Consider the following 72,089-nt stretch of genomic DNA (forward strand, 5'->3'; position numbering starts at 1 on the left):
GTTGGCCCTAGTTAGTACCTGCATGAAAGCCCACCAAGGAAGTCCAGGGGTGCTATGCAGAGACAGGCAATGGCAAACCATCTCCGTTTGTTTTTTGCCTTGAAAACCCTATGGAGTCACCACCCTGACCTGGATGGCCCAGGCTAGTCTGATCTCATCTGATCTCAGAAGCTAAGTGGGGTTGACTCTTGTTAGTACAAGCATGAGAGACCACCAAGGAAGTCCAGGGATGCTATGCAGAGACTGGCAATGGCAAACCACCTTTTACATCATCTGCTACCGGATCTTTTTTCCCCTTCACTGGAGATGTTGGGGATTGAACCTGGGACCTTCTGCATGCCAAGCAGATGCTCTATCACTGAGCCATGGCCCTGTGCCCTCGTTTGTCTGACCAAGAACTCCTTCCTTGGATTTCTCGAAAGCCAGTAGACAGAGCCCTGCAGATCAGTCCTTCATAGCTCAACGATTGTACCCCACAGCTAGTAATTTGCTTTATGATAGCTCCCGTAAGCTATTATTATGTGATGAGTTAGCCGAACAACAGTGGAAGGACAACCACAGCCCGGAGTCAAAAGCACAGCCCACGCAGCACAAAGAGGAAGGAGATTTGGAAGCGAACCAAGCTGCCGAACGAAAGGAAAGAAAAGGCAAAACGTTGTGATTAATACACCAACTGTTCTTAAGTAAATTAGAGACAATATTGGGGGGTTTTTTTGCCTTTCTCCCCAAAAATGTGCTTTTATCTTTGTTGCGATCTGGCAGCAATGAAAATGCAATCAGTCTTCTCAGCACAGCCAACCTATCGGCAGGGTTGCCAACCTCCAGGTGGAGCCTTGGAATCTCCCAGAATCACAAGTTATTGCCATATCGCCCTTTGCACAGAAAATCATCCCTGGTAGAAGCTACAAGTTAAGTAAAGAAGAAAATAAAGCCATCTAGGGTTGCCAGCATCTAGGTGTGGTCTAGAGATTTCCTGGAACTATAAGTGATCTCCAGACTACAGAGATCAGTTTCCCTGGAGAAAAATGGCTGCTTTGGAGGTAGGGTTGCCAGGTCTCTCTTCGCCACCAGCGGGAGGTTTTTGGGATAGAGCTTGAGGAGGGCAGGGTTTGGGGATGGGAGGGCCTTCAATGCCATAGAGTCAAATTGCCAAAGTAGCCATTTTCCAGGGGAGCTGATCTGTAGAGAGACAGCATGGTGTAGTGGTTAAGAGAAGTGGACTCTGATCTGGAGAACACACCTCCACATGAACGGCGGAGACTAATCTGGTGAACTGGATTTGTTTCCCCACTCCTACACACAAAGCCAGCTGGGTGACCTTGGGCAAGTTACAGTTCTACTAAGAACTCTCTCAGCCCCACCTACCTTACAGGGTGTCTGTTGTGGGGAGGAGAAGGGAAGGTGATTGTAAGCCAGTTTTGAGTCTCCCTTAAGTGGTAGAGAAAATTGGCATATAAAAACCAACTCCTCCTCCTCCTCCTCCTCCTCCTTCTTATTCTTCTTCTGTATTGGCTGGAGATCAGTTGTAATAGCAGGAGATCTCCAGCTAGTACCTGGAGGTTGGCAACCCTATTTGGAGGGTGGATACTATGACATTACATTCTGTTGAAATTCCTCCCCACCTCCAAACTCCACCCTTTCCAGATTCCACCCCCAAATCTCCAGGAATTTTCCAACCTCGAGTTGGCAGCCCTACCTACAGGAAACATGTATGTTACTTTGTTTAAAACAGTGGCTGTCAGCCTATGTGCCCAAATTGAAAGTGAGTCATCCTTCTCTCACAAGTAGGTCCTCTGGGAAGTTGCTAATAAAGCTGCTAATAAAGCCGCTAAGGAAGGACAATTGGGACTGCCAGGCGGGTTGGTCATGCACAATAAAGCACTTGAACATGATGCCAATAGTTAGCGCGAACAGTCATGCGCAAAGTAGAGTCATCTTTGCGCATGACTGTTCGCGCTAACTATTGGCATCATCTTCAAGTACTTTATTGCGCATGACCAACCCGCCTGGCAGCCCCAATTGTCTTTCCTTAGCAGCTTTATTAGCGGCTTTTTGCTTTGGGCGTTATTTCAGTGCTTGCCAACTTTGGGAATTGAACTTCTTAATTACCAACTGTCACAATTGATTGTTATTGTATGATTATCTTGCCATTGGTGGTGTTTTGTTAATGTATTTTGGTGTGTGTAAGGTTGTATATAGGTGTTAATGAATTTAGTATAACATTTCCCACTAAGAACCTGTGCTGTTTCTTTTTTGGTTTAACCAGACATTTATACAGCACTATTGTTTGTTGTTGACTACCTGGCAGTTGGCAACCCTATAGATGACCCTGGTGGCCCCTTCCAATTCTATGATTCTTTCCTTTCCTTTTATCCCTTAGAAGCTCCTTGATCAATTGATCTTGAGCAGCATATATCTAGTGTTGGAGGGATATAAGGACTGAAACAAATCTTGCCACTGACAATGGGGTCCCTGTCGCTTAGTAAAAAAGGCATTATGTCAGTCACAGAGGCATTGGATTTGTATATTAAAAGGGGGAAAATATAGTGCGATCGAAGATCCTCGTAAAAGCGGCATTCCAAAAGGGCATGGGCTAATGAGTCAATAGAGCCAGAAGAGCAAGGGCAGATCCTGTCAGAGTATGGTATATTCAGAATTCTGCCCTGCATTACCATAGAAGGGTTAGCATTCAATCTAGCCAAGCCAAAAGCTCTACAGAGACGAGGAGTTGTCAGATGATATGTATAGGCAGGCAGACCACGTGGAGGGGGTATTCCGAAGAACTGGGATGAACAGACACGACGAGCACGAAAAGTAGTGCTGTTATAATCAAGCTCTTTAATGCGCTTTTTAATTTTGGCAAAAGCTTCAGTTTTCCCAAGATCTGATAACATATCCTGCGAGAAGCCCAACAACGCCAGTTTCTCATCTAAGATTTTTTTGCCATGAGGATTTAAAAGGGTCATGCTTCAGAGTAGCTAGGAACCCCTCAGTGCTAAAGCACAGTTTAAGGTGTAGTTTAAAGGCGGCCAACCACGCCCTAGCTTCAAGTGACATTTGGCCAAACTCGGAACGAAGAGTAACGCCAGCAACACATCGAGGGGCATTTAGAAGTTTTCGTAAGAACTGAAGCAGTGGACGATCTATAGATTCATTGATGACTGTAATCCAGATGGCAACACCAAAGAGGATAATTGGGGTAATTTTCAGGTTAAAAACCTGAATAGCCCCTGGAATATATTTGCCACCTTTGGTGTGAAAAAAATTGACAATAGCACCAACCCCAGGTTTAATTTTGTTGGACACTGCTTTTTGATGGGCATTCCAATTTAGGTTACGGGGAAAAAGAATGCCAAGGTAAACAAATTCCTTGACTTGGTCAACCTCAAAACCATCTAAATTCTATGATTCTATGATCTGGACTGCAGCATAGTCAGAAAAGGGGTCAGTCCACATACATACACAGTCCATATACATACACATACACATACATACATACACACAGTCCACATACATACACAATTCAATTAACAAAAAACTAGCCTCTTTCCCCATGCTATTACTAGCTTCGGAAAAGGGGGAAAAAAACAGGCACTCCCTTCTTGCCTGTCTCCCCCACCCCTTCTGCAACTGATAACCGCTTAGGAGCAGCGAGTTTCATTTGGTGAGTCCACTGAGAATTGGTCTCTGGACAGCAATAGTCTGCTGTTTTATGTTGTCGCTACCCACTTGGCTATCGATCTGTCTTTCAGACATTTTAATACATTTGTGTTTTACAGTCGCTGTGATTGTGAGCTGTTTCGAAGGCCTGCCTTGGGATGGAGGATGGGACAGAGAGCTTAAACAAGTAAGGAACCCATAAGCCCTGGTCAGGTGGCAACCCCTCTGGTAGTGCTGTTGAAAATTTTTTTTGGTAAAATTCGGATTCAGCAGAATTTGGCCCGTTTTGATTCGGGAAATGTCGAAGTCCGAACTCCCCCAATTCGGATCCGTGGAATTCGGCGCCAAGTTCCGAGTTCGGGAAAAAATTTGGCCGACTAAAGCCACTAAAAACACATGCACGCCTTTCCGCGGCTCTGGGGGGCATTTTTGGAGGTAGAGGTCCCAAAATCTCAAGGTACCTTGAGGGGACCCTTCTTGCAAGAACCCCCAAGTTTTGTAAAGATTGGGTCAGGGGAACCCGAGATATGGGGCCCGGAAAGGGTCCCCCCCCAAAAAAATTGCCCACAGGAATAAAGGCATTAAAAATGCATTTGCACCTTTCCGCGGCTCTGGGGGGCATTTTTGGAGGTAGAGGTCCCAAAATGTCAGCGTAGCTTGAGGGGACCCTTATTGCAAGAACCCCCAAGTTTTGTAAAGATTGGGTCAGGGGGACCCATGATATGGGGCCCGGAAAGGGTCCCCCCAAAAAAAATTGCCCACAGGAATAAAGGCAGTAAAAACGCATTTGCACCTTTCTGTGGCTCTGGGGGGGCATTTTTGGAGGTAGAGGTCCCAAAATCTCAACGTACCTTGAGGGGACCCTTCTTGCAAGAACCCCCAAGTTGGGTCAGGGGCCCCCAAGTTATGGGGCCCGAAGGGGTACCCCCATCTGCCCATTGGAATAAAGCCATTAAAAGGGATGTACTAAAAGGAATGACAAGTCAGCCCATTAGAAGCAATGGGAGAGGCTGCCCAGCCCATTGAAGATAATGGGAGAGGGGAATGTCAGTTGACTTGCATTGACGCCACTGAAATACATTACAGGGGATGTACTAAAACGAAGGCTAGCCCATTCGAAACAACAGAAGCGGCTGCACAGCCCATTGGAAACAATAGGAGCCAGCCAGAGAGAGACTCACTGACCCACAGTTAACTCCACACGAAGTTGGCAACCGGTGAAAACAGTAGAAAGCACAGTCCCACACAGAGGCAATCAAGCCCACCCCCCAGCAGAACAGGTAACCCACCCCCCTTTGGCTTCCCCCCTCACACACACACACACACACACACACACAGAGAGAGAGAGAGAGAGAGAGAGAGAGAGAGAGAGAGAGAGAGAGAGAGAGAGAGAGAGAATCTCCCACACACACACACATACACGCACACAGGGAAAAAATTATAGAGAATTATAGAGAAAAGCCCCCAAATGGGTCTTACTGTGGATGTCCTTCTCTTCTATCAGGAGCAGGGACTGGGAGGACTCAGGAGTAATCCAATACGATTCTAGCAGACTCACACACACATACTCTCTGGCACGGGAGGTTTTGCCTTGGATTTGCCACTCTCTAGATGCACATTAAGGATTGCCTGCTCCCAGTCATTCCAATGGGTGGATGGGGGGGACCCCATAACTCAGGATTAATTGCCTTTTAGTCAGACCCCCGGGCAGGGGTAATGGTACGGCCCAACTGCTGAGGCAACCAGACCCCCAGGCCGGGGTAATGGTATGGCCCAACTACCACCAGACCAGACCCCTGGGCCGGGATAATGGTACGGCCCAACTCGAATGTGTTTTTAAAGGCTGTAATGGGCAGATGGGTGAGGGACCACTTCCGGGCCCCATGACTCAGGACCCCCTGCCCCAATCGTCACCAAACTTGGGGGTTCTTGCAAGAAGGGTCACCTCAAGCTTTAGCCATAGCACCTAATATATTAGGCATTCTCCTCTGATCCTGGAGAGAACAGGTATGCATGATGTACTTCCTTTTATCTGTTTTGAATCTCTCACCCTCCAGCTTCAGCCGATGACCCCGCGTTCTGGTATTATAAGAGAGGGAGAAAAACTTCTACCTGTCCACTCTCTCCATACCATGCATAATTTTATAGACCTCTGCCTCCCCTAAACCACCTTCTTTCCAAGCTAAACAGTCCTAGGTGTTTTAACCGCTCCCCATAGGGCAGCTGCTCCAGTCCCCTGATCATTCTGGTCACTCTCCTCTGCACCTTCTGAAGCTCTGCAATATCCTATTTTAGGTGTGGTGACCAGAACTGTACACAGTATTCCAAGTGAGGTCTCACCACAGATTTGTACAAGGGCATATGATAGCAGCAGTTTTATTCTCTATTCCTCATCTAATTATGGCCAGCATGGAATTTGCCTTTTTCACAGCAGCCACACACTGGGTTGGCATCTTCATTCAGCGGTCCACTCCCACCCCAAGATCCCTTTCTTGTCCGGTCTCATTTTAAAACCAGCAAAGCCAGAGCCCACCATCATAACTTGGGGCAACAAGAGCCATTAGCCTGGACGGCTTTAAAAAACAGATCCGTACGCCTCTTTATGCCTCCATGTACCGTTCTGTTTAATAGGATAGAAGTAACTCTTGCGGCATTCTTTGAACACCTGTGCTATACAAGTGTTATTTTTATTTATCCCGCTGCTGTGTGCAAGAACCCAAGGGGATTGTATTTCGTGCAATTGTTGGCTGATTCAACTTTTATTCAGCTCAGAATTGCCTAGAAGAAGCACCGCTGCAGAAGCTACATAAATGCTGACATGCTGCGTGTGAAGAATTATTCATGGAAACTTCTGGTCCTCGATAAGAAAGCAAATCAGGCTTCGGTTAGTGTTCTGCACTAGCAATGATGACTTTCTTCCCACTTTCAGTCAACAGTCTGGTAGCAATGAATTTCCCCACAGCTAAGGGGGTGCCAGGGTTCAGACATGCTGTCTACCAAAACTCTCAAATAATGACCCACCTGTGAGCATGGTTTCTGTTGCCCCAGAAGGCTGTGCTAGAACCAATGGATTGAAATTAAATCAAAGGAGTTTCTGGCTAAATATTAGGAAGAACTTCCTGATAGAGTGGCTCCTCGGTGGAACAGGCTTCCTCGGGAGGGAGTGGGCTCTCCCTTTGGAGGCTTTGAAGCAAAGGCTAGATGGCCATCTGACAGCAATGCGGATTCTGTTAACTTAGGCAGATCATGAGAGTCAGCGTATAAAACCCAACTCTTCTTCATACTCAAAAATTGGTCTCCCAACTACACAAGAAGGCAATGCTAACTCTGCCCCATTGCTCCAGTCAGTGAGCATACCACACCAGAACCTTTTCTAATAGGAAGGAAGGAATAAAAGAAGGGGAAGGTGATTGTCTAGAAAAGAAGGAAGGGAAATGACAGAATGGGTGGAATGAGGAAGAAAGGAAGGGAAATAATAGAGGGAGGGAGTAAGAGAGAGGGGGAGGGAGGAGGACAAAATGAGAGAACTAGAAGGAAAACAGGCAGAAAAGGAAGGACAGCCTTCATTCTTGTTTTCTACATTAAACCTTTTTTCCCCTCCTCTATTTCTTTTGTGAAACAGCCTAGCTCCCACTGCAAAAAAACCCATCATTCTTTCTGCTCAGTTGTGCATGAGAGAGAGAAAAACAAAACTATGGCATACAATTAGGGTTCCCAACCCCCAGGTGGAGCCTGGAGAATTCTCAGACTTAACAACTGATCTCCAGCTGACTGAGATCAGTTCCCCCGGAGGAAAATGCCTGCTTTGGAGGGTGGACTCTATGGTATCACACCCTGCTGAGCTCCCTTCTCTCCCACTGGTCCACTTTCCCCAGGCTCCACCCCCAAATCTCTAGGGGGTTCTTATACAAATAAGAACCAATTTTGAGAATAAGGTTGCCAACCTCCAGGAAGTAGCAGAAGATCCCCTGCTATTACAACTGATCTCCAGGAGATAAAGGTCAGATCACCTGGAGAAAATGGCCAGTTTGGTGATTGGACTCTATGGCATTGGAGTCCCTCCCCTCCCCAAACCCTGCCGTCCTCAAGCTCTGCCCCCCAAATCTCCCACCGATGGCTAAGAGGGACCTGGCAACCCTACTTGATAAATGTCCACAAAAACACACACAATTTTTTTCTAGTCTAAAAAACGGCACTCCAAAGAAGAGCAGCCATAGTGAAATAAATAGGAAAATGTGGCTTTGAGATGTTTCGTATTTGTTTATTTGTCTATTTTCTTTATTTAGAGCCCATCTTTCTCACTGTGACTTGGGCAGCCCAGTCCTGGGGTGGGGGTGCAGATCCATGGTGGTCTCTCATCCAAGTACTAAGCAGGGCCAATCCTGTTTAGCTTCTGAGATCTGATGAGATTGGGCTAGTCTGTAGTGGATTGGGCTAATCCACTACAGTTTTAATCCTTTACAAAAATGCCTTCCTGAACATTTCTAAGGTCAAACGTACCCTTGTGAATGTCAAATGGACAAGTATTCAGACTGGAAGATTTAAGGAAGTAAGGAGTAAAGATACTGGAAGAGACAGAAAAAAACACCAGGGTATAATGGAAAATACAGGAGTAAATCAGTTCAAACTTTAATATCCCCATCGATTTAATTTTATTAGAGATTTCAAGTAATTATTTTTTGTTGCGGTTGTTCCTCAAGTTAGTCATTTGTCCCTTTCTGTATTCCCCCGTCTCCCTAAGAGGCAAAATGCCACCAAATCTTTCCGATTGTCCTCTGCTGTTTTCCATTGACTTTGGTATAATGAATAGGGAGGAATTCCAAACACTGAGTCATCCGTTTTGCCCACATTATTTATGTGTGGAAAAGAGACCTCATTTCCCAGCTGGGGCATCTGCACTGAACATGCTTCCAACTTCTTGATAGCCGCAGCTCCCGAAGCGAACACATTTCCAGATCTTCACTGTTGCTACAAGTTTCTGCTCTGTGATCCAGCCTCAAGAGAGAGAGGCTGGGTTTTCCATAGCAACCACAGCTAGGGTTTTTGCAAAGCAATAACAACGGAAGAAAGTAACAGAGTCGGATTTTTAACTCACTATAAACAAATTTGATAGCCTAATTGGCACACAGCTGCTGAAACCAACATCTTAGAATCGAATCAAAGAATCATAGAGTTGGAAGGGACCACCAGGGTCATCTAGTCCAACCCCCTGCACAATGCAGGACATTCACAACTACCTCCCACACACACACACACCCAGTGACCCCTACTCCATGCCCAGAAGATGGCCAAGATGCCCTCCCTCTCATCATCTACCTAAGGTCATAGAATCAGCATTGCTAACAGATGGCCATCTGTGTGTGTGTGTGTGTGTTAAGGGCCATCAAGTCGCTTCTGACTCATGGTGACCCTATGAATTAATGTCCTCCAAAATGTCCTATCTTGGACAGCCTTGCTCAGGTCTTGCAAACTGAGGGCTGTGGCTTCCTTTATAGAGTCAATCCACCTCTTGTTGGGTCTCCCTCTTTTCCTGCTGCCCTCAACATTTCCTAGCATGACTGTCTTTTCCAGTGACTCTTGCCGTCTCATGACATGACCAAAATAAGATAGCCTCAGTTTAGTAATTTTAGCTTCTAGGGTCAGTTCAGGCTTGATTTGATCCATAACCCACTGATTTGTTTTTTTGGCAGTCCACGATATCCGTAACACTCTCCTCCACCACCACATTTCAAAGAAATCTACTTTCTTCCTGTCAGCTTTCTTCATTGTCCAGCTTTCACACCCATACATAGTAATAGGGAATATGATGGCATGAATTAACTTAATCTTGGTGGCCAGTGACACATCCTTACACTTCAGAATCTTTTCTAGCTCCTTCATGGCTGCCCTTCCCAGCCTCAATCTCCTTCTGATTTCTTGGAATCAGTCTCCTTTTTGGTTGATGGTGGAGCCAAGGAACAGAAAGTCTTGAACAATTTCAATGTCCTCATTGTCAACGTTAAAGTTGTGTAATTCTGTAGTCATTACTTTTTTTTTTTGATTTAATTTTTTTTTTATTTTTTTTTGATGTTCAGCTGTAATCCTGCCTCGGCACTTTCTCTTTTCACTTTCAGCAGTAGTCGTTTCAAATCTTCACTATTTTCTGCCAATAATGTAGTGTCATCGGCATATCTCAAATTATTAATGTTCCTCCCTCCAATTTTCACTCCACCTTCATCTAAATCTAATCCAGCTTTCCTAATTATATGTTCTGCATATAGATTGAAGAGATAGGGAGATAAAATACATCCTTGTCTGACACCTTTGCCAATTGGAAACCATTTCTTTTTTCCATATTCTGTTCTAACTGTGGCCTCTTGTCCAGAGTGCAGGTTGCGTATCAAAACGATCAGATGTAGTGGCACACCCATTTCCCTTAAAACCAGTTGATGATGGAGCCATAGAAACCTCCAGGGAAGGAAAGCTTACCACCTCCTGAGGAAGCATGTTCCACTGAGGGACCACTCTAACTGTTAGAAAATTCTTCCTAATGTCTAGACAGAAATTCTTTTGATTTATTTTCAACCCATTGGTTCTGGTCCGACCTTCTGGGGCAACAGAAAATAACTTGACATCATCCTCTATATGACTGCCCTTCGAGTATTTGAAGATGGTTATCATATCACCGCTTGTTCATTGCTATTGAGGCAGGGATCCCCTTCTAAGTCTTATTTGATGCATAGCCTGTTATTAGAATTGGAACACACTGCTCAGGTGAAACTGACCTGGGGGGTTGCCAGAATGTGACTTGAGCTTCTGGCAGAACTATACATCATGAAAACACACAGGGTTGCCAACAAAACTGGCAACCTAGAATTAAAACTTTCCCCATCCCCCTCTGTATATAGTAATTCTTACCCTATGTGCTGACAATCATCATGATATGACTTTCCATTCCCCCCCCCCCCCATCAGTGCACAACATTAGCTGGTAGGATTTTCCAGAACTTTTTTCTCTTTTGCCGTTAAGTTGCAGCCGTCTTATGGCAACCTCATTGGGTTTTCAAGGCAAGAGATGTTCAGAGGTGGTTTGCCACCGTCTGCCTCTGTGTAGCAACTCTGGACTTCCTTGGTGGTCTCTCTTCCAAATACTGAGCAGGGCTGCCCCTGCTTAGCTTCTGAGATCTGACAAGATCAGGCTAGCCTGATCTATCCTGGTCAGGGCTTTCCAGAACTACACACCATGAAAAATCCAGGGCTGCCATGAGTTGAAGTCACCTCTCCCTATAGTAAAATGTGCCCTAGCATTAACTGTTAATGTGACCGAACTCATCAGATGAGCAAACACCGACAAATGTTTGTTAAATTTTGTCTTCCTTTAAAATGCCACTGGACTTGTGTTTGATTTTGCCTCAAAAGACTAACACAGCCACCCCTCTTTAATTAAAACAAAGTCACACGGAGCTGCCATTTTTGATGGTATCCTTGTGTCTCTTGTTTCGTCATTCCACTTGTAAGTTATTCACCTTCTCAATAAACACCCCATTGCAGGCTGATTGCTTTCCCCCTGCGGTTCTCCCTGCAGCCAGAGGATTCTGTGCCATTAAATCAACCCACCAGTTTAGATCATTTTACAGAAATGAACTTTGCCTGTTGGTTGCAATATTTGCATTACTGCAGAACTTCAGAACGCCCTGGCAAAGAAGTGTGAAGTGTCCCCTCTTGAGATGCATGGAAGGTGCAAACTGGTGCAACAGTTCTTCCATGAAACTAAAGCAAAAATTAAAAGAGCTATCTTCCCACAACAATCCCAGTGGATTCACACAGGGATTAAGAAACCAGCGCTGGCAAATTGGAAATTAATTCCAACAGCAAAAGAAGCAATTTTGTTTCAAAGTGCTTAGAACAACTGAGGAAGATAAACAGATATATTTGAAAAGCTCCTTAGTGCCCCATTAACTGTAATTCATTGGGCTTTGCGTAAGAGGAGGGATGCTTACTCATTAGCAAGACTCACTTATTTGAAATTAAGAGCTAAATGTTCTGATGGTGGGTGAGGGAAAACTTTCCCAATCCCGATTAACAGGCTCAGACACTCTTGTGGGGAAGGATGGAAACCACATATATGATCCTGAAAAACGAGTTAATTCACCCACTCTATGGTCTTTTATGCATGGGCTGGATCTCCCTGCTTGGACTTGGGTTCATCGTACATTAAAGTAACCCGGGTTGGGGGAAACTCTATGCATGGGCTTGAATGATCAGGGATGAGTGTGCTAATTGAACCATGAATACAGAAAAGCAGTCTCCCAAGTTCCACCCCTTTAAATGCTGCTCTGTAATTGGCTTACCGCGTGAGATAAGATTTCCTTTCCCCCAAACCTAACTGCCACATAAATAAAGCATTTTAAGAACAAAAAACAAAAAACGGAGCAATCTGAAAGAAGGGGGGTGGAGAAATCCAAGCCTAGTTTTTAAAAAGCCTTTCCTTTGCTCAGAAAGAGCTCCAAGGTAGCAGGAAGTAGGAAGCACTTGAATCCCCGCCTCTTTACACACTGCTTTGTTATTGGCTGTGAGAGAAGCCAATCTTCTCTTTTCCCCTGCATGCTGCTTTGAGGAGGGGGTTGGAAAAGGGCAGGGCGGGGAAGCTCAACCCGAGAACGGAGTCTGCATGCTCTGGGACTCCTGAATGAGCCAGGATCAACGGTTTCATTCGGGCCAGAAGAGGAATGGAAAAAGCTGAGTTCGTTTTGCGTTGAAGCAGCGTTGAGCTTTCAAGGAATGAGGTATCGTGCATACTGAAAAATTTGATCCTGGCTGAAACGGGGAATAAAGGAGGTGAAAGCGACCATGCATAAATGACCTATATCTGCTTAGTTCCCCTGCATTCCATTCTTCCCCTGCATTGCACTGTTGTTCCCAGTACCAATATTAGCCTACAGATATACAATGCCAGTGTGGTATAGCATTGCCAGACCCCCGCCTGGGCAGGGGAACCCTCGCTTTGGGGCCCTTCCCTAGCGCTTTTCATCCAGCCGGCGGGGGGGGGGGGCTTATCAGCCACAAATTGAAGCCTAGGCCTCTGTCACCAGCGATGTATCAACATGACTTCCGGTGCTCACCCAAAGGGATGTCAAAATGTCACCAGGAACATGGGGACATTCTGGTATTTGGGCAAAGTAAGTTCAGAGACCCTGGAGAGCCTGAGGAGGGTAGGGTTTGGGGAGGGGAGAGACTTCAATGCCATAGAGTCCAATTGCCAAAGGGCCCATTTTCTCCAGGTGAACTGATCTCTATTGGCTGGAGATCAGTTGTAATAGCAGGAGATCTCCAGCTAGTACCTGGTGGTTGGCTACCCTAGGGTAGTCCGGAATATTAGGTTGTCCTTAATAGTCTTTAGGACTCCACTATTTTTCTGGAAGTGTTTTTCCCCCAGAAAATATTTTATGCTCATGTTTTTGTATTACAGAATAGAGCTTAATATAGACCTGAAAAGGCCGACAAGGCTGATTTGTGTATTTGTGTCTCTGTTCTCATACACAGCAAATCTCAACATTCTACACTTCAAATTCAGGGCTGAATCCCAGAGGGCTTTCTGACGATCACAAAGAGCTCCCTTGCCAAGGACAAAGGCCTCTTCAACCTCATTTTCATTTGTGAAAAGAGCTCAGACCCCCCTCCCCCCGGAACCAAGGGCAGAGCTCACATCTTTTCCTGCAAGGGAAAAAGGGAACTGAAACAGGAAGTCCTGGGACAGCTATATTGCTTTATACCCAGGGTTGTCAAGTGACATGAACACATGAATCTGCCTTGTACTGAATCAGACCCTTGGTCCATCAAAGTCAGTACTGTCTACTCAGACTGGTGGCAACTCTCCAGGGTCTCAGGCAAAGGTCTTTCACATCCCCTCCATGCCTAGTCCCTTTAACTGGAGATGCTGGGGATTGAACCTAGAACCTTCTGCATGCCAAGCGGGTGCTCTACAAACTGAGTCACAGCTCATACTTCCTTAGTTACAGGTTTATTTCCAGGCCCAATTCAAAGGACTGGCTTGAACCTTCAAAATCCTACATGGTAGGGATGCCAGCCTCCAGGTGGGGCCTGGAGATCCCCTGGAATTACAGCTCATCTCTAGACTACAGAGATCAGTTCCCCTGGAGAAAATGGATGCTTCAGAAGGTGGATCCTATGGCATTGTACCCCACTGAACTCCCCATCCTCCCCAGACACCACCCCCAAATCTCCAGAAGTTTCCCAACTTGGAGCTGGCAACCCTAACCCCATCTCCTGCTGGTAGGGTTACCAGGTCCCTCTTCACCACCAGCAGACATTTTTTGGTTCGGAGCCTGAGGAGGGCAGGGTTTGGGGTTGCTATGACAACTGATCACCAGCCAATAGAGATCAGTTCCCCTGGAGAAAATGGCCGATTTGGCAATTGGACTCTATGGCATCGAAGTCCCTCCCCTCCCCAAACCCCGCCCTCCTCAGACTCCGCCCCGAAAACCTCCCGCCAGTGGTGAAGAAGGACCTGGCAACCCCATCCCCCCGCCTGGGATCAGATGTGGCTAGAATACGTGCTTCTCTGCAGGAGTCCCTCTTTGCCTCCGCCTCTGCTCTACTTGAATTTTTCTATATAAAGCACTTTTTGATTGTTCTTGAAGTATTTCTATGTTACTTTGAGTATTTTTAAAACATAAAAGCACTATAGAAATCCTAGAGCGTAAGACTTGCCCTGCTTGATCCGACCGATGGTCCGACTCGTTCAAGGAAGCAGCTGCAGCAGCCCTTCAGAGAGACTTTTCTTTCATGTCTGCACCGTACAATCTCTATAGTCATGCAACAAATGCAGGTGAACACCCACACTGGTTTTTATTCTTTTTCAGCGAAAGGGGTTTGTGCTTTCGGCATAATATCAAACACAGACAAGTGTTTAATTCGGTAGGTAAAATCCACTGAAGTTCAAACTATGTTGGGCGTCTGTGATCAGCTGCTTGGATGTGTGACTTAATTGCAAAAGGCAACCACAGGATCTGGGTCACAGAACAGGGTAGGGGGGGGGGTTAACTTCTCCCCCCCCCCCACCCACGTTTCTTCCCTGATCAAAACCAGTATCCTGAGTTCCTTTTCCACGGGAGGAAAAAAGATAGGCAGAACATGGAGGCCTGATTCTTTCCCCTACCTGGGTTTACAGCAGTCCAAGAGAAAGTAACTGGGGTAACAGCTAGGGTTGCCAACCTCCAGGTGGCACCTGGAGATCTCCTGCTATTTCAATTGATCTCCAGATGACCCAGATTAGTTCACCTGGAGGAAATGGCTGCTTTGGAGGGTAGACTCTATGACATTATACCCTGCATAGTTAAACTGTGGAACTCCCTGCCCCCAGGATGTGGTAATGGCTGCCAACTTGAAAGGCTTGAAGAGGGGAGAGGACATGTTCATGGAGGACAGGGCTATCCATGGCTAGTAGTCAAAATGGATACTACTCATGATGCATACCTATTCTCTCCAGGATCAGAGGACCATGCTTATTATATTAGGTGCTGTGGAACACAGGCAGGATGCTGCTGCTGCTGCAGTCATCTTGTTTGTGGGCTTCCTAGAAGCTGTGTGAAGAGTCTGCTGGACTTGATGGGCCTTTGTATGATCTAGCATGGCTTTTCTTATGTTCTTATGCTGGAGTCCCTCCTCTCCCCAAACCCCAACCGCCCAGGATCCACCCCCAAAATCTACAGGTATTTCCCAACCCAGAGCTGGCAACCCTACTAACAGCAATGTAGAAAAGATGCACTACAGCGCTGGGTCATATCAGGCCCCAACACTGTTTCTTGTTGCAAAATTACCCAACCTGGGATCCAAGCATGGATCCCCAATACCATAATAATCCTCAATGTCCCCGTTCAGTGTTGGACTTGGACCAAGGAATTCTGGCTCCAGATCCCAGCTCACTCTCATCCTAAGTCACCACATTGGGTTGTTGTGAGGATTAACAGATGAACACATGGAGCTGCCTTATACTGAATCAGACCCTGGGTCCATCAAAGTCAGTATTGTCTACTCAAACTGGCAGAGGCTCTCCAGGGTCTCAGGCAGGGGTCTTTCACATTACCTACTTGCCTAGTCTCTTTAACTGGAGATGCCGGGGATTGAACCTGGGACCTTCTGCATGCCCAGCAGATGCTCTACCGCTGAGCCACAGCCCCTCCCCAATCATTCCCTTTCTCATAAGACCACATCATGTTTTTTGGCCCTAAGATTGCAGAAATATCGGTGCTGCCAAGGGGTCTGGCTCACAAAGGCACAGAGCTGAGGGGAGGGGGCTTGGGGCAAGGGGGGAGAGAGGGGTGTCATGCGCATGCACATGCATGCTGTAGCCAGGTGCTGGTGGCTCCAGAGGCGGTCAGTGCGACACCACCACAGGCTTGCCCACCCCCTGGACTCATTGGTTCTCTTCTGGATGGAAGCAGTAGGCACGGCATGGGTGACGAGGAATGGTGGGTGGCTACATGCAGGACAGCGGCACTCCTCTTCCCCATGCCCATGCTGGCGCCCTCCTCTCCTTGCCCCTGGGGTGCTTGCCCCCTACCCTCCCCCCAGATCTGGCCCTTGGCTGGCATGGGTCTGAAACATGGAAGTCCTCAAATCATGGCGATGTCGTGTTTCAGACTCGAAAGTTTCTGTGTCTTGGGGTGACCATAGGGTCACCAACATCCAGGTGATGGCTAGAGATCTCCTGGAATTACAACCGATCACCAGCCGATAGAGATGAGTTCACCTGGAGAAAATGGCCGCTTCGCAAGGGCGGCTCTGTGTACCCAGATGAGGCCCCTCTCCTCCCCATACCCCGCCCTCCTCAGGCTCCACCCCCAAAATCTCCATGTATCTCCCATCTTGGAGCTGGCAATCCTAGGTCATCGGTTTCTGCCTCACTGGACTGAAGACGTTGCTGCCATGGCAAGAGGATGCCAGGCCAGAACAAATGGGATGGCAGTTGTCAACTGGGAAATTGTTTCATGGGAACTGGGAGGGGGCGGGAAACAACATTTATTTTTGATCACTGCCCAGCTTCCAGGCCTTCAGTGACTCATCCTGAATCGCTCCCTGCTGCCATTCCTGCTGGCAGGAAGGCATGGTGAGTAAATCAGAGAGTCCTTTCTATATGTGTATATATAGATATATAGATATAGATGGGGCAAGTTTGAAATAAGCCATTTTTAAAGGAAGATTAGTCAGAACTCAAAAGCATCTGGTATCCCACTGAATTATTTGCTAGATTTTCAAACCTAAAATTAATCTTGGGTGCCCTTCTTTTCTTCTTCTTCTGTTTTTGCCTTCACCGGTTTCTAAGCTCTTTGGGACCAGTTTTTTGCCTTTTCCATTAGGTGGTGAAGTACCAAATGGATTAGGGCTGCCAGCTCTGGATTGGGAAATACCTGGAGATTTTGGGGGTAGAGCCTGGAGAAGGGCATCTTTTTATTTCTGTTCCTCCTTGTTTGGGGAAAGGCCATGGCTCAGGGGTAGAACGTCTACTGTATTTCATCGAAAGGAAGGTGAACCTGAATTGGGAAGGTGGAATAGGAGGAAGAGGGGCATCACAGTGGGCGTGTTCAATGGAGGGGGCAGAGAAAGTGATAGTGTCTTAAACATGTCCTCATCTCAGGGGAAGTCATCCTAGAAACTGTGGGAAAGGAAACATCGTCGTATAAGTGTTTGCAGATAACACGGCAATTAAACGATTGCAAAATGACTCCAACCCCAAACGGAGGGAAAACAGTGCGGATACAAATAAATAAAACATTTCATTAAATGTTTCAAAAAGTTGGTGCAGAAACGGCCAAAACCTGCTCTTCGGAACATTCTTAAAGCACCAAAATGCACAACATGAGGCCCAGGGAAGGAAGCTCGGCGCCAATTTGTACGTAGCAAGAATCTGCTCCAGTTTGTGCGCCTGTCACAACTTACAACCCTGAATGTGCAGAATGGATTAGGGAAAACTGATTTCACAAACAGGTGGATTTTGCAAAGGCTGTTGAGGTTCCACTCAGGGGGAGAGCCTCTTGGCAGAACAGGGGAATGCCCTCGTAAGCATCAGATCCACTTCCTCCTCCTCTTCTTCTTTTAAGGCTTTGCTTTGCTCAGAGACAGATGCAAATCATTCCAGCTTCAAGGAGGCTCCCTGGTTGGCTTGCTGAGATCTGCGGCTCGCAGGAAATTAAAATTTAAATGAGCCCATCTCAGCATCTTAGCTACAAGGAAGCTTGCAGAGGGGGAGAGAAAGGCACGCTCCTTTAATGACACATCAATTCTCAAAGAGCATCGTCGAGGCAAATAACGAGCACTTAACAGAAACGGGCTTGTCAGCCCCATCCGATCTGTAGCCCAGTTAAAGCAAAGCAGGTAATTGATCCCACAGGCCTTCCTGGATGAGTAATGTGCTTAAATCCAACTTCGGCTCTGTGTTGGGATCGAAGGGAGGAAGGCAAGAGTAAGGACAACTTGGCTCTATCAAGTAGACCCTATCCACCTGCACTGTGTTGACACAGCTGGGGCCAGTCTTAGCCAACGGGCAACATAGGCAGCTGCCCTGGGCCCTGTAACTGGGGGCCCCGACTGTCCGCAGCCCTACCCCCTCAAAGGGATGGGGAAAGAAGAAGGCAGTTAAGGGGAGATATAATAGAGGTCTATAAAATTATGCATGGTATGGAGAGTATGGACAGGGAGAAGCGTTTCTCCCTCTCTCATAGTGCCAGAATGTGGGCTCACCTGCTGCTGAAGCTGGAGGGTGAGAGATTCAAAACTGATAAAAGGAAGTATTTCTTCACATGACGCATAGTTAAAGTGTGGAATTCCCTGCCCCAGGATGTGGTGATGGCTGCCAACTTGGCAGGCTTTAATAAGGGGGTGGACATGTTCCTGGAGGACAGGGCTATCCATGGCTACTAGTCAAAATGAATACTAGTCATGATGCATGCCTATTCTCTCCAGTAGCAGAGGAGCATGCCCATTATATGAGGTGCTTTGGATAACAGGCAGGACAATGCTGCTGCAGTGGTCTTTTTTGTGGGCTTCCTAGAGGCACCTGGTTGGCCACTGTGGGAACAGACAGCTGGACTTGATGGGCCTTGGTCAGATCCAGCATGACTTTTCTTATGTTCTTATCACTGCAGGAACCCATCAGATACCACTGTTCTTCCCTTCCCAGAATACCCAAGATAAAACTGAGAAGGGGGTGCTTGAACTGGACCCTCTTCTGATCCCTCCCAATTCTGTGATTTTAGATAACCCTTCCATTTCTTGGATCTTGAGCAGCTATTTCTGTTCTACTACTCAAATTCGGCTGGCAACATATGGAGCATCAGTTTTCACAATGATGCGCTGGCGCAGCAGTGTGCCTGTGCTTGTCCTAAGTGTTTGTTTGCTTGTGCAGCAAGATTAGGGATGGGCCATAAATCAGCTTAGATTTATGGCTCAGCTGGATCATGAATCAAGGTGAAGGATGAGATAGAGGTGATTGGACTCTAGAAGAACGGCTAGCCCAAGGGGTGGGCGAAAGTTTTGGAAGAGAAGCCATTTGGTTTGGCGCATGCTAAGGGTCACACCAGATGAGTCAGGAAAGGTCCATGATCACAGGGGGTCAGATTAAAATCAGGACCATAGTGCCAGGAGAGGAGGGATTTAATTCTTCTCTATCTAAACCATTTTCCCAGTTTCCAATGAGAAAACCCATGTGCATCTCCTCAACAGGCCAGACAATGCAGGCAAGATCTCTGGCCAATCCTAAACAGAGTTATCCCCTTAACACTATGGGGAAGATGTTGATTGTTGACATACCACAGGATCTTAACTTGTTCCTGGCCATCCTTTGCATGAAGAGCAATGGGTCACACCTCTTGAACCTGCATCAATCTTAACTAGGGTTGCCAACTCTGGGTTGGGAAATACCTGGAGATTTTGAGGATGGAGCCTGGGGAGGGCGGGGTTTGGAGCAGGGAGGGACTTCAATGCCGTAGAGTCCAATTGCCAAAGCAGCCATTTTCTCCAGGTGAACTGATCTCTGTCACCTGGAGATCAGTTGTAATAGCAGGAGATCTCCATGAGGCTTGCACCTGGAGGGTGGCAACCCTAGTCTCAACAGAATCAGAGCCAAGCCCTTTCAGAGCTGTGCAGGCTTACCTCAGACCTGGTGGGTGGCATGGGAGGAGGACATGGGTGTGTCTTGCTTGGGGAAACATCATCCTTTTAATCAGGCCTGGCACCGAGGTAACAAAGAATAATAATAGAATCATAGAGTTGGAAGGGACCACTAGGGTCATCCAGCCCCCTACACAATGCAGGAAATTCACAACTACTTCCCCACACATCCCCAGTAACCCCTACTCCATGCCCAGAAAATGGCCAAGATGCCCTCCCTCTCATGATCTGCCTAAGATCGTAGAATCAGCATTGCTGACAGATGGCCATCTAGCCTCTGCTTCAAAACCTACAGGGAAAGAGAGCTCACCACCTCCCGAAGAAGCCTGTTCCACTGAGGAACTGCTCTGTTAGAAAATTCTTCCTAATGTTTAGATGGAAACTCTTTTGATATAATTTCAATCCGCTGGCTAAGGTCCGACCTTCTGGGGCAACAGAAAAGAACTCGGCATCCTCCTCTATATGACAGCCCTTCAAGTCCTTGAAGATGGTTATCATATCCCCTCTCAGTCTTCTCCTCTCCGGGCTAAACATATCCAACTCCTTCAGCCTTTCCTCATAGGACTTGGTCTCCGAGTCCAGACCCCTCACCATCTTTGTTGCCCTCCTCTGGATACATTTCAGCTTGTCTACATCCTTCTTAAATGGCAGTGCCCCAAACTGAACACAATACTCTAGGTGAGGTCTAAACCAGAGCAGAGTAAAGCGAAACCATCACTTTGCATGATCTGGACACTATATGAGAAATGAGAACCTGCTGGGGAATGCTCAGGGAGGAAGACCTAAGGTTATGGAGAAGAATTGATGGCAGGACGGGTGGGAATGGAGACCTTCTTTTTTTGCCATAGTTGCAGCCGACTTATGGCAACCCAGTAGGATTTTCAATGCAAGAGACAAACAGGTGATTTGTCTCTGCATAGCAACCCCGGATTTCCTTGGTGGTCTCTCATCCAAGTACTAACCAGGGATGAACCTGCTTAGCTTTTGAGGTCTGACCAGACCAAGCTATCCTGGACTATCTGGGTCAGGTAGGGTTGCCAGCCTTCAGGTACTAGCTGGAGATCTCCTGCTGTTACAACTGATCTCCAGCCAATAGAGATCAGTTCCCCTGGAGAAGATAGCCACTTTGGCATTTGGACTCTATGGCATTGAAGTCCTTCCCTACCCAAACTTGCCCTCCTCAGGCTCTGCCCCAAAAACCTCCTGCCAGTGATGAAGAGGGACCTGGCAACCTTAGGGTCAGGGCAGTAGGGACTGGGGGGCAGAGGCGGATCTACTGTGAAACTAATGAAGCTTAAGCTTCAGGGCCCCTAATCGCGGAGGAGCCCCCTGAAGCAACTTTTTTTAATGAGTGGATTTCTCAACAAAATCGATGGAGTTTTTTAAGTGATAGAATCATAAGCCGATGGGTTGAAGTACTTAATATTGACTTTAGAATATGCTCGAATACCCATTTCACATGGCCTCAAAATGTCCCTGACATTGGTCAAATTTCACAATTTTCTCAGGGGCTTGCTGTGTTTGAAGGGCTCACTGAGCTTGCTAGAATCTATTCACAGCCTACATTTTGGCAGCTGGATTGTCAGATCCTTTGTTGGTGCATGGCTTAATAGTTCTGTAGTTTACTTTCATCACGGTATGGCCCGTTTTCAAGGACTCCACCCCACCACCCTGTTCGCCACCATTTGAGCCTCGAGGTCCTTTCAAGGACAGCAGGGCCCTTTGGACCTCGTTGGATGTTGCCCTATTGTTGCTGGTTGCGAAGGGGCCCCCATAACAGTTCAAGATTCAGGGCCCCAAAAACGTAGGTCCACCACTGCGGCAGGGGCCCACATAATTCTGGGTGCCCAAGTGTCCCTTGGGGCCTGTGGAACCAGGATAGTCAAACAATTTACTTTCATATTACCGGTATGTTTGGGTTCAGTCTGGATGGTGGGAAGGGAGCCTACAGGATCTTTGTTTGGGAAGCCACAAAGCCCTTTTGAGCAGCCCTGACAGCAGATGTGCAAGAGGGGAGGGGGGAAAAACCCAAACCCGAAGTCTCTGTAAACATTTGTTGAAAATGCACGCTAAACAGATTGTCTTAGGCATGGAATCAAATAGCACAATGTTGACGTTCCTCCTTGGCTTGTTCATGTACAGGCCCCATATTCCACAGTGCTCCATTTTCCTGAAGAATGTTCACCGTGCCAGAGGTCCAACAGTCTGCACATATGCCAGCAAGTGACGGTAGCGTTTGTCTTGGTGATAGACACTGGTGGTTTGGTCTATGGGCTTCCAGGCCAGTGGTATATTCTGGATGGATTCCTCGCTGTTTACTCATCAAATCTTCTAGATCCCCTGCCACAGGCGCACATACTTTGTATAAATTTTGTCACAAGCCACTAGTTGGCATTTTTCCCAGTGCATATTTGACAAGTCAATGCAAGCTGGGATTTTTGGCAGGCAGATTCTTCTCGGCATTTTTTATTTTTATTTTTTTGGTATACTGAGGAGTTAGGAGGAGGAGGAGGAGGAAGAGAAGTGGATTTGGTTGCTTTTCTTCCCAGCTTTAAAAGATGTGAAGACTAAGCATCCTCAACCACCCTTTTGTCATGGGATGTCATCATGTGCAGCATTACTCAAATTATTGAGTCATGTAGACCAGGGGTTTCGAACCTTTTTGAGCATGTGGGCACCTTTAAAATTCTGAAGAAGAGGAAGAGTTGGTTTTTATACGCCAATTTTCTCTACCTTTTAAGGAGAATCAAACTGGCTTACAATCTCCTTCCCTTCCTCTCCCCACAACAGACACCTTGTGGGGGAGGCTGAGAGAACTCCAAGAGAACTGTGACTAGTCCAAGGCCACCGAGCTGGCTTCATGTGGAGGAGTGGAGAAACCAACCCAGTACACCAGATTAGAGTCCATCGCTCATGTGGAGGAGTGGGGGATCAAATCCGGTTCTCCAGATTAGTCCACAACAATTACACCATGTTGAAACAGAGTGGTGGGCACAGCTACAAATAGCGTTGCCAGATCCCTCTTCACCACTGGCAGGAGGTTTTTAGGGTGGAGTCTGAGGAGGGTGAGGTTTGGGGAGGGGAGGGACTTCAATTCTGTAGAGTCCAATTGCCAAAGCATCCATTTTCTCCAGGTGAACTGATCTCTATCGGATGGAGATCAGTTGTAATAGCAGGAGATCTCCAGCTAGTACCTGGAGGTGGGCAACCCTAGGGGGCTACCACTCTGAAACAGGTACTTCTATCAGTGGAGGACACTTGGCTTGGAACATCCCAACATTTTGTGACCAACCCAAACCTGGAGAGCCTGCATGGTGTAGTGGTTAGGAGCAGTGGATTCTAATCTGGATAACCTGGTTTCATTCCCCACTTCTCCACATGAAACCTGCTGGGTGACCTTGGGCTATTCACAGTTCTCTCAGCACTCTCTCAGCTCCACCCACAAGGATCTGCTGTGAGAAGGGAAAGAGAAGGTGATTGTAAACTGGTTCAAGAGTCCTAAAGGTAGAGAAAACCAAAGTATAAAAAACGTCTTCTTCTTCAGAGTAGCTATTTTGAATCTAACACTCCCTTGGCTGCCATTTTGTGGTGCACCCCCTACCTATTCTCAAAAATCCAATAATGCCCCAACACTCGAGCAGGTTGCTGTAGATTCTAGAGGGATTCCAGCCTTTTTCCAGCTGCCTATAACAATTCCCTTCTCTGCTTCTTTCTCCTCCAGGAACACTGATTTTTGTAATATTAAAAAAAAAAACCTTGGTAAGCTGCCAAAGACAAACCAAGGAACGGCTCCTTTATTTGTGTGGGTATTAATCTTCCTCAGCCAGCCTGTTTTCCCATCATCTGTGATCTAAGCCAACAAATGTTAATCAAGCTAAGTGCTCCTTCTCTCCAATTATCCCTTGCCTTCCCTGCCTGCCCTCTCTCTCCACACATTAACCAGAATAGAGGTGAAAAGTTAAAACAGCTGAATGATGTTGTAGGTGATCCTAGAAATGCGTCTGGCAAGGGCTGATGGATGACCCCCATTTTGGCTCTAATTACATCGCTCGCACTGTGCACCGCTCACATGAACACATGAAGCTGCCTTATGCTGAATCAGACCCTCGGTCCATCAAAGGCACTATTGTCTACTCAGACCGGCAACAGCTCTCCAGGGTCTCAGGCAAGAGGTCTTTCACATCAGCTACTTGCCTAGTCCCTTTAACTGGAGATGCCAGGGATTGAACCTGGAGCCTTCTGCATGCTAAGCAGATGCTCTACCACTGAGCCACGGCCCTTCCACCAGGAACATCTTCTGCACAAATCCTCATTGCCCTTTCATTCACTTCGAAGGAGCTTGTGCAGAAGAAATTCCTAGTAAATTATTCTTCCATCTGTCTCACGTGGATAATAATATTTTTTATGGATGCGATTGAGACAGTGGAACAGGAGAACTTTCCCTTAAAGCTAGAACTCAGGGGCACCTGGTGAAACTGATGGGGAATAGACTGGGGACAGATGAAAGGAAGGTGTGTTGGGGGGAGGTAGTTGTGAAATTCCTACATTGTGCAGGGGGTTGGACTAGATGACCCTGGGGATCTCTTCCAACTCTCTATGATTCTATTCTTCTTCTTCACTCTACCCTATAGCCCCTAACCACTACAGCAAGCTGGCTCTCCAGGTTGGGATTGGTCACAAAATGATGGGATGTTCCAAGCCAAGCGTCTTCCACTGACGGAAGTACCTGTTTCAGAGAGGTAGCCCCCTAGGGTGGCCAACCTCCAGGTACTGATTTCTTGTCGCCTGGAGATCAGTTGTAATAGTAGAAGATCTCCATCTTTGCCAACCTCCAAGTACTAGCTGGAGATGTCCTGCTATTACAACTGATCTCCATCCGATAGAGACCAGTTCACCTGGAAAAAATGGCCGCTTTGGCTATTGGACTCTATGGCACTGAAGTCCTTCCCTGCCCTCCTCAGGCTCTGCCCCAAAAACCTCCCTCCAGTAGTGAATAGGGACCTGGCAACCCTGTAGCCCCCTGCAAGTAGAAAGGTGATACCTCTAGGACTCTTCTAAAGCAGTGATTCCCAGCCTTTTTGGTAGAGTGACCTACAAGTCCAAGTATGCTTAGTATGGTGACCCATCCAGGCCTGGCCCAAGGTTTTCGTTCGCACCCTAGGCAAACTACCCTAGGCAAACTACGACATTGACACCCATCTAGTTCAGCATTCCATCTTTTACAGTGGTTAACCAGATGTTTTTGAGAAACCAACAAACATTGCACAAAGGGCACAGCTGCCCCACTATGAACCCCACATTTGCATATGGTTGCCAGCTCCAGGTTGGGAAATACCTGGAGATTTTTGGGGCAGAGCCTGAGGAGGGCAGGGTTTGGGGAGGGATTTCAACTGCCAAAGCGGCCACTTTCTCCAGGTGAACTGATTTCTACTGGATGGAGATCAGTTGTAATAGCAGGAGATCTCTAGCTAGTACCTGGAGGTTGGCAACCCTATTGCTCAATGACTGTTAGCTGCTCTGAGCCCCAGTTAGTACTTGGATGGGAGACTCTGCAGGGTTGCTCTGTTAGTTTGTCTCTTGCCTTGAGAACCCTACAGGGCTGCTGCAAGCTGGCTACAAATTGGTGACACTTTGCACCACCAAATGTTGCATCTCCATGGCCAGTGACTATTTATACAAAGCTCTATAACTGCTCAGCCAGTTTGAGCCAATCATTCAAAAGGCCATGGCCAGTAAGCAAGCCTCATACAATTTAATTAAAAGTACTCACCAGCCTCGGAATTCAAACTCTATAGTCATCACTATCCCTCTAAAGCACCCATTTTCCCAGTTCAAAGCTGTCTGGCCACTCTGTGACATCAGAGAAGCTAAGCCAACAGCAAGCAGAGGCCTAGAGTACATATGCCTGGACTTCTCTGATGAGAGAAGCAGAGCAGATCAGCCACTCACCACCAAACATCACTCACAGATAAACAAACAGGCTACTATATTCCCTGTCCTTGAAAAGTTCATGGAGGAGAGGGGTATTCATGGTTACTAGTAAAAATGGACACTTGTCATGATGCATACCTATTCTCTCAGAGGAGCATGCCTATTATCTTGGGTGCTGTGGAACACAGGCAGGATGGTGCTGCTGCAGTCGTCTTGTTTGGGGGCTTCCTGGAGGCACCTGGTTGGCCACTGTGTGAACATACCGCTGGACTCGATGGACCTTGGCTTGATCCAACAGGGCCTTTCTTATGTTCTAAAAGGACAATTCTGGCATCTTTTTTTGTGGCAGGTTTTTTTTGGGAGAGAAGGTGTTTGGAATGATGAGATGAGGACAATAGAGCTTGCTGTGGTGTTAAAGTGCATAGAGATGTTTCATAATATGCACATTCCCCCAAAGGAGTCTGTTTAAAGCATTCTCTGTGTTCATACAGCTGCTCACTGTTTTTTCTTATTACACTTTCTCCCCCCCCCCCTTTCCAGACAACATAAGGAAATCCTCTAGCATAAAGCATTGGAAATGGCTTTAAAATGTTTTAAAAGTCACCTATCGCAAGTCTGCTGTGCCAGACTGATAGCCCATTATTAGCGTCTGCCATGTGTCTGGCAAAGGAACAGCTGGAAACAGGAGTCAGAGCCACATAATTCTGGTAAAGAAAATTCTGCAATGCCTGTATCGGATATGGCCAGTCGGCCTCCTGTGCACCAGATATAGCCCCCGATTAACATAAGGACGGAAGGAGAAGGAGAAGAAGGAGAGTTGCTTTTTATATGCCGACTTTCTGCTCTAAAATGGGCATAACTGGTAAACTGACAAAGAATCTCTGGCCTCTAGCATTCAGTGACTTTCCCCATACCTAATGAGCATCATCTTACACTTGATAATTACTCCAGACTTTCTGATCAGGTTGTGAATGTGGGGTGTGGATGTTGAGTTAAGGATAGGCTATAATTTTCATTTGTAAGAAAGCCTGTAACAGGCATAGAAGCTCTGCAGTTTTATATTTACTGAGAGCCTGCTAATACTACATCCAAGAGTCACACAGATTTGTAGAAATTTTATACATAATTTATAGTCTGGTGTGCTAATTTCTTTTAGACCACTGAAGACAGCAAATAAGCTGAAACATGTATGGTCTTATATGATTGTATGTCTATGGTTTTCTCCCTCTCCCATAATACTAGAACATGGGGTCATCTGCTAAAGCTGGAGGGTGAGAGATTCAAAACAGATAAAAGGAAGTATAGTTAAATTGTGGAACTCCCTGCCCCAGGATGTGGTGATGGCTGCCAGCTTGGACGGCTTTAAGAGGGGAGTGGACATATTCATGGAGGAGAGGGGTATTCATGGCTGTTAGTTAGAATGGATATTAGTCATGCTGCATACCTATTCTCTCTAGTATCAGAGGAGCATGCCTATAATTTTGGTTGTGGTGGAACACAGGCAAGATGGTGCTGCTGCACTTGTCTTGTTAGTGGCTTCCTAGAGGCATCTGGTAGGCCACTGTTTGAACAGATTGCTGGACTTGATGGGCCTTGGTCTGATCCAGCAGGGCCTTTCTTATGTTCTTATGTTCTTATGCATATGATTGTATGTCTAAAGGTATATTATGCCAATTGTGTTATTTTAATATATGTATTTGGAAGGCTTTTTGCAAGGCCTTATAGGAGTCATCAGCATTGTTTGGTTTTAACTTGTATTACACTTTTGTGCGCTTAGATTATTTTTCAGTGGCTTAGCTTTTAATTGTACACTTCTTGGCCTTGTTAGTTGTTTGTTGGTTACTTGACCTTTTAGGTACTTAATTCTGTTTTTTGGGTTAAGTTTTGTTTTTCTTAACCCCCCCCCTTTTCTTTTGACATCACCATGAGTGTCCAGATCGTACAATATATATTTTTTTAATATTTGGGTCACACTAAACTATTTTATTGTCTATGTCTCTGGCACCAAGGGAGATTCTTTAATTCAGTTAATTAGATTTATTCACCAGCAACCTGCAAGGTCATTGGCCTTCCAGTTACCATTTCATCGGTCACCCTGAAGAGATGCAGTTATGAGCAGTAAATCTATTCATCCTTTGCGCTGCCTTCCTCTGGGCCGGCAGTCCTCATTTTTTAAGAAAAATGGCTGGTAAATGGAACATTGGCCGTGAACCAACATCTCTCTGGTGACATCATCTCAACCGGTGAGATCATTTCTCTTTGACTTAATAGTAACAATTCATTCTACTGCGCATACAACAGGATCGGACCGTTGGTCTCAGCTGACAATAAAGGTGCGGTAAACAGGACGCTGGGTTTGGGAGATCTGTGCTTAAATCTCCTGCTGTTTTTCCGTTACCTGGTAATTAGATATGTGCACCCCTAGAAAGCCAGCAAGGCATCGTGAGTTAAGAGTGGCGGACTCTGATCTGGAGAAGCGGGTTGGTTTCCCCACTGCTCCAAATGAAACCTGATGGGTGACCTTGGGCCAGTCACAGTTTTCTCCGAACTCTCTCCGCCCCACCTACCTCACAAGGTGCCTGTTGTGGGGAGGGGAAGGCGATTGTAAGCCGCTTTGAGACTCCTTAAAGGTAGAGAAAAGCAGGGTATAAAAACCAACTCTTCTTCTTCTAATTCTTCTTAAAACAGAGGTTCTGTTGCTTGTACATAGTCCTGTTTGTAATCATAATGCATAGATAGGGTTGCCAGGTCCCACTTCATCACTGGTGGGAGGTTTTTGGGGCGGAGCCTGAGGAGGGAGGGGTTTGGGGAGGGGAGGGACTTCAATGCCATAGAGTCCAATTGCCAAAGCGGCCATTTTCTCCAGGGGAAATGATCTGTATCCCCTGGAGATCAGTTGTAATAGCAGTGGCTCTTCTGCTAGTACCTGGGGGTTGACAACCCTACGAATGGGGCATACTCACCGCCTGCATGTCTCCAGCCAGACCTGTCTGCCTGCCTCTGAGGGGCCTGGCCGACCTCAGCCTGAGGCAAAGATTTGCTTCAGGAACCACCATTTTGGCTCTGGCTAAAGGAGAAAACCGCAGGGAGGCCAGCCAATAGGTCGGAGTGGGCCAGGTACTACTCGAAACGCTTCTTGGTCACGGTTCCTACGGGCCTGAGAAATGTGGAGGTTTCATTTTTGCTGGCAACTTTCTCCTCAGGAACTGAGCCCGACAAGTTGGCTGGACACATTTTCCCTTCTCAAATAGCTTTTTGTGCCACATTTATCCACTTGGTATGCTTCGCTTCCTAATTTAACTCGGCTTTTTGTTATCCCTTCATTTGCATCGAAGGCTTCAGAAGCTCATGCTAGTTTTAGCATAAGCTGCATGCCGGTTCATCAATCCATCTACAATATGAGCCTGTGGGAAATTTGCATGGGATCGGTTTCCAAGGGGGGAAAGTGGTTCCTCCTCCCTCCTCAGTTAAAATTGCATACAGTGTTTTTGAATATCCTCTCCTTCACGTTACTTGCTCTCCCACTGGAGACATCTCTACCATGGTTAGGGTTGCCAGCTCCGGGTTGGGAAATACCTGGAGATTTTTGGGGCGGAGCCTGAGGAGGGTGGGGTTTGGGGAGGGACTTCAATGCCATAGAGTCCAATTGCCAAAGCAGCCATTTTCTCCTGGTGAACTGATCTCTGTCGGCTGGAGATCAGTTTTAATAGTGGGAGAACTCTAGCTACTACCTGGAGGTTGATCAAATAAACAGTAGTAGGCAAAAGTAAACAAGTGCAATCAATGTATTACACAAATGTAACGAGATAAACAAGCAACGCTAAGCAACCGAGGTTACAAAGCAAGTAGGTAGAAACAATAACTTAATAGTAATAAATATGCAAAAGTTCATATAAAGCATATAGTTCCATTCTGGTCAATTTCATGTTCTTCGGACAATGGAGGAGTAGGTGGTGGTAACGCGGCTCCGGAAGTATTCCAGCGCTTTCGCCCGTTTGGGAGCTCCAAATTTATCCTAGGAATTGTACAATTAAGCCCTCGTGGCTGATGAAGCTACCTCGTGTAGCGAAAGCGCTGGAATACTTCCGGAGCCACGTTACCACCACCTACTCCTCCATTGTCCGAAGAACATGAAATTGACCAGAATGGAACTATATGCTTTATATGAACTTTTGCATATTTATTACTATTAAGTTATTGTTTCTACCTACTTGCTTTGTAACCTCGGTTGCTTAGCGTTGCTTGTTTATCTCGTTACATTTGTGTAATACATTGATTGCACTTGTTTATTTTTGCCTACTACTGTTTATTTGATCAACACTCATTACAGTAGTGTGAGTTATTTGTATAACTACCTGGAGGTTGGCAACCCTAACCATGGTAGAGCTGGAAGCTATCCTTTTATGACCAGACAGAATGTAACTCAGAGCAGGTCTAGCAGATGTGTCTGTAAATAATGCTTTGTTTAGTATGTACAGCAAAAGTAGCTGAATGTTCATGTTCTGAAAAGAGCTTTGGGTATCTTTTGTGACGTTCATCCTTACCACTCTACGTTCGTTCGTTCTTTCCAACAGGACTCTTATGTTCTTGAATAAGTTCTTGCATAAGAGCCCTTTCTAGGGTTGCCAACCTCCAGGTATTAGCTGCAGATCTCCTGCTATTACAGCTGATCTCCAGCCGGTAGAGGTCAGTTCACCTGGAGAAAATGGCCGCTTTGGCAATTGGACTCTATGGTACTGAAATCATACCTATTCTCTACAGTCTCAGAGGAGCATGCCTCTTACATTAGGTGCTTTGGAGCACAGGCAGGATGGTGCTTGTTTGTGGGCTTCCTAGAGGCACCTGGTTGGCCACTGTGTGAACAGACTGCTGGACTTAAGGGGCCTTGGTCTGATCCAGCAGAGCTTTTCTTATGCTCTTATGACTATGAATTAAAACCTTCTTTTTCTCTGCCACCTTCCCAGTGGAGACGATGCAACTCGTCTCTGACTTAGTGCATGCAAAATGCAGCATCAGCATCCCAAGTAGCTGTAACAGCAGACAAAAGGGGTCAAAGGTCCAATCCCAGGACCATCCTGTTGTTTGCTCTGGCCGATAAGTGATTCTGGCTAGATTTTTTAAAAAATACTTTGACTACATCAGGGAGATATTTTCTGTCAGCTGTAACTCCCGGGGCTTGCTGTTGGTTGGCCTTTGTTTCGCCTGTCTTCCCAACAGCTTTCGTTATATAACAGACAAATGTTTCCGCCCGTTACCAACTCATGTCTTACAATAGCTGAGCCGCATGCCAATTCTTGGCTGCAGGAAAGCTCTCCCGTTATGATCTGGGGCTTGTCTCCCTGCCGATCCACAGAGAAGAAGTAGCTGATGCTGTTGGCTTGCTTCCTGGCTTGGCCCGGCGATGGAAATAGAGCAGATGGGCGGGAGGAGGAAGAAGCGAGATCACCGCAACAGACGTGGGCTGCCGTCCAAGGCTGGCTTATGTGTGCCGAAGGAAGACTGGAATCGGTGGGCCTAATTCTGTGCTACGGATACCACGGACGGCCAAAAAAATAAATCAGTGGGTTATAGAACAAATCAAGCCTGAACTGACCCTAGAAGCTAAAACGACTAAACTGAGGCTATCGTATTTTTCTCACATTATGAGAAGACAGGAGTCACTAGAAAAGACAGTCATGCTAGGAAAAGTGGAGGGCAGCAGGAAAAGAGGGAGACCCAACAAGAGATGGATTGACTCAATAAAGGAAGCCACAGCCCTCAGTTTGCAAGACCTGAGCAAGGCTGTTAAGGATAGGACGTTTTGGAGGACTTTGATTCATAGGGTCGCCATGAGTCGGAAGCGACTTGACAGCACTTCGCACACACACACACACACACAATGCTGGGCTGTAACTAGCTGGAAGGGGGAGGCCAATTCTCTGATGGTGCAGTCCTGAACAGAGTTGCCCCCTTCTACGTCCACTGAAGTCGATGGGCTTGGAAGGGGATCAGTCTGTTAAGGATTGCACTGTTAGTCACTCAAAAGCCGGATATTTATAGCCCGTCTTCCTCAAGGACACTCAGAGCAGATTACGCAGCGTAAGACCGTGAAATTAAGCAGCAGGAGATATCCAATAAATGATGCAGAAGGACAAAATTAGAAGTAATGTGGCATTCTCCTCCTAAAGTTCAATCTGAAAAGATGATGATGATGATGATGATGATGATGATGATGATGATGATGATGATGATGATGATGATGATGATGATGATGATGATGGTGGTGGTGGTGGTGGTGGTGATGATGGTGGTGATGGTGATGATGATGAGCCCAATGCATTTTAGAGAGCCAACGTGGTATAGTGGTTAAGAGCGGTGGACTCTGATCTGGAGAACCAGGTTCGATTCCCCACTCCTCCACATGAGCAACAGACTCTAATCTGGTGAACTGGGTTGGTTTTCCTCCCCTCCTCCACATGAGCCCAGCTGGCTGACCTTGGGCTAGTCACACTTTTCTCAGCCCCCCCCACCTCACAGGGTGTCTGTTGTGAGGAGGGGAAGGGAAGGTGACTGTAAGCCAGTTTGGTTCTTCTTTAAGTAGTAGAGACAGTTGGCATATAAAAACCAACTTTTCTTCTTCTTCTTAATATGTAGTACCCCCTAGATATGTTTTAAAAAATCAAGATTTAAAGGGCAAAGTCAGATTGTTATGTGAGAAGCTGAATAAACAGACACTGGCAAAGCTTGAGGAACAGAAAAGATAGCAGAGGAAACAGAAAGGGGTGGGGACGCCAAAAAATTCACTCTTGGAGTATTTAAACTATAGAAAATGAGCAGTCACCCATGAAGAAATGGCATAAAGGCAAACACAGAGGCTGGCAACAACAGATGGGAAGAGAGCCGAGACATTTCCAACATAACACTCACGTCTCATGGAGAGGCTTCTTTAAGCAACTGTGTGGTTGCCTCCATGTGGGAACGTCCCGTGGGGATGAGTCATCTTTGCAACATTTCCAGAGCTCTGTCTTTCAATAGGACCTAACTGAAAACTGTCCTTGGATGCATCCAGGAAATTTCAGCCCCCATATAAGGGTTCTATATGAAGACAAGAAGTACCACTCTCACTTTGAAAAGTCCAACTATGTGTCTTCCTTTGTCTCATGCCAGCTAGGGTTGCCAACCTCCAGGTACTAGCTAGAGATCTCCTTCTATTACAACTGATCTCCAGCCAATAGAGATCAGTTGCCCAGGAGAAAATGGCCTCTTTGGCCATTGGACTCTATGACATTGAAGTCCCTCCCCTCCCCAAACCCTGCCCTCCTCAGGCTCCACCTCAAAAACTTCCCGCCAGTGACAAAGAGGGACCTGGCAACCCTAATGCCAGCATAACACCGACTGCCAATACAAGGTAATGGCAGGGTCACCTGCTCTGGGTGGGGAAATACCTGGAGATATTTGGGGTGGAGCCTGGGGAGGGTGGGGTATGGGGAGGGGAGGGGCCTCAGCAGTGGATAACTCCATACAGCCCACTCTCCGAAGAAGCCACGTGGTCCAGGGGAACTAATCTCTATTGCCTGGAGATCAATTGTAATAGCGGGAGATCTCCAGGCCCCGCCTGTAGGTTGGGAACCCGAGGTGCTGCTAACAAGGACACTACCAGGCATTAGGGTTGCCAACCTCCAGGCATGGTGGGCACAGCAACAAAATGGTTGCCACAAAATGGCTGCCACAGGAGGTGGAGCCAGCCACAAAAAAGATTGCCACAGCTGAACTTCAGTAACACAGTGCAGGTGTTGTGGTGGCAGCTGCTGCCAAAGCAATGCTTTAAAAATCTGCACCGCCAATCAAGTTTCCAACAGTCAATCAGAAGCCTTGCGGGGCAAAAGCCCTACCTAGCCCCACCCACTTCCTAAAAACACTTGACGGGCACCAGAACAGTTGTCAGCGGGTGCTATGCCGTCCATGGGCTCTACCTCGTTGGGGACCCTTGATCTAGCTCAACAATGTTTCTTTTGATGGTGGCTCTTGGGCAGAGATGGGGGGGTTGTGTGTGTGTGGTACCCTTTAGCTGGAAGGAGCCCCATGGCGCAGAGTGGTAAGCGGAGTCCAAACTCTGCTCACGACCTGAGTTCGATCCCAACGGAAGTCAGTTTCAGGTAGCCGGCTCAAGGTTGACTCAGCCTTCCATCCTTCCCCAGCTTGCTGGGGGTAAAGGGAAGATGGCGGGGGAGGCACTGGCAAACCACCCCATAAAAACAAAGTCTGCCTAGTAAATGTCAGGATGTGACATCACCCCATGGGTCAGGAATGACCCGGTGCTTGCACAGGGGACCTTTACAGTTTTTTTATCGTTTAGCTGGAGACGCAAAGAACTGAACCTGGGACCTTTTGCATGCAAAGCACATGCTCCGCTATCATAGCACCGGCCATTTATGCTTGGTAATTAGCAACGCGTTCCAGGCTGAAGTGCCCCGCATATTTTTTTGAGTTTTTAATGCTGAACCGTCATTCAGGAATTGACTGAGAAGCCTGCTCATACCTGCTTCACATTTCTTAAGAGCCCCTTTAATGCGACCTTTTGTATTTGTCGGCCCCCGCATCGAAGCATTCAGGGAAGGAAGCATGCAGAATCCCAGCCACGGCTTAGCTATGCAAACGACCCTTTCCGATGGCTATGCAAATGAAGGAGCGAAGGAGCAGGCGAGTGTGTGGGGGGGCGGAATTTCTCCTTTTGCGTCGGGGCCGTGAATAGGCATTTTAAAAAAGAGCTTTGAGCGAGCGTCAAAATTGACCCTGCATAAACTGCCACTGTCTTCTTGGACATCAAGGTCGCAGGTCCTGGCTTTTCCTAGACGTGCTTCCTGACCTGTTTTTAAACGAGTGATACTGGGGACTGAACCTGAGACATTCTGCAGGCACAACGTGCGCAGGCCGCCAAGCCATGGCTCCCCTCTAATTAGAAAAGGGCGGCGTTCCTAGAATTTTGATTCTCAAACAAGGCTTCCATCTGCAACACTATGAGTCATCCCGCGATGGATTCAGCCAAAGGCTCCATTAAATCTAAAATTTCTGACATCTTTGCTTCATGGTCGGATGGCCCCGAGTTACTGTTTGCTTTGTACACCCCTCTAACCACAGCAATACTGCTGGACTCCCGAGTGTTCAAGATTGAATCACTTTTGCATTTTGAAAAGCTTGGTAGTTATGGGGGGGGGAGAAATTCCTCTTGTCACAGTGCCAGAAACACATGTTTTATATTATCGGCACTCCTCGAAATAGATTTGCTTTCAATACCAAATGTTTTTCTTCAGGGAAAAATATTACCATTTTAAAAACTGCAGCTCATTGTTGAAAAGATAACATTACTCCTTGCATAGCTTACTAGCTACCAACTCCACCATCCTTTAAAAATATTGTTCAAAATAGATAATGGTGCCCCCCCAAACTTCATAAAACATAGAATTAGGGTTGCCAGGTCCCTCTTCTCAACTGGCAGGAGGTTTTCAGGACAAAGCCTGAGGAGGGTGGGGTTTGGGGAGGGGAGGGACTTCAATGCCATAGAGTCCAATTTCCAAAGCAGCCATTTTCTCCAGGTGAACTGATCTCTATCAGCTGGAGATCAGTTGTAATAGCAGGAGATCTCCAGCTACTACCTGGAGGTTAAGCAACCCAAAAGGACACCTCTGTGCTATTCCCCAGGGTTAGAAACTTAGCACAGGAAGAACCATAAATATCATAGCTTGACAACAAACTATATAGAACAAGAATAACACATGAGTTTTATCTCTAAATAAGTGTGTACAAGATAGATAGACAATTATACAACAACAATCAATCTAAGGTTGACGTCTTCAAACAAAGAACAGGTGCAAAGGGATACGATCGTTTCAAGTCTTCCTCAGTCCCGTTTAGTTTCAATATTGATATATAGACTTAATTAATTAATAGCTTTTGCAGCTTGCAATACAATTCTCCCGTAGGGGTAAAGAACAACCACATACAAGGTTGCACTTTATAAATTCCTGAATCCGGATAAGTATTTTTCAATATACATGGTTGCAAAGGCAATTTCAGCAAGTTTCAAAGTTCCCCGAAAGGATACAATTTAGCCAGTTCTTACTTATGCGCTCCAAGAGCAGACTATATGAAGAAATGTGAGTGGATGTGGGACAATCTGGATTTGGCCCATGATTCTGGCACCATCCTGTTTTTTCTTGGCTATGGTTCTCTCTTAAATTTCCTACTCATGCTCAATCCTTGGAAGGATGGCTCCTTTCACCCGCAGGTTGGGATTCTGCGCAGAATAGAATTTTACATGGCCTTTTCCAGAAAGATCATCTGGTTGAAACGAACTCTCCAGATTGGGAAATTCCTGGAGATTTCCTAGAGCCTGAGAGGGCAAAGTTGGGGAAAGGGAGGGACCTCTGTGGGTAGGATAGCATTGCCAGGTCCCTCTTCACCACAGGCAGGAAATTTTTGGGGAAGAGCGTGAGGAGGGTGGGGTTTGGGGAGGGGAGGGACTTCAATGCCATAGAGTCCAATTGCCAAAGCAGCCATTTTCTCCATGTGAACTGATCTCTGTCACCTGGAGATCAGTTGTAATAACAGGAGATCTCCAGCTGTTACCTGGAGGTTGACAACCCTACTTATGTGGTAGATGTAGACTCAAAATAAAGTGCCCAGCTTCATCTGTTTCCTGATATTCCCTTAAAAGGGTAATGCCAAATGTCCGGTGGGGACCACAACTGAATCCAAATTGTTCAGAACCAGATCAGAGGAAGGAATGCAGATCCATGGTATTGATTGCGTTTCACCTAAGGCTTCATCAGTCTCAATTAGTTTCTCAAGTCGCCCAGTTCACATCAGTCAATGTTCAAAAATGCATGCTCAGAAGAGCTAAGTTGGTTTTTGGGGCAGAGCGGGAGGTTTTTGGGGCAGAGACTGAGGAGGGCGGGGTTTGGGGAGGGGAGGGACTTCAATGCCATAGAGTCCAATTGCCAAAGCAGCCATTTTCTCCATGTGAACTGATCTCTGTCACCTGGAGATCAGTTGTAATAACAGGAGATCTCCAGCTAGGACCTGGAGAATGACAACTCTACGGTAGGTTGGCCAACCTCCAGGTAGTGACAGAAGATCTCCCACTATTACAACTGATCTCCAGGAGACAGAGATCAGTTCCTCTGGAGAAAACAGCCTCTATGGAAGATGGATTATATGGCATTATACTCCACTGATGTCCCTCCCCTCCCCAAACCCCACCCTCCTCAAGCTCCACCCCCAAAATCTCCAGGGATTTCCCAACCAGGAGCTGGCAACCCTATATGTGGGGTATAATGCTATGGAGTCCAGTCTCCAAAGCAGCCATTTTCTCCAGGAGAACTGATCTCTGTAGTCCAGAGATCAGAAGGCTCTGGGAAGGAAGCACAAGGAGAGAGGCCAGCAGAAAGAATGGCAAGAAAGAGAAATCAAGAAGAAGCTCTCAGAGCCAATAGCAAATAGGCAAGGCTAGGTCCAGCAGAGGACTGGGATTGGAGTGGTGAGGTTGTCCTCTTTTTCAGCAAAAAGAGAGCCAGCGTGGTGTAGTGGTTAAGAGCAGTGGACTCTTATCTGGAGAACTGGGATCGATTCCCACATGCCTCCCCATGAAGCCTGCAGGTTTACCTTGGGCCAGTCACAGTTCTCTACGAACTCTCTCAGCCCCACCCACCTCACAAGGTGCCTGTTGTGGGGAGGGGAAGAGAAGGTGATTGGAAGCCGCTTTGAGACTCCTTAAAGGAAGAGAAAAGCTGGGTATAGAAAGGTGATTGCATATTGCATATTGAAGTATTTAGAAGGAAAGTTCAGAGAAAAAAAGAAAAAAAACTGGGCATGTTCATTTAAGAGAATTTATTTTATGCCAGTTTCTTTGCATGCCTCAGTGAGAATTTTTATAATTATGTGATCAGCAATTATAGCTTTTTAAGTATCTCTATAATCTAGGTAGCTGCGAAGAACAGACACGCTTCGGAAAACAGAATTAATGTAATGCTGGTTCTGAGCTTTAACTGTCAAAGGGATAGAGATTGCTGAATAAATACATAGGAATTTGGTTTTAAAATGAGGCTGTTTTCGGGACAGGGCTTTCCTCTGGAGGGTTGCCAACTTCCACTTGGGAAATACCTGGAGATGTGGGGGAGGGGGTAGAGCCTAGGGAGGGCAGCATTTGGGGAAGGGAGAGACTTCAGCAGGGTATAATGCCAAGGAGTCTACCCTCTGAAGCTGACATTTTCTTCTGGGGAACCGATCTCTGTGGTCTGGAGAGCAGCTGTAATTCCTGGAGATAGAATCATAGAATCGTCGTGTTGGAAGGGGCCATACAGGCCATCTAGTCCAACCCCCTGCATAATGCAGGGTCAGCCTAGAGCAGGGGTGAGGAATATCAGGCCCGGGGGCTGTTTAAGGCCCACAAAATCATTTGCTCTGGCCCTTCGTGGGTCCTGGAAGATCTCTAGCTCAGAAGGATCTAAGACTGGTTATCTGTAGGGTTGCCAACCTCCAGGTAATAGCTGGAGACCTCCTGCTATCACAACTGATCTCCAGCCAATAGAGATTGGTTCGCCTGGAGAAAATGGCAATTGGACTCTATGCCATTGAAGTCCCTCCCCTCCCCAAACCCCGCCCTCCTCAGGCTCCACCCCAAAATCCTCCTGCCAATGGCAAAGAGGGACCTGGCAACCCTAGCGATCTGCCCCCTCCCGCGGACAGGTATTGCCTCTATTCAAGGCAGATGTGAGTTTGTTTTGCCAAGAAAAGGAACGTTTTCCCCCCTTGCAGAAGAGTCGTTAGCTATGGAGCTGCTAGGACCGCCCAAGAAACTGTGTTAACCCTTTCCCACCTGGGCCGTGGAGAAACATATTCCCTCTGTACTACAAGAGGGCTGGGGGTGGAAGTGGCGACAATGGAGGGGTTAAAGGGGGCAGGGCCAGAATGCACGGGGAAGGGCGAGTTCTTAGCCAGTGTGTCCTCATTTCACCCCTGCAGGCGGAGGTAGCAGGAGCTGGCTGTAGAACCCGGCCCCGACCATGCAGAGCAGGAGCAACACCGGCGTGCGGCTGGATGGCTACGCCCGGCTGGTGCAACAGACCATCCTGTGCCACCAGGTGGGCAAGTGCACCACCAGTTGGATGCCTGCCTGCTTGCCCGCACGAAGGGGGTCATCTGGGGCGGCTTCCTGCTTGGGGCTTGGTCGGCTAATTTTTTAGTTGATAATTTTGTATGGCCCGCGAATGATGTTATAAATATCCAAATGGCCCTTGGCAGAAAAAAAGGTTCCCCACCCCTGGCCTAGAGCATCCCTGGCAAATGTCCATCCAGCTGCTGCTTAAAGATCTCCAGGCCCACCTGGAGTTTGGCCACCCTAAATATGATTGCGTGTTCTGTGACAGGAAATTCCTGGAGATTTGGGGATGGAACCTTGAGAAGGCAGAGTTTCATTCATTTAAAAAGGCATCCTATTTAAACAGAGCTTCTACCTGAAATGTTGAAGAATTACGGTTAGAGTTATGCATAACCTACCTCTCTGACATTTTGTGGTTGGCACTGTCTACTACAGCAGCCATTTTGCGGTTGCGACCACCACCCTGTGACAAAATCCCAAATAGGGATGCCAGCCTCCAGGTGGGAACTGGGGATCCCCTGGAATTACAGCTCATCTCCAGGCTACAGAGATCCCCAGATTAATGTTCGCCGCTCATGGGCGAAAACGCACGGTCGCTTTATCCTCCTTTAATCCCTGTTTTAGCCAGGATCGAACGCACATTAGGTGAAACGCATGCGCTCAATCCAGGCTGAATCGTGGCTGAAACAGGGATTAAAGGAGGATAAAGTGACCATGCGTTTTCGCCCATGTGGAGGAGTGGGGAATCAAACCCGGTTCTCCAGATTAGAGTCCACCACTCTGAACTACTGTACCACGCTGGCTCTTTAGTTACTCCAGTCTAAATCCATTGACATGAACAGCATTAGACTGGAATAATTTTGCATTGGATTTCACAGTGGGGGGTCTGTGATTAGCTTTTACAAATGATGGAAATATCCAAATTTCAGCATTTCAAAGGTGTGCTGGGATGTCAGAATCAACTGTCTCCTTACACATCCCAGAAGGGAATCAGTGCCCCACATTTGAGTTGGCCCTAATATAAGGTACATCTTTGTATCATTCTTATAAAGAATGGAAGATGCCCTGGGCTGGTCCCTCTTCTTCTTTCACGCTCCCCCTGGAACTTTTATGCTGCTTCTGAAAACTGGGAGCTCACAACAGTCTCTTTCCACTGAAGTCGTCTGGTTTTTTTCTTTCCAATCCAAAATCCTCCCTGCCGGTGTGGGTTTGAAGGTGTCCCCCCTTCTGACTGAGTGTTAAAAGGCAGCCTAATTAATGCTGGAACAGACCTGCGCCTTTTGTCCCCGTCTTCCAGGGTGACTCAGCACCCGGAAGTCATTGCAGATGGTTCCACAGTGGGAACCAATTAGTTGATAAAACCAGGGCAGAAATCCCGAACAAGAGCATCCGGTCGATTGTTGACTCTTTTGTCTCTCCCTTCCCTGGATTCTCGAGTACGAAATAGCTTTGCAGCGTTCAGTGCAGATATGGGCAAGAAGATAACCAGGAGCAATCATTTCCATCCACACCACCATGCGCAGGCAGACAGAAATTGGGCACACCAGCAGGGAAATCAGTCAAAGACAACAATCAGCACCATGTTATGTTCGAGTTAAAATGGATGTATGTTTGAGTAAATAAGCAGCTTTGTCATCCAGGTTTCTAGCTCCCCAGGACTGCATTCCAAATAGTCTGTATTTAGGGTTGCCAAGTGCCAGGTGGTGGCAGGCAAACCCCCGCCAATCCACCTGGCTGCCCACCGACCAGCTGGGGGTCGGCGGGCAACGAGTGCATGCATGCCTGCCCGCAGCACCATGTCACTTCTGGCTTACCCCCGGAAGCGCCGCATCGCAAGGGGCTGTTTACCACTCAAACTCCCAGTGTAAACAGGGTGTAAAACAGAAGTGACACAATCGCGTAGGTGCAGCTGTGTGCACGCATGATCTTGCCTCACCTCCACCCCAAAAACCACCCACCGGAGGAGAGGGGGGACCTGGCAAGCCTATCTGTATTACAAAAGGGGTCAATTTGGGAAGAGGCCTTGGCCCAGTGGTAGAGCATCAACTTGGCATGCAGAAGGTCTCAGCTTCAATCCCTGGCATCTCCACTTAAAGAATCAGGTGGCAGGTGATGTGAAAGACCTCTGCCTGAGACCCTGGAGAGTTACTGACAGTCTGAGTAGATAATGCCGGATTTACCTATAGGCTTGGCAGGCTGAAGCTTAGGGCCTCAAAATCAAGGGGGCCTCCGGACAAAGTGTATAATCCCCCCCCCCATCACTACGCTATTTAACAATAACATCTTATGTCCTTTAGAGGAAGAATTATGAATTGTGGGATTTTAAACACCTGTCATCATCCTCGGCTTCACTGAATTTTGTTTAAAACACTCTTCCATCTTCCTCTAGGGTAGGCGATTGGGAGGGGCCTCACAAGTGGAATAGTCTTGGACCTCTCTTCATCTAAATCTGGCTCTGATACTGACCTTGATGGATGGGGCCAAGAGTATGGGTGGCCTTTTAGGTTAGGGTTGCCAGCTCCATGGGAGATTTGGGGGATAGAACCTGAGGAGGAAGTATAGTGTCCCGATCACGCAAAGTGATGGCATCGCTTTACTCTGCTCTGCTTAGACCTCACCTAGAGTATGGTGTTCATTTTGGGGCACTGCCATTTAAGAAAGATGTAGATAAGCTGGAACGTGTCCAGAGGAGGGCAACAAAGATGGTGAGGGGTCTGGAGACCAAGTCCTACGAGGAAAGGTTGAAGGAGCTGGGTATGTTTAGCTTGAAGAGGAGAAGACTGAGAGGTGATATGATAACCATCTTCAAGTACTTGAAGGGCTGTCATATAGAGGAGGATGTCGAGTTGTTTTCTGTTGCCCCAGAAGGTCGGACCAGAACCAATGGGGTGGAAATTAAATCAGAAGAGTTTCCATCTAGACATTAGGAAGAATTTTCTAACAGTTAGAGTGGTTCCTCAGTGGAACAGGGTTCTTCGGGAGGTGGTAAGCGCTCCTTCCCTGGAGGTTTTTAAGCAGAGGCTAGATGGCCATCTGTCAGCAATGCTGATTCTATGACCTCTGGCAGATCATGAGAGGCAGGGCATCTTGGTTATCTTCTTGGCATGGAGTAGGGGTCACTGGGGGTATGTCGGGGAGGTAGTTGTGAATTTCCTTCATTGTGCATGGGATTGGACTAGATGACCCTGGTTTTCCCTTCCAACTCTATGATTCTATGATACTATGAGGATGGGGTTTGGGGAAGGGAGGGGAGGGACCTCAATGGGTTATAATGCCATAGAGTTCACCTTCCAAAGCGGCCATTTTATCCAGGGGAACTGGTCTCTGTCGCCTGGAGATCAGTTGTAACAGTGGGAGATCTCCAGCCACCACCTGGTTTGTAACCCAGCAAGCAATCAAGTACCCAACTTGGGGATTAAAACTCTTTCAGCAAGAACAGGGGCATTGGTGTTTACGGTGCTCTGCCATATGTGTTTCGAGTAATCCCTGCAGTCGTTTGCCAACCCTCCATGTGTGTTGTGAAATGCAGCACACAGTTGGGCTGTCGACTGGAGAGTGCGGCGCTTGCTTTTCGTCACAGTCCCTGTTGGAAAGGACACCCAAATCAAGAAACTAGTAGAAACAGCTGCGAGAGGAAGGAGCAGCTTTTTTCTTTTCCCCTCTCCTGCTCCAGGGAAGATTATGCATACAATATTGTGCTCCGTAGCTACTTCTGTTTGGGGTTTTTGTCTGAAATCCAATGGTTGCTATTGTGTGTGGAGGGAAGGGAGGAGAGCAAAAACAGTGAGCAGACGTTGCCAGTACAAGAAAATCCTGCAAGAAAGGTCAGCGCCGATGTACAGTAAACAAGTAAACCAAGTGCCAGGCGTTCTTCCCTGTTTCACAATATTCTAACAAAGGACACCCTTCGGGTAGGCTGTGTGCATCCTGCCATTCTAAAAGCACAAAATTTGACACTGGGTGCCAAGTTCAGGATCTTGAGAATGTCAGCTTTCCTTCCCCCAAACAAACACACCAGGTTTCTAGTCCTCGTGGTTCTCCAAGTAATAGGGTTACCAGCTCCAGGTTGGAAAATCCCTGGAGATTTGGGGGGGTGGAGCCAGAGGAGGGTGGGGTTTGGGGAGGGAAGGGATTTCAGTGGGCTATAATGCCATAGAGCAGGGATGGGGAACGTCCGGCCTGGGGGCTGTATGCGGCCCCCGAAGACATTTTCAGTGGCCCTTGGGAGCTCCAGGGCCCAGCAGCGGAGGTGCAGCACAGCACGGCCCTCCCCGAGGAACACCCTCCTGGTTGGGAAATACCTGGAGATTTTGGGGGTGGAGCCTGAGGAGAACGGGGTTTGGAGAGGGGAGGGACTTCGATGCCATAGAGTCCAGTTGCCAAAGTGGCCCTTTTCTCCAGGGGAACTGATCTCTATTGCTGGGAGATCAGTCGTAATAGCAGGAGATCTCTAGCCACCACCTGGAGATTGGCAACCCTACCCATGTAATTGATACTCACCTTCTCTCAATACTTCTGAAGTCTGTGTAGTCTTCACCAGGCAGGGTTTTTTTTATATAATTGGAATTAGCATAAATCTAAATCTAAAATTGCTCAACCATTAAATTTGACCCATGCACGCCTCATCCTCATAGCTTGCCACCCAAATTTGGCCACTTTAAAAGTTATCTCTGTATCCTTGTCTGAGAGCATGTTAGAAAGACTAAAAGCTCTGGATCGCCCTGGGAGGCCCGATAATACAGAAAGAACGGCTTCTCGTATCTTGTTATAGATTTTGCATTTGAGCACAACGTGCTCAAGGGTCTAAGTACTCCCATCAGAGCAGGGGCATAATCGTCCTAAAAGAATTGATCATTTAGGGCCAACCAGGTGGTGCCTGTAATTTCTTACGGATTCTCTTCTATGTAAGGTTGCCAGCTCTGGGCTGGGAAATACCTGGAGATTTTGGGAATGGAGTCTGAGGAGGGTGGGGTTTGGAGTGGGGAGGGACTTCGATGCCATAGAGTCCAGTTGCCAAAGCGGCCATTTTCTCCAGGGGAGCTGATTTCTGTTGCCTGGAGATCAGTTATAATAGCGGGAGATCTTCAGCCACCACCTGGAGGTGTAAAGAAATCAACAAGCACTGACGGCACACAACTTATCTTTATATGTACCACAATTTATCTAAGTATATCACAAATGCAGAAAATCCCGACAGCAATAGATGTAACGCTGAAAGGCGAAGCGGCTCCAGTGGACTCGGAGAGAAGGCGAACTCCAAGAGTCATGTAGAAATCCCGGACTGGGGTTATACAAAATTATACATACCAAACACTGAAAAGCATGTAGCTTACAGATCAGAGGATGGCTTCTAGCGATCATACAATGATAGAACAAATCCCAGTTTTTAAGCATTCTCATTTTTATGCATTTGGTATGTATAATTTTTCTCCCGTTCTTGTATTTCATGCATTTAAGCTGGAAATATTGTAGTTGTGGAAATCATTTTATTGTTGTTTTGCCTTTAGAGATAGATTACCATCTCTCGCTATTTTTTCACTTCCCCGATGGACAAAGCCACGGCAAAATGGCTTGGGACGAAGTAATTTAATATTCTATTGCGGCTCAAATTGATAAACTTTGATCATTATCACGCCAGCACACGTTGGTGCTCAACGTTGCAACAAATCCAGTCCGAGATTTCTACATGACTCTTGGAGCTCGCCTTCTCTCCGAGTCCACTGGAGCCGCTTCACCTTTCAGCATTACATCTATTGCTGTCGGGATTTTCTGCATTTGTGATATACTTAGATAAATTGTGGTAAATATAAAGATAAGTTGTGTGCCATCAGTGCTTGTTGATTTCTTTAAATCTCCTACTTAAGCACGAGGTTTGTGTTCAGTTTTCAATACCACCTGGAGGTTGGCAACCCTACTTCTAGGTCTAGAAAGGAAGACAAAGTTTCAAGTGAAATACAGAGCTTTGATAGTCCTTCATGGTTATCGCTGTGTCTACAAAAAGCAGGCTTCTTAGCAGTGAGGGGATAAGATATGTTTCACTTTGAGGCATTAGGCAGGCGATCCTGCTGTTTCCTTTGGCTCCAGTCTTTTCCGCTTCTGTTCCAAAACCATTATGTAGCCTGACCCTATGCAGTCAGACAACTTCTACGATCTGGTGACAGTGGTTGCCATATGCATTGTTTTGAAAAGCAAAAGCACCCTGAAGCATGTCTCGTACGAGCAGCAAAACAGTCAGCTGGTGTGTCCTGCCTAGTTTCCTAAGTGCAGGGTGAGCTGTTTTTGACATTCAAGACAAAATATTCAGTTGGCATAAGAACATAAGAAAGGCCGTGCTGGATCAGACCCAGTCCCATCAAATCCAGCAGTCTGTTCACACAGTGGCCAACCAGGTGCCTCAAGGAAGCCCACAAACAAGACGACTGCCGCAGCATTGTCCTGCCTGCAGCACCTAACATAACAGGAATGTTCCTCTGATCCTGGAGAGCATCTTCCCACACATGGACACATGAAGCTGCCTTATACCGAATCAGCTCATCAAGGTCAGTGTTGTTTACTCAGACTGGTAGCAGCTGTCCAGAGTTTCTGGAGAAGGTCTTCCACACTATCTGTTCCACGTTATCTTTTAATTGGAGATGCCAGGAATTGAACCTGGGACCTTCTGCAAGCCAAGCAGATGCTCTACCACCGAGCCTCAACCCCATCCCTGTCTTTGTGCTGGATCATATATATATGATTCCCAGTGCTGTACAAGACAAGAGGATGTGGAATCATGTAGGTAGGTATAAAAGGTTCAACTCCAGAGGCAAATTAATGTTCATTATTAGGAAATCAAATCGCTTGGGATAAAAAATATAAAAGGAAACTTTCTACAAAGCTTGGGGAAGTAAGGATAAGGAACAGAGTTGCATGGGTTAATGAGTTGTGTCAAAATGCATTTCCCACAACTGTATTCAGGGATATTGGAGATAGGCAGCTAATCTCCATAGTCCAGAGTATGAATTGCCCAAGAGCAAAGAATCCACCACAGGAAGTTTCCCCATAGCAACGGAGTCTTCCAAAGGAACTCCAAAATGAATCTCTTGGGTAACTTCTGACCTTTAACAGGGAAAAATCTTGAGAATTAAGGAAAGGGGCACTCTGTGTGACATGAACCAATCAATACCTTGTAACAGCAAGGGGCGGGTTTTGTGAAAAGTTAGTCCCAGGAAACCAGTGTGTTCCTATTATCCCTGCTAATTCAAATTAAGGGTTGCAAGAAGAATAGTTAGTTTTCATACCACTGCTAGGGTTGCCAACACTCCTGGAGAGAGAAAAATGCCCCATCCCTTTAACAGAGGTTGTGTGGAAATGGGCAGCCAAAGCTTTTCACGGCATGGAGGTAAATAATATTCCCTGGTAAATAACATCACCTTTGTAAAAAGGACAGGACTTCTTTTTGTGTCTCTGAGCAGTTGGCTACCCTAGTACAGGGTTTGTTGGGCCAGGAAGTGGGAAATTCTCGTTTCAGGATGCTTAAGAATTATAGAGCAGTGAATGGAAAAATGGGGAGGGCCAAGTTTAGCTACTTAGGTGACACGCAAAAAAATGCACATGTTACCAAACGGGTCGCCAACTCCCGGACTGGTCATGGATACATGGCACAAGGATAGGATTGCCAACCTCCAGGTGGGGGTTGGAGATCTCCTGCTATTACAACTGATCTCCAGGCGACTGAGATCAGTTCCCCTGGAGAAAATGGCCGCTTTGGCTATTGGACTCTATGGCATTGAAGCCCCTCCCCTCTCCAAACCCCGCCCTCCTCAGGCTCTGCTCCAAAAACCTGTGGTGAAAAGGGAACTGGCAACCCCATCCAGGTGGGACCTGGGAATTGCTGGAAATTACATCTCCTCTCTGGACTACAGAGATCAGTTCCCCTGGAGAAAAATGGATGCTTTGGAGGATGGACTCTATGGCATTGTACCCCACTGAGGTCCTTGTCCTCCACAGCCTCAATCCCCAAATATCCAGCAGATTTTGCAAGATGGAAATGATAGAAGACCAAAGTGTGTGGTGGTTAAGAGCAGTAGTTTGGAGCGGTGAACTCCGATCTGGAGAACCAGGTTTGATTCCCCACTCCTCCACATGACCAGTGGGGGCTAATCTGGGGAACTTGATTTGTTTCCCCACTCCTGCACATGAAGCCAGCTGGGTGACCTTGGGCTAGCCACACTCTCTCAGCCCCACCTACCTCACAGGGTGTCTGTTGTGGGGAGGGGAAGGGTGATTGTAAGCCGGTTTGATTCTTCCTTAAGTAGTAGAGAAAGTCAGCATATAAAAACCAATTTTTCTTCTTCTTCTTCTAAATACCTTCTCTGTTTTCTTTATGGAACCCTTCCTCTCTTCCTTAACTCCACACAGACAGCCAGAAAGATAATGAAATATATCAGCAGAAGATACTCTGGAATTATAAATGAGACAAAAAGACATATGAAGATAAACAGTGGTAGGAGAGCCACAGAATTTAAACAAAGAAGGGGGGGATTGCACAGCTAATAAGCAAGCAAGGCTTCCCTTCTCTCCTGTGAAGCTACATTACAAACATGCTGGTTCGATTAACCACCGAAAGCTGCCCCAGTTTTTAACTAAAACCTTCCCAGGTAGCGATCAGGAACAATGGGAGGAGGGGAAAACGTTCAGATCCTACCAGATGTTGGCTAATGTTTTGGGGGGTGGGGGAGCTTTTTCAGAGCTCTGGTTATCCCACTGAGAGCCACAGAAGCACATTGTGAAATGTGAGGCAGATCTAGTTACAGCAAAGCATGCTCAACCCGAGTTTCCCATCTAGCCAAGAGCCGGGGAAGGGTTAACCGGAGAGATTGCACATTAACAGTGGAGATTATGGAATGTTTGTCCAGCGTTCAGATTTCCTGTTTGAGTGTTTGGATTTCCTGAAATCTCTTCTATCAGTCCAGTGAGTGGCCTTTACTATTATTATTATTGTTACCCCTTTCTGCTCACATGGGTAGACTTTCCTTCCTGCCGCCTTCCCAATTTCGTTTAGTGTCTCCTTACCAGCCAGGGGTTTTATGGATGCAGTTTGCTAAACTGTTAGGCTCTCCGAGAACATCTGTCCACCACTGGACTTTGGAATTCCTTTTCTTTTAAACAAGCCAGCAAATAGGAACACATTTTTGGGAGAGTAGCAGCGTGGCCATTTTTTCCCCCAAGCTGCCAGTGGAAAAAAAAGAATTTTTGCATTTTTTTTAAAGCAATGGAATGATGGCCTTCGACTTGGCGGACACTTTTGGAATGGGAGTTCGAGCTGGACAAGTCTCGGTGAGTTCCCAAAGCTGTTTTTCGGTACAATTCAAAATGCAAAGAAATAAAGAGAGATTTGGGCCGTTTCTTTCAGTGCGGATTTTAAAAATCCGAGGCGGCTGCATGGGTGGATGGTTTTCGATTTCCATTGCCTCTAAATGCATGCCTTTTTTTTTCTTGCATAGGATTATTTCTCGCTTGCACAAGAAGGGGCTCTTTCTCTCCACACGCCCATACCCGGCCCATGAGTCAGCCCTACTCATGGGGGGTGGGGAAGGCCACTCATTTCGAAGAACGTCTCTGCTGAGCAAAGTTTTATAGAACTAGGTTTGCTGAGAATCCACATGTTCAGTTCCATTGCGTCTGGTACTGGCAGAAAAACTCATAATTCAGATTAGGGTTGTTGTCTCCCTCCCCTTTCCCCCATAACTGGATTCTTAGGGCTGAATGGTATTTGCATTCCCTGAAGGCCTGCTGCAGATTGCTGGTTTGGTTTTTAAAATTCATGGCAACACATGGGGCTTTTTTTCCCCACTTTCACAGCTCTTGTCAAATATTTCTGGGCCTAACGTGGGAGTTGGAAGAAATGCAAGGGACACAGACATGGCTAGCTTTACCCACAGGATCCCGACCCCCCACCCCGCTGACAATTTGATAGTAGAAAAAGCATGCAAAAAACGAATCCTTCAATCAGACAATGAGGGTGGAGGGCTCTTAGCAAGATGGGGGTTGAACAAAATCGTTGTGAAGAAGAACGTGTGGGTCTCAGTTCAGACCTGATTTTAACAGAATACTTTAGGGCCATCTCTGTGGGAAATTATCTGGATTAAATGTTAAATGTAAGCGGATCCGGCTAGTTCCCGATTAGGCAACATTTTATTCTGCCCAGTTAACAAAATACAGGCCATCTTCACACGTGGCCGTTAACTCGTTTTTGGGGGGATCCTAGCAACAACAGTTCAAAAATAAAATGCCTGCTACCTACAATGGACATTTGGTTTTAAAATGTACTTTCCTCCACATGCTGTTAGGTGAGGCTTCCCAGACTAGCAGGACAATCCGAAAGAAGATTTCATACCCTTCTGGGTTAAGAAGGGTTAGCCCTTCTGAGGATCATACTGTCAGGCTGCAAACCTATGCATACTTACTGGAGAGCAGAACCGAAGGGGCGTAGCTCAGTGGCAGAGCATCAGCTTGGCACGCAGAAGGTCCCAGGTTCAATCCCCGGCATCTCCAGTTAAAGGGACTAGGCAAGTAGGTGATGTGAAAGACCTCTGCCTGAGACCCTGGAGAGCCACTGCCAGTCTGAGTAGACAATATTGACTTTGATGGACCAGGGGTTTGGTTCAGTGTTCAACCTGTGCCACTCAAATGCTTTTGAGCCTCTCTCCTGCATGTATAAAAGGGACAGACAGACAGACAGATATTTTCATGCATTTATGGGTCAAAAAGAGGCATATTATCTTACTTCCAAAAATATCTGGGGTTTCTTTCCCTGGTTATCTTATTTTTGTTTTAATCTACACTGTTGGTTTGATTGTTGATGATTGGTATACTTTTTTAAACTTTTTTTTCCTTTTACTGCTGCTTTCGCCCTAACCTGGATGGCCCAGGCTAGCCTGATCTCGTCAGATCTCAGAAGCTAAGCAGGGTCAGCCCTGGTTAGTATTTGGATGGGAGACCACCAAGGAATACCAGGGTTGCTGTGCAGAGGAAGGCACTGGCAAACCACCTCTGTTAGTCTCTTGCCATGAAAACCCCAAAAGGGGTCGCCATAAGTCGGCTGTGACTTGACGGCACTTCACACACACACACACACACACACACACACACACACACACACAGCTGCTGCTTTCATCCGCATTGTGATGCTGCTGATTCTGTGTTTGAAGCTGTCAAGGTTTTGGATTTGTTATTTACATATTTTAATTCTTGAAAAAAATTCTATTTAATGTTTTATGCTGGCTTGAGTCCCCTTTGAAATGGCGGAAATGTAGGAGACAAAGCTCCTAACATTAAAAAAGTGATACGTTTTAATCTGCTGATCATTTTTCCTCAAAGAAAATATTCATATGAGAAAAGGGTTCTTGTTTTTCTGCATTTCAGCCTTCCCTCCCTACATGGAAGTATAATGGGGAAATTTTCTCAGTTTTGCCAAAACCAACTCTCAAAGCCCTATCATTTGCCCCCATTTTGATTTTTTGATTTTGCCATCAAGTCACATCTGACTCATGGCAACTCCTCAGGGGGTTTTCAAGGCAAGAGAAATCCTGAGGTGGTTTGCCATTTCCTGCCTCCACGTCATGACCCTGGTATGCCTTGGAGGTCTTCCCTGCTTCTCTTCTGACATCTGACAAGATCAGGCTAGCCTGGGATGATTTTCTTTAGGGGTCCCCTTTCTCTGCTCTCAGGTAAAGCTGAGGAGTTGGAGGGGAAACCCTTGATTATTTCCCATGCAGATTTCCTTTGTCCCCCATTTCAGCTCTAGGTGAAATTGACTAGTTCTGGGGAAATGCTTGTCAATTTCACCAGCTGTGATCTTCTCTCCCTTAAAAGGACAGCTCTTTCTCACAACTTTGTCAGTTTCTCTGGAGAATAAGAGGGGGGGTGATCAAGGAAATGGCACTGGGAAATGCTGAGCAAACAGTGATGGGCTAGTTGTTCTGCAGTCGAACAAACATCTGGAGCAGCAGTGGCTTGTGGGAGAGGGCACGGGGAATATCTCAACCCCCACCGCCACTGAGCTCTACTGATGTGGGAGGGGAAGGCAGGTGCTGGGAAGTAACAGCAGACCTGGAGTGCCATAGCATTCCAAAGTGGGCCTCATCATTCAAGAAGAAGAAGAAGAAGAAGAAGAAGAGTTGGTTTTTATATGCTGACTTCCTCGTCCACTTAAGGAAGAATCAAACCGGCTTACAATCACCTTCTCTTCCCCTCCCCACAACAGACACCCTGTGAGGTAGGTGGGACTGAGAGAGCTCTAACAGAGCTGTAACTTGCCCAAGGTCACCCAGCTGGTTTCGTATGTAGGAGTGGGGAAACAAATCCAGTTCACCAGATTAGTCTCTGCCACTCATGTGTAGGAGTGGAGAATCAAACCCGGTTCTCCAGATCAGACTCCACCGCTCCAAACGACTGCTCTTAACCACTACACCACGCTGGCTCAAGAGGCAGGTCATATTTTAGCTTGAATAAAATTCTGTTTGTGTGTGTGTTAAGTGCCCTCAAGTTGCTTCCAACTCCTGGTGACCCTATGAATCAATGTCCTCCAAAGTGCCCTATCCTTAACAGCCTTGCTCAGGTCTTGCAAATTGAGGGCCGTGGCTTCCTTTATTGAGTCAATCCATCTCTTGTTGGGTCTTCCTCTTTTCCTGCTGCCTTCAACTTTTCCTAGCATGATTGTCTTATCCAGGGACTCTTGTCTTCAAGAAGGTTGGACCAGAACCAACGGGTTGAAATTAAATCAAAAGAGTTTCTGTCTAGACATTAGGAAGAATTTTCTAACAGAGTGGTTCCTCAGTGGAACAGGCTTCCTCGGGAGGTGGTAAGCTCTCCTTCCCTGGAGGTTTTTAGGAAGAGGTTAGATGGCCATCTGTCAGCAATGCTGATTCTGTGACGTTAGGCAGATGATGAGAGGGAGGGCATCTTGGCCATCTTCTGGTCACTAGGGGTGTGGAGGGGGGAGGTAGTTGTGAATTTCCTGCATTGTGCAGGGGGTTGGACTTGATGGCCCTGGTGGTCCCTTCCAACTTTATGATTCTATGATTCTATTATTCATAATATGTCCAAAGTACGACAGCCTCAGTTTAGTCATTTTATCTTCTAGGGTCAGTTCAGGCTTGATTTGATCTATAACCCACAGATTTGTTTTTTTTTTGGCAGTCCAGGGTATCCGTAACACTCTCCTCCAACACCACATTTTAAAAGAATCTACTTTCTTCCTCTCAGCTTTCTTCATTGTCCAGCTTTCACACCCATACATAGTAATAGGGAATATGATGGCATGAATTAAGTTGAGCTTGGTGGCCAGTGACATATCCTTACACTTCAGAATCTTTTCTAGCTGCCTGAAACCCTGGAGAGCTGCTGCCGGTCAGAGTAGACAATACTGACTTTGATGGATTCAGTATAAGGCAGCTTCATGTGTTGTTCATGTGTGAGCTAATGCCCATTGTTTGTGCTGCTGAGCTGAGTGACCCTTATATTGCTGGCTTGTAGCACCATGGGGACCACTCAACTGGGCTTGTCCAAGAGCTCTTTTTAGTTCCCGGTCTGCTCCTGTCCATGATGCATAGCATTTATACAGTGTTTTTGTGTGTTCTTGAGTTTTTCATATACATTGCTTTCTGACAGCCCTGCGAGACAGGCCAGTATTGCAGACTGAAGTGGAAATGGTAAGGGAGAGAGAAAGAGAAAGGATTGCCCAAAGCCACCTTTATGCATGGGTGTTTTACCTGAGGTTCGTTGCTTGCTGGACCCACACTTTCCCATTGGGAATCTATGCACCAGCAGTCTCCAAGCTCAAATCAAGTCCACGCCCCTTTAAATGCTGCTTTGTAATTGGCTTACTTTGTAGTGCTTACTGTGAGTAGACATGACAGACTGGGGGCGAACGTGAGTGGAAGTACCCATGCATAAATGACCCCTGTGAGTTTGTGTTAGATATGAGATTCTAACCCAGGACCTCCCAGATCATATCTCATTCTCTGAGTTGTGATGCTCTACGAGCTCACTTAAGCTCATTCTGCAAGAATGTCAGATGGGTGATTCTTGAGGAGCTTTTAAAAAGTCTACCAAACCAGGTCATCTGAAACCATTTCCTTGCTGAGGTTCGGGATATGATGGCTAAAGGGGGAGGAAAGAACGAGAAAGAAGTATGGCTTGCAAATTTAAGCTCTTTTCCTTTCCACAAACTTGTGCTGGTGCCATTTTTATTGCTGATGTACTGCAGGGAGGGAAGAGAAAGCTGCTGCGACTTTAGATATGGAAAATTGAGATTCATTTTTTGAGATGGAGCCAGCGGTGGCTTAATCCGACATATGGATCTCCGCTCATGTGCATTGCTCCGCTGAAGCTCTGCAAAAGGCGTGTTTCTTTGTGCCTCGAGAAGAGCCAATTTCAGCAATATGGGGTGTTTCTTTCCCAGCTCTGGGCTTAACCTCAGGGATATGTGTTGCCAGTAAGTAACAACATCCATTCACATTTACATTCATGGGCACAATCGCCACAGTGGGGATTTAATAACAGGGGACGTTGCATGAGTGATTCTTACCCTCATTTTGCGTTTAACATAAGAATATAAGTGTCAGGCTGTTATCTCGGTTTAGATGTTTCCTTTCGTTTCTCTGCTGAACCGTCCAGACTTCAAGGACGGCTACACATACCAAAGCCTGGGAACGCCACTCCTGGGAAATAATGCTCTGTTTATGCTTTGCAATCTCCCGCCGTTTCTCTGCCTTATATTTCCAAATAACGGGCAAGACAAACCATAGCTGTCATCTTGCCTTCAATGCACTGTATTGCCTATTTGACCAGTAAAGCCATCTGCTTGGAATCTGATTGTCTCTGTGGTGATTTCTGGTTCGATGGGTCAAGAGCTTACATTATGACAGCTATCTCTCTTCTTCATCGGTTCTTTAGTCAGGCTGGAGCCCCGGAGGGTTCGCCTGCCACTTGGATGGGAGCTAGGAGGGCGCTCTCCGAGTGAACCGTGACTACTGCTTCTTGGAACCCTGGGGTCTTCATCTGAGGATCCTACTCTTCTACGGGACATAGGTAGCTGAACTCTTTAGGACTAATTCAGAGGTTTGCCACTTGAGTGGACTGGTCCAGACACAGTGGCAATCTCTAGTGAGGGTTCTCTGGATGTTAACGTCGGAGGATACTAATGCTCGTTTAGACCTCCAGGATTTTGATCAGTTGCTGGATGATGCTCGGCTGGCAACTGAGGACTTACAAATACTAACCGGTTTATTGGATAAGCTTATTGCCCGTGAAACTCTCTCATCCACGGCTCTAACGCGTCCTGTCGCCTTGGGGGAAGGTACCATGGCGGGAGCCGCACCGGCAGGTTTTTCTTTGGTACCCAATGCAGCTGACTGTCAAGCTGAAGCCAAGAGGGTCGCTATCCAGACGGCCCTCCTCTTTGCGGATTGTACAAAGGATACCACGATAGCCACCTTGGCTCAACGTTTGACCTCGACGTTCGGGGCCGATGCACCCGCGGTCGCGGTCCGAGTGCAACCATTGCTAGGTGGGGATCCCGACCCCCTACTCACGCTCCTGGAAACGGAACTTTTACCACACATTACCGCAGCTGCCGCTCTGAGACTTGAAAGCGCAAAACCTCTCGCGGATAGGGAAGCTGCTGAAGCGGCTGAGGCGGAAGCCGAGGCTCAAGCCGCAAGGGATAAAGAACTGCAGTTGGCTGCGGATCGGGCGCGAACAGGCGGCCGCCCCAAAGACTCCGGAAGGAGCGGTCCTCCATTGGGTCTGTCGTTTTCCCCGGTATTTGCCCCGTCGCGCACGACCCAACGCGCACGCCACCTCGCGGAACGACGCCAAGACTCCGAGGAGTCTGAGGAAGAGGACTTGTATGGGGACAGTTCTCAATGGGCCACAAGTTTTAGGACAAGCAAACCTCATCATACAGGTGGCCCGGGTGAGGACGTTCACCTGTTACGAGCTCAGAATCGAGAGCTATCTGGCCGTGTAGATCAACTCCAGGAGCTAATGGAACGCTTGCTTCAGGACAACAGGCAGTTACAGCAGGCCCTGACAACCCCGGCACAACCCGTTCCACAGGGGGCCGCAGTACCGGTTCAGGGAGTGCCAGCCCAGCCACCCGCTAATGTGCCTGTTCAACCTCCGATTCCCGGAGGTCCCGTTTTACCTGCACCCAGGGCACCCGTGCAACCGGGCCAGCCCGGTCCTTGGAAACAACTCAAGTTGAAAACTACTTACGATGGATCTCTCGAAACCCTGCCCTGTTTCTTGCATCAGGTAGACAGCTATATGCGAGAACAAGGACAGTTCTTCCCTACAGAGGACAGCCGGGTTCACTATGTGGCTTCCCTTTTGACAGGTAAAGCAGCCGACTGGATGGTCCTCCAGTTCGACACCCGATCCCGCTCTATTCGTTCCCTCAACAATTTCATGACTGCCTTACGGAGGAGGTTTGAGGACCCCTTTCTGGGGGAACGAGCCAAAGCGGAGCTTCTACAACTAAGACAGGGCTCTACTCCAGTTTGAGAGTTTGCCGATGAATTTCAAAGACTAGCAAGCAGAATTGTGGGCTGGCCCAAAGCCACCCTAATCCACCATTTCAGGGAAGCCTTACACCCTGACATTCTGAACTGGTCGTATATGCGGGGTGATCCCGACACCCTCGAGGATTGGATTCTATTAGCCGAAGAGGTGGAAAGCCGCCGGCGCTTTATTTCCCTTGTCCGCCAAAGAAACAAGGAGAAAAGCGTCCAAAAACCCCAGCCCAAGGCACCGCCTCCCAATCCACGGAAACCCGCGCGTCCACCCCAGGATCACGAAACCCGGTTTCAAAGAGGTGCTTGCCTCACTTGTGGGGAACTGGGCCACTTTGCAGCAGTCTGCCCACATCACCCTGAACCCTTTCGTCCCAGCATGACAGCTCGAGCTAGAGGACGACCTCAACGCAGAGGCACCGCGGCCACCCGCAGCGCAGCGCCGGGAAGACCCACACCCTCTGCACTTCACGTTGAGGACTCATCTATCCTTCCTACATCGAATGACCCCGCCGGGTTCCGGATTACAAATGCCCCATTGGGGGACAACTCTCCTTCTTCTGACGAAGAGAACCCATGGAATCCTCCAGGTTTAAACCTGGAATCACCCCTTGATTTGTCAAAAAACGACTCCGGTCTGTGGTGAGTGGAGCGTCTCCACAGACCTCTGCAGAATCTCCTGCTAAACCGAAAGCTCCCACTAAAGTGAAGGAAGTAGAAACCACCGTTTATGTGGACGCAGTTTTACAACACTATAAAGGTGGTCCCCAACTACCCGTTAAGGCACTCATTGACTCCGGTTGTGGTCGCACTCTCATCAATGAGGCCACATTTGCAGCACTCAAAGCCAAGTCCGAGGCTTTACCAGCCCCCGTCCAATTTGCCCAAATGGATGGAAGCCATTTCAAGGGGGGCCCAGTTGATCATCGCACTATAGGGGTGGCGATGGGTATTGGCTCCCACTGGGAGCAAATAGACTTTACCATAGCCCCTATCCGATTTGAAGTGGTCCTGGGAATTAACTGGATTAAAGGTCATAGTCCCAGTATAGACTGGGAGGCGAACACTATCTCCTTTGCCAACCCCAAATGCGACCAGCACCGACAGCAAGTTGCGGTGCTGTCTCCACCCGCTCCGGCATTAATCTCCGATGTCCCATCACCGCCGTCCCTACCTGATGTATACCAGGACTTTGCGGATGTCTTTAACATTAAAGAATGTGATGCCTTACCCCCCCACCGGGCCACTGACTGTGCAATTGAGGTGGTGAAGGACTGCACATTAACCAAGAGTAAGATTTACCCTATGAGCGCTTCCGAGCGCACTGTACTACAGGACTTTTTGGACAAAAACCTTGCCAGAGGTTTCATTCGCCCATCGAATGCTCCCAACTCAGCCCCCGCGTTTTTCGTCCGAAAAAAGGAGGGCGACCTGCGCCTCTGCATTGACTTCCGAAAACTCAATGCAGTTACTCAAGCCAACGCCTATCCTATACCGCTAATTTCAGATATTTTGGGGCAACTACAAGAGGGACGTATATTCTCCAAATTGGACCTAGTTGAAGCCTACTACCGCGTCCGTATCCGCGAGGGGGACGAACCCCTCACTGCCTTCTCTAGCTGTTTTGGAATGTTTGAATTCCTTGTGATGCCCTTCGGGTTAAAAGGTGCCCCGGGGGTCTTCATGCAACTCATCAACGAAATCCTCCATGATTTACTGTACCGCGGGGTGGTAGTTTATTTGGATGACATTCTTATTTATTCAAAAACCATGGATGAGCACGTCGCTTTAGTCCGAGAAGTTCTGCACCGCCTGCGCAATCACCAACTCTTTGCAAAGTTGGCTAAATGCGAATTTCACCAGAGCAAAATAACTTTCTTGGGATATATAATCTCCCACCATGGCCTTAGCATGGACCCGACCAAGGTCCAATCCGTCCTCGATTGGACTCCTCCCTCCAACCGCAAGCAAGTACAACAGTTTCTGGGCTTTGCTAATTTCTACCGCGGATTTATCCCTAACTTCGCCCAAATAGCGCTGCCCATCACTGACCTTCTGAAAACCAAGGGTAAAGGAAGCTCTGCTACATTACCCTCCGCTAAGATACTGTGGACTGATCAATGCCAGACCGCCTTTGTAGCCCTCAAACTCCTTTTCACGTCGGAACCTGTGCTACGGCACCCAGACCCAAATCGAATGTTCATTGTACAAGTCGATGCCTCCGACGTAGCTATGGGAGGAGCCCTGCTCCAAAGAGGACCAGATGGTCTCCTTCACCCCTGCGCTTACTTCTCAAAGAAATTTGCGCACTCCCAATTGAACTGGCCCATTTGGGAGAAAGAAGCCTCAGCCGTTCACCATGCGCTTACTCTATGGCGACAATTCCTGGAAGGGTCTAAAGTCCCCTTCGAAGTTTGGACCGATCACAAGAATCTAGCCGCCCTCACAGGAACCCATAAGTTATCCGCGAAACAACAGCGTTGGGCGGAATTCTTTGCTCAGTTTCGTTTTGTCCTGAAGCATGTTCCTGGAAAACAAAACGTTCTCGCAGATGCTCTCTCCCGGTTGCCTCAATACCTGGCGAAACTCGATCGGCCAACAAACTCTTTATTTACGCCCGCGCAAAGAGAAGCCCTGCCCGTACTGGCTGTACAAACCCGATCCCAGACGCTGCCCCAGCGGAAGCACACGATAGCCAGCGCGCAAGCTCCTCCAGCCCTACCGGCCGCCCAGCTGCCCCCACAACGGAAGCACACAATAGCCGACGCTCCAGCTCCTCCAACCCATCCGGCCGCCCAGCCGCCTGCAGTCTGCACACCACCGCACGTAAGCGCATCCCCCTTGTCAACCCCCATAACTGCTCCTACTACCACCGTAAACAAGGGGGGGGTTTCCCGTCTCCGAGTCTTTCTTAAATTCCCTCCGGGAACAATGCCTTATGGAACGCACTGCTCAAACCCTGCCTCCTGGTGTAATCGAACAAGGAGGCTCTTGGTACAAAGACTCGAAATTATATGTGCCCAAAGCGCTCCAAAAAGACGTCTTACACTTGGCTCATGGAGTAAAAACAGCTGGACACTTTGGGTTCCTAAAGACCCTTCACCTGTTGCGCAGACAATTTTGGTGGGGGGGAATGCGTTCTGACATTGACTCTTTTATTCGCAGCTGTCCTGTTTGCGCCACAGTCAAACGATCTCAAGGCAAGCCCCCAGGATTACTGCAACCACTTGAAATACCCAGCAAACCCTGGGAAGTGATTGCTATGGATTTTATGACGGATCTCCCTCTCAGCGGGGGAAAAATTGTGTTATGGGTTATCACTGACTTATTTTCTAAGCAAATACATTTGGTTCCATGTGCGGGGATCCCCTCCGCTCAGAAGCTGGCCCGCCTCTTCGTGTCACATGTCTTTAGACTACATTCGTTTCCGCGCAAGATAATCTGCGACCGCGGAAGTAGTTTCGTTGCTAAGTTTTGGAAAGCTTTTCTCAAATTGGTGGGGGTGGAGCAGGGGTTGTCTAGTGCATACCATCCCCAAACGGATGGTCAAACCGAACATGTCAATGCTGTACTTGAATGCTATTTGCGTTGTTATGTCAATTACCACCAAGATGACTGGGTGGAACTGTTGCCTTTTGCAGAATATGCCTACAATAGTGCTGTACATCAGTCCACAGGTTTCAGCCCGTTTTATGCGGTGTATGGACAGGACTTCGGTCCTATCACCCCAATAGAAGGATCAAAGGGGGAGGGGGATGCCGACATTGCCTCTTGGGCACACACCCTCCGTACAACATGGCCCTGGCTGGTTAGCAACCTAGACCGAGCCAAGCGCAAATACAAAGCGCAGGCTGACAAGCATCGTTCCCCCGGTAGGGACCTGCAAGTGGGTAACTTGGTATACCTTTCCACCAAGAACCTGCGCTCCACCTGTCCGTGCCATACGCTCAATGCTAAATACATTGGCCCATTTCCCATCATCCGCCTCATAAATCCTGTCACGGTGGAACTGTCTCTCCCCAAAACTCTGAGGCGTGTGCACCCCATTTTCCATATCAGCCTTCTAAAGCCCCATGTTGCTTCCCCACAATGGCACCCGGAGCCGCCTCCTGAACAGCCCATAATGGTGGGGGGAAGAACATTTCGAAGTCTCCAAAATCCTGGATTCCCGCATACAGCACGGGGCCTTGCAATACCTGATCCGCTGGAAACACTTCCCCCCTGCCTAAGACGAATGGGTTCGCGCACGGGATGTCTCCGCCCCCAAACTCGTCAACGCTTTTCACAATACCTACCCGGACAGACTAGCCCCCTTGCCGGATGGGAGGGGGCCTTAAGGGGAGCAGGATGTCAGGCTGTTATCTTGGTTTAGATGTTTCCTTTCGTTTCTCTGCTGAACCGTCCAGACTTCAAGGACGGCTACACATACCAAAGCCTGGGAACGCCACTCCTGGGAAATAATGCTCTGTTTATGCTTTGCAATCTCCCGCCGTTTCTCTGCCTTATATTTCCAAATAACGGGCAAGTCAAACCATAGCTGTCATCTTGCCTTCAATGCACTGTATTGCCTATTTGACCAGTAAAGCCATCTGCTTGGAATCTGATTGTCTCTGTGGTGATTTCTGGTTCGATGGGTCAAGAGCTTACAATAAGAACAAGAAAAGCCATGCTGGATCAGACCAAGGTTCATCAAGTCCAGCAGTCTGTTCACACAGTGGCCAACCAGGTGCCTCGAGGAAGCCCACAAACAAGACGACTGCAGTAGCATTATTCTGCCTGTCTTCCACAACACCTAATATATTCGGCATGCTCCTCTGATCCTGGAGAGAATAGGTATGCATCATGGCTAGTATCCATTTTGACTAGTAGCCAAGAATAGCCCTCTCCTTCATGAACATGTCCACCCCCCTCTTAAATCCTTCCAATTTGGCAGCCTGCGCCACATCCTGGGGCAGGGAGTTCCACAATTTAACTAGGTGTTGTGTGAAGAAATATTTCCTTTGATCTGTTTTGAATCTCTCACCCTCCAGCTTCAGCAGATGACCCCGTGCTCTAGTATTATGAGAGAGGGAGAAAAACTTCTCCCTGTCCATTCTCTCAAACCATGCATAATTTTATGGACCTCTATCATGTCTCCCCTTAACCGCCTTCTTTCCAACCCTAAGCGTTTTAACCATTCCTTATAGGGCAGTTGCTCTAGTCCTCTAGTTTCAGCATCACAAAAGTTTATACAATTCTCATTGGCCATTTATGCAGGGCTGTTCCCCCACGGTCACCCCCGCAGACTGCTCTGTTGCTGCCTTTTGATTACGCATGCCTTTCCCGACCGTCAGAGGTCGCCTTTCTCTCCCTGTGCGTCTTGCCCGTGTTTTCTGGCTGCTGTTTTAATGAGAATCCAGAAAACGTGGGCAAAACACACAGAAACGTGAGGGGAGGGCAAGGCAACCTCTGATGGTCGGGAAAGGCAGTCCATGGTATCCGTAACCCTCTCTTCCAACACCACATTTCAAAGGAATCTACTTTCTATCCGTATAGAGTTTAGGGTAAGAATATTGTGTCTTTTCTGTGTATTCTTGCCCAGGCTGATGCTTGAGCAGATCTTTTTATTCTTGCTTATCATCTTACATGTTGGATGCCTGAAGCCTGTAAGCATACTGCGCCTATTTGGGCTTGCAACATAATAGCGGTCAAGGGGCGGCGCAGCAGATAAACTCACCATCCCTTGAGTGCAATAGCTTGAAAATGCAATAGGTTGTCTCAGCACGAGCTTGTGGGAGTGAAGCGGGAGATGCAGCACTTAGGCCGAGTCTCTAAACGGAAACACAGATACAGAGTGCTGGATGTGCAAATCCATCCCGCGGGAGATAGGCTCAGGTTTGCTGGCGGCAGCAGTTACTACACTTTGAGGAGTTTGAGCATCCCCAGGAGTAAGGGGAGGGTGTGGAAACCTGGGATGGCCAAGGGTTTGTCCAGTCTCCTGGTACCTGGGGGAATGGGCTTGTGAGCCATTCCTTCGCAGGCCAGTACGTCAATTACAAAGTCTTCATAGGCTGAGCGATGTCCAGGGGAGTTCCGTGCCTCAGTGGCGACAACAGCAGTTTCAGGAGGAGAAAACAGTAGGGAAGGCTGCAGTTGCTTCAGCCCGTGCATTCCTGTCACAAGGACAAAAGAGCGCATGTGACTCTGGGAGGCACACAACTCCTACCGAACATCTGATTAATAGGGGTTTTGTGCTTCCCAAACCCACATGTCCTCACGTTGTCACCCAATGAACAAAAGGATTTTGCAATGTGTAAAGTAATTCAGTCTAGCCCAGTCCCGTCAGAGAGTCAGCATGGTATAGTGGTTAAGAGCAGTGGTTTGGAGTGGTGGACTTTAATCTGGAGAACTGGGTTTGATTCCCAGCTCCTCCATATGAGCGGCGGAGGCTCATCTGGTTTCCCCACTCCTACACATGAAGCAGCTGGGTGACCTTGGGCTAGTCACAGTCACAGTTCTCTTAGAGTTCTCTCAGCCCCAACTATCTCACAGGGTGTCTGTTGTGGGGAGGGGGAGGGAAGGTGATTGTAAGCTGGTTTGATTCTTCCTTAAGTGGTAGAGAAAGTCAGCATATAAAAAACCAACTCTTCTTCTTCTCCTCCTCCTCCTCAGCCAGGATGTACAACTGGCAATTTTGAAATAAGAGATGATGTAGAACTGGGAAGCGACAGTATTGCTCAGATAACCATTATTGCTAGCAAAAAGCATCCTCTCGGTGGGTTAATCGGAAGGAATGCGAAATATCTGGCCTTCGTCCGATTCTCTTTGATCAGCAGCTCTGGCAAGAAACTGCTGCTTTTGGGGACAACGCCAGGGCCTTCTGGTTTGGATTAGGCTCGATGCACTGTGGGAATTGGCTTTCTGGTGGTATTTTGGTATTTCCTCTTTGGGTCACACCCTGCCCTAGCAAATGGGGGAAGAGCCGAATGGAGCTTTTGATTTGGGCTGCTTGAGGGCTGTAAGAATGACGACTCCTTCCAGGTAATTCAGCTCAGAGGAAAGGCCGGCTCATAACGGATGGATGTTTCAAATTACCCAATAGAGGAGTCGCTGTTTTAGGAGCCAGCATATAAAAAAAAATTATGCAGGGGCACAGGGGTAAAAACCCTGTTTAGCTCCAGCATCACGTTTTAAGGGTCCTTGTATGAGAATTCAAATGCACAAAAAGGGAGGGCGGTAGAAGGTCGTTTTCCCCGGGGGCCAACCTGGAACCAGCCCTGAATTCATGGACTGCTCCTGTCTAGTGTAGCACAGTGGTTTGATTGTTGGGCTAGGATAGGGTTGCCAACCTCCAAGTACTAGCTGGAGATTTGCTATTACAACTGATCTCCAGCTGACAGAAATCAGTTCCCCAGGAGAAAATGGCCACTTTGGTAATTGGACTCTATGGCATTGAAGTCCCTCCCCTCCTCAAACCCTGCCCTCCTCAGGTTCCGCCCCAAAAACCTCCCACTTGAGGTGAAGAGGAGCCTGGACACCCTAGGCTAGGATCTGGGAGTTCCGAGTTCAAATCCTCCAGTGGCTAGGGTTGTCAGCTCTAGGTTGGGAAATACATGGAGATTTTGGGGACGGAGCCTGAGAAGGTTGGCATTAGGGGAGGGGAGTGTCTTCAATGGGGCATAATGCCATACAGCCCACCTTCCAAAACAGCCATTTTCTCCAGGTGAACTGATCTCTGTCACCTGGAGATCAGTTGTAATCCCATGAGATCTCCAACCATCACCTGAAAGTAGGCAACCCTACCGCTGGCTCACCTTGGGCCAATCACTTTCTCTTGGTCTCACCTTCTTCATAAAATGGCCACTTTGGTAATTGGACTCTATGGCATTGAAGTCCTTCCCCTCCTCAAACCCTACCCTCCTCAGGCTCCACCCCAACAATCTCCAGGTATTTTCCAACCCGGAGCTAGCAACCCTAACATGAGCCATTTTCTACAAAGCAGCCATTTTCTCCAGGGGGATTGATCTCTGTATTCTGGCCATCCATTGAAATTCTGAGAAATCGCTAGCCCCCACCTGGAGGTTGGCAACCCTAAGTATAAAAGACTTCTAAATATACCCCCCCAAAAAGTCAATAAAAATTACTGGATTACCTGTGATGGGGATAATGTTATTGGGCCTCTGAAAATTGGTATAGTTTAAGGATTCAACATGTCTTAATGGGGTCCTGCCTACACCACATGAACAGAGAGCCAGCATAGTGTAGTGGTTAAGAGTGGTGGTTTGGAGCAGTGGACTCTGATCTGGAGAACCAGGTTTGATTCCCCACTCCTCCACATGAGCAGTGGAGGCTAATCTGGTGAACTGGATTTGATTCCCCACTCCTCCACATGACCTTGGGCTAGTCACACTCTCTCAGTCCAACCCACCTCACAGGGTGTCTGTTGTGGGGAGGGGAGGGGAAGGTGATTGTAAACTGGTTTGAGTCTCCCTTCAGTGGTAGAGAAAGTCGATCCTCCTCCTCCTCCTCCTCCTCCTTCTCCTCCTCCTTCTTCTTCTTCCTCCCAAGATATTGTCTGCACAGGATGTGGCTCCCCTTCTTTTTAAACAAGAAAACAGAAAGCTTGGGGGTTGAGTAGGCTGAGGTATCTTCCTGCAGCCTTTGCTTTGGTGAGAACAAAAAAAAAAAAAAATCCAGAATACAACAAGCAAGTTACTACAGGCAGAATCCATTTAGCTTTATCCCCCACTTTCTGGTCTGAGTTCCGAATGCGAAGTCAGCCACAGTAATTTCAAGTTTTGTAGAGCACCAATAGCTCTGTGCTGTATGTTGCTGTTGTTTTTAATTTCTGTAATTTATAGCTCACTTTTGGCTTGCATCCTGGTGGCTGCTCAACAGATCATCGTTTTAAATGACTCAGTGCTGTTGGCATGGTGACGGGCCCCGTTCCAGGAAGATAGGCAAGGGCTCCAAGCTGAAAATCATCCATAGGCCGCATGAAGCTTCCTGCTACCTAGGATTGCCAGGTCCCTCTTCGCCACCAGCGGGAGGTTATTGGGGCTTAGCCTGAGGAGGGTGGGGTTTGGGGAGGGGAGGGACTTCAATGCCATAGAGTCCCATTGCCAAAGCGGCCATTTTCTTCAGGTGAACTGATCTCTATCGGTTGTAATAACAGTTATAATAGCAGGTTGGCAACCCTAGCTATGAAAGGCTCTGGTAGACCTTATGTGCCTTCATTCATTTATCCTGAATAAAGTGACTAGATGTTTAGTAAGGAGACCAGCAGCAGCTTCCTGCATGACTGCAGCATCTTACAACAGGGGCCTTTTCCAATAAAAACTGGACTGTGGTTCCCCACTACGTGTAATTAAGGAAGTTCCTCCAAGGAGTCTTCCTACAACTTATGTAGGGTTGCCAGGTCCCTCTTCACCACTAGCAGGAAGTTTTTTTGGGGCAGAGCCTGAGGAGGGCTGGGTTTGGGGAGGGGAAGAACTTCAGTGCCTTAGAGTCCAATTGCCAAAGAGGCCATTTTCTCCAGGTGAACTGATCTCTATCGGCTGGTGATCAGTTGTAACAGCAGGAGATCTCCAGCTAGTACCTGGAGGCTGGCAACTCTAAGTATACCCCACTCCCCTCTCCAAACCCTGCCCTCTCCAGGCTCCACCCCCAAATCTCCAGGAATTTCCTGACCAAGAGTTGGCAATTTTACTTGCAGACCTCCAAAAAATCCTTAGCATTCATGTATATATGTGTGTGGGTGTGCGTGCAAGTGTGCCATCAAGTCAATGCTGTTTATAGCAACCCCATAGGGTTTTCAAGGCAAGAGATGTTCAGAGGGGGTTTGCCATTGCCTACCTCTGAGCGGGCTGAAAGAATTCAGAGATAACTGTGAGCGGCCCCAGGTCTCCCAACAGGCTTCACGTGGAGAAGTGGGTGAATCTAACCCTGTTCTCCAGATTAGAGTCTGCCACTCTTAACCACTACACCACTCTGGCTCTCCAGCATTCATATAGCACTTATCATTAGGGCTGTTGAAAAACAATTTCGGTAAAATTTGGATTCGGCAAAATTCAGCCCGTTTTGATTCGGGAAATGACGAAGTCCGAACTCCCCCGATTCGGATTCATGGAATTTGGCACGAGATTCAGAGTTCGGGGGAAAAGTCTGCCGTTTAAAGCCATTAAAAATACATTCGTGCCTTTCCACGGCTCCAGGGGGGCATGTTTGGAGGTAGAAATCCCAAACTTTCAGCATTGCAAGAACCCCCAAGTTTTGTGACGATTGGGGCAGGGGGTCCCGGGTTATGGGGCCCGGAAGTGGCTCCCCATCTGCCCATTGCAATAAAGCCATTACAAACACATTTGCGGCTTTCCGCGGCTCGGGGGGGGGGGCTTTTTGGAGGTAGAGGTCCCAAACTTTCACTGTAGCTTGAGGGGACCCCTCTTGCAAGAACCCCCAAATTTGGTGACGATTGGGTCAGGGGGTCCGAAAGTATGGGCCCGGAAGGGGTCCCCCCATCCTTAATGTGCATCTTTATTCCATTCCCTCATTGGAATAAAGCCATAAAGCACAGTCGCGGCTTTCCGCGGCTCCATGGTGGGGCATTTTTGGTGGTAGAGGTCCCAAAATTTCAGCATAGCTTGAGGGGACCCTTCTTGCAAGAACCCCCAAGTTTGGTGAAGATTGGGTCATGGAGTCCAAAATTATGGGGCCCGGAAGGGGTCCCCCCATCCTTAATGTGCATCTTTCCCCCCACCCACGGAAACTGCTCCCCCCACATACACACAGACTCTGCTCCCCCCCCCACACACACACAGGAGAAAAGGTATAGAGAAAAAAACCCAAAATCAAACTGTGTGGATGTCTTCCAGCAAGAGCACGGAGGAGAAGTAAATCCAATCCTATTCCGGTAAGCACCAGCAGCTCGGCCCAGTCAGGAATCGAATCTCTCAGCAGCACCGCCACCAAATTGGAAGGCAATGAATACAGTCGGGACGGGAGGGGAGGGATGGGAGTTTTTAGACTCTTCTCCTGGCCATTTCAAAAGTGAGAATCCCTGCTCTGATTGGCCAGGAGAAGACCCAGCTTGGCCACCATTGGCCGCGGGAGAATGTTGCTTACTAACTGACGGTTATGCTGCTGATTCTGAGCCCCCGAATTTGCCGAATTTATTCGGCACGCCCCAAACTCGCCAAATTCGGCTCGTTGTTTTCCCGCCTTTTTTTGAATTCAGTTCCATCCGAACTGAAAACTGCTGAATCAGGGGAAATTTGGCCTTTTTTCGGTTCGGGACGAACCGAATCGACAGCCCTACTTATCATTATCCTTTTGTTAAAGACTGGTGGCTGAGAGCATTCCCCGAGGCTACCTGGTTGCATTTATGGCTTAGGAGAGGTTCAAACTCGGAAGCTTTTGGTTTGTGGCTCTTTGCCATACACCTTCTACAGCAGAGTGTTGTTTTGATCTCTCTTTCACGGATATTCAAAAAGAAACGGCCCAGGGCAAGATGACTCATCGCATCCTTATGCCTTGAGAAATGCTTCAGGAGCTTTTTTTTTTTTTTTCCTGCTGATACATTGCTTTTTTGCTGATAGATTTTGCTTTTCGCAAGCGAACCAGCCCGGAGCTGGGTTTGCTACGCTTCACCGCACGCTCTGCTAAAGATTGGGTTACCGACTTTGGCAGAGACCAACAGAGCACCTGCTGACCCATTCAATTATTCAAAGGAAATGTAACTGAGATATGCATCTCTCGCAATGCGCAAAGGGGCACGCTCCCCTGCGGTTGCTTTGATGGCAGCGCCCTCCCATATTTTGACTGGTATGCGCATGCACCTGCCTGTGTTTTTAGGTCATGCAAAGTGCATTGCTGCATATTCATGAATGGGGATCGGGGTTGCCAAGAGTGATCCCACCTCCACCCCTAGGTTTGCCAGCTCCTGGCTTGGAAATTCCTGGAGATATGGAAGTGGGGAGAACAGGGTTTGGGGGAGGGAAGGAACCAAATGCCATAGGTCTTTTATGCATGGGAGTTTTACCTAGGGTTTGAGGCTCTCTTGACCCACAGTTTTCTGTTCCGAATCCTAAAAATGCTATGTATGTTGTTGTTTGCCCTGGAGAAAGTCCCAAGTTCTGCAGAATCACCAGCAGAAATCTGCAAGCATCTGAGTCCCCGCCCCTTGAAAATGCTGCTTTTTAATTGGCTGTAGTGTTTAGTGTGAGAAAAATGTCACTCCCCCCAGCTCCCCTCTCTAGGGTTGCCCTCTTTGCCACAGGCGGGAGATTTTGGGGGTGGAGCCTGAGGAGGGGGGGTTGGGGAGGGACTTCAATGCCATAGTCCAATTGCCAAAGCGGCCCTTTTCTCCTGGTGAACTGATCTCTATCGGCTGGAGATCAGCTGTAATAGCGGGAGATCTCCAGCTAGCACCTAGTGCTTGGCAACACTAGGCACACAGAAAATACTGATTTGCAAATATTAAAAAGTCACCTCTCCCCACAGAACTGGCTTGATAAGGTAAGCACACTTACTGCCTTCTAGGACCCCCTCCCCTTTGGGAATGGCCTGCACCAGCACCCACCCAACAGTTTATCCTGGAGAGGGAGATTACTGCCATGAGACGTGCAGTCCTTATCAGCCTGAGATGTTGCAAACTTTATTGGCTCCTATCACTTTGAAGCTTAGAGAGTCATGGCTGGAGGATGACTTAATTGCATTGGAGGAGGGGGATCAATTCCCTATTGCTTATCCCAGTATAGTTGCCAACCTCCAGGTGATGGCTGGGGATCTCCAAGGGAAGGGAAGGCGATTGTAAGCTGGTTTGATTCTTCCTTAAGTGGTAGAGAAAGTCAGCATATAAAAACCAACTCCTACTCCTCTTCTTCTTCTCCTTCTCCTCCTCCTCCTCCTTGATGCAAGTCCTGGCACTGGGAAAATGCTGCTGGCAAGTTTAGCTGGCTCTTAAGCCGGGGTCCCCCACCCTCAAGTTAGGATCGGGCTTTTAGACATAATGATTGTTTAGCGGGGGAAATTTCTCCCAATGTCATTTTGAAATATAAAGCGTACACATTCCAGATGATAAAACTACATCCAACCATTCTAAAGCATCACGGGTGGGGGGGGAGGTGATTCATTAATTATGCCTCAGCCGGCTTCCAGCTTCTCTTAATGTTATGCCTTTAACTCGAAATCAGTTGATAAGCTGTTAACTTGACAAGGGGCATTAGCTCCCACGCGTTTGGTAACCTTTGCGCTTGAAAAGGACATATTTGTCCTTTTCGCTATCTAGAGAAACACCAGCCTCTCAGCTGTGAGTAGATTTTCATGCCGATTCATGCCATCATTCTGGCTAAGCATACATTGTACGAAATTAAGGAAACGTCATCGGGGATCTGATGTTAATTATTTGCTTAACAGTTCCAATATAACTTTGATTACTATTTTTCTAGAAATAAGTTGTTTTGGGGGTGGGGCGGAGGTAATCAGAAGAAGAAGAACATTGTGGAGGGTAGACAAGTAATGATGGTGGAAAGGGTCATCAAGTCGCAGCCGGCTTATGGCGACCCTGTAGGTAGGGTTACCAGCTCCAGGTTGGGAAACACGTGGAGATTTTGGGGATGGAGCCTCAGGAGGGTGGGGTTTTGGGGAGGGGAGAGACTTCAATGGTGCATAATGCCATAGAGTCCAACTTCCAAAGTGGCCATTTTCTCCAGGTGAACCGATCTCTGTCACCTGGAGATCCGTTGTAATTCCAGGAGGTCTCCAGCCACCACTTGGAGGTTGGCAGCCCTACCTGTAGGGTTTTGAAAGCAGCAGCAGAAGAAGAAGAGTTGATATTTACATGAAGAAGGCAGTGAGGCCAACGTTGTCACTCCTTATCTCCCCACACATTTAGTGAATGCATGGGGCTGTTGTGGGAACTGGGCTCCTGTGTCAAGCAAGTCAGATGTGACAGTCACAGACACATGAAGCTGCCATGTACCAAATCAGACCCTTGGTCCATCAAAGTCAGTACTGTTTCTCAGACCGTCAGTGGCTCTCCAGGGCCTCAGGTGGAGGTCTTTTACATCAGCTACTTCCCTAGTCCCTTTAACTGGAGATGCCGGACAGGGATTGAACCTGGGGCCTTCTGCATGCCAAGCAGACGCTCTACCACTGAACCACAGCTCCTTCCAATGCATGTATAGCTGAATGTGTGATACAAACCCCACATTTATCCAAGTCCTGGTCACTGGTTTCATCTATAAAGCCAACATGTCTTGGCTGTGTCTTCCAGACAGGTGTACGCATGTGCAGGCAGGAATGTATGTGCGTTTACTGAGATGTGTGAATGGGGGCTGCTCTCTCCTCACAAGGAAACAGACCTTGAAATTCCCTGCTGCTCAGGGAAGGTGGGAGCCTGAAAGAGTAGCTGTATTTATAATTCCTGTTGTATATAATAAAAGGTATTTGATTGCAAGTATCTGATCTGGGACAAGTTAATATAAAACATTATATAGTAATAAGGCTGTTAATGTAGATCAACTTGGAAGACGGGGTTGCCAGCTTTTCAATTTGCCTCTGGAACTATGCCTTGATGTTCGGGAATTAGGTGGGGAAATTTTTCTCAATGTGGAGATGAAGATGATTAGCATCCTTCTCATGGCTGCCAAGGCGGATGAAAAACTGGGCAGCCGCATTATAAGGTAGAAGACGCATCTTTGCAGGGATTCTCAGTTCTTGATAATGAAACAACAAAGTTTGGCCACATTTGAGCCTTTATAACTATTTATAGCCGGCTTTTTGGCGGAGATGCCGAAATAAGCTAATTAAGCGCTAAAAACCCAGTTCAGTGGTAATAAATTGTTTAAATCACAACAGTTAAAAATAATGAACAAAAAATAAAACACAGCAGGCACAGATATCATTCACCTCCCCCTCTCTCAATTTAGCTCAAAGACCTTCTGGAGTACAAAATGCCGTTACCTTTTTCTCTTGTATCTGATGAGGGGGGCTTTGACTCTTGAAAGCTTATAGCCTGGAAATCTTGTTAGTCTTTAAGGTGCTACTGGACTCCAATCTTGCTTTTTAACTTTTTTATAGAAGTCCAGTATGTATGGTACCATGATCACCTCTAAGGGGAGGAAATGACAAAATTTGGGGGCAGCTACTGAAAAAGCCCTCCTAGGGGTCACAACCAACCAACCAGTCAGCCAGCCAATGAACCAGCCAGCCAGCCAATCAGCCAACCAGCCAGCCAGCCAAAAACAGCCAGCCAATCAATCAACCAACCAACCAGCCAACCTACCAGCCAGCCAGCCAACCAACGAACCAACCAACCAGCCAACCGACCAGCCAGCCAGCCTATTGGGAGTCTATGCACCAGCAGTCTCCAAGCTCAAATCAGGACGTATTTGAATCCCCGCCCCTTGAAATGCTGCTTTGTAACTGGCTTTGTAATTGGCCGTAGTGAGAGAAAAGTTCCCTCCCCTCAGAATCCTGTAAAAAGGGGGGATGGAGAAATCCAAGCCTGGGTTTTAAAAAGCCTTTCTTCTGCTCAGAAAGAGCTCTGGGGAAGCAGGAAGCATTTAGATCCCCGCCTCTTTACACGCTGCTTTGTAATTGGCTGTGAGCAAAACCAAGCTTGCATGTTCCGCACTTTGCCTTATACGCAGGGATTTCACCCGGACTGAGCTCAGGGGAGAGGGAAGAATCGGGCTGACAGAGGAACAGGAAGACCTGGGATTCGTGAGGACTGGCAGCGAGGTTATCTCTAATGGAGGGGAAACTCATGCATAACTCCAAGGAACAACTGAGACAGACAGAGGGGGGCTGAACATGAGTGAAAGTACCCATGCATAAACGACCATACTCTGGCTGCATCTGCACATGGTTGGATATTGCTCTAATGTTTCAGAGCACTCACCAGGAACTGGAAGATCCATGTTCAAATCCCCACTTAAGGCCCCTTCCAACTCTATGATTCTATGAAGTGTCTTCCCTGCTGAAGTGTTTCGTCGTCCCCCCGCCCCGCAAGCTTCCCATCATGTGCCAGTGAGCATGACCTTTCCAACAACAAAAAAATCAGCAGCATCTGATGCCACATCCCCTTTTAACAGCCCTGCTTGCCTTTGAAGCAGCATCTGTTAGCCGCGTCACTGTCTAGAGAGGAGGATTCCCAAAGGGAGCTTAATTTGGATTCCGCTCCCAGCCGAGCTGCTCTCGGGACTGGAGCAAAGATCAGGGCAACCTGTACGGGGAACGACGAAGAGGAAAGGGAAATGAAGCTACAGGAAGTGGAGGGCAATTCAAACCCAGAAGAAATTCTAATTGGGGAAAGCAATGTTTTCCTTGTTGTCCCTGCTTATTTTCTTCATGGAAAGGTGATGGTTAAAGGTGCAGGAGAAGAGCCAGAATGGCTGCCATTGTGATGGCATATGCAGGGTTGCAAGTTTGTGTGAATAAGGCCATGTGTACCTTTTCTATCTTCAGTATACAGAATCAGACAAAAGGATTTAGAGGTAGGGTTGCCAGCTCCGGGCTGGGAAACACCTGGAGATTTGGGGGGGTGGAGCCTGAGGAGGGCGAGGTTTGAGGAGGGGAGGGACTAGGGTTGCCATGTCTTTCTTCGCCATCAGCGGGAGGTTTTTGGGGTGGAGCCTAAGGAGGGCAGGGTTTGGGGAGGTA

At 47.5% G+C, this 72,089-nt stretch overlaps 1 non-coding gene across 1 annotated transcript; it reads right to left on the bottom strand.

Annotated features, from left to right (window-relative positions):
* Positions 1 to 24,034: 24,034 nt before the first annotated feature.
* Positions 24,035 to 24,103, bottom strand: TRNAA-AGC (transfer RNA alanine (anticodon AGC)). The gene has a single exon. It is a non-coding gene; the product is annotated as a tRNA-Ala (tRNA).
* Between the last annotated feature and the right edge of the window lie 47,986 nt (positions 24,104 to 72,089).

Source organism: Euleptes europaea, chromosome 8 (assembly GCF_029931775.1).
Source record: "Euleptes europaea isolate rEulEur1 chromosome 8, rEulEur1.hap1, whole genome shotgun sequence".
Lineage (NCBI taxonomy): Eukaryota > Metazoa > Chordata > Lepidosauria > Squamata > Sphaerodactylidae > Euleptes > Euleptes europaea.